Below are 72,089 nucleotides of genomic sequence, written 5' to 3'. Positions count from 1 at the left end.
GCCTATCTACATGACCCACGTGGCTTGCTAGGACTGGCCAGTGCTAGCTATTTAAGTGTGATGCAGGGTGTTCCCGGAAGAGAGAGAGTCAGAAGAGAGAGAGAGAAGAGAGAGAGAGTCAGAAGGGAGAAAGAGAGAAGAGAGAGAGTCAGGAGAGAGAGAGTCAGAAGAGAGAGAGCCAGAAGAGAGAGAGAGAGTCAGAAGGTTGTATCAAGGTTCCTGAGTAAAACTGCTTGAAGAAGATCTCCTGTGGTCGTGTCTTCCTTGCTGGTCGAAGTTGGGTGTGGCACTGCAGAATATCATGACTCTTTGCTCCAGTGGGCCATGCAAGGTTATGATCATTAGGCACTAGAAGACACTTGATGGAGCCTTATGTTGTTCTCTCTGTGAACAGCAGAAGATCTCAATACCCACAAAGTAACTGAGAAGCTCTAAACTCTCTAGGTTAGGAATCAGTTGGACCAGCTTGCCACTTTACGTGGTGAAGCAGTGACATGGCTTGCCTTACCCTGGCTTTTCTATTAAGAACCCTATGCCACATGTGAGGTAGAGAGCACATGCACTTAGAGTTCTTGCTGTCTTTGATGTCCATTCTCTAGCACACAGACTTACTTCATCTAAAGATATATTCGAGCAACTGGTCTCTTCTATCATACTAAGATCTCTCTCTCTCTCTCTCTCTCTCTCTCTCTCTCTCTCTCTCTCTCTCCCTTCTCTCTTCTCTCTCTCTCGTGTTAATTGAACTTCGTAGAGCCTCACACATACTCAGTAAGTATCCTACCATTGAGATCTATTCTTTTGTTTGTTTGCTTATTTGTTTTTCAAGACACTACTTCTCTGTGTAGCCCTGGCTGTCCTGGAACCTGCTCTGTAGACCAGGCTGACCTTGAATTCACAGATCTGCCTGTCTTTGCCTCCTGAGTGCTTGAATTAAAGGTGTGCACCACCATGCCCATCTTTTTTGTAAATGGATTGTTTGTTTGTTTGTTTGTTTGTTTTTAACACAGGGTTTCTCTGTGTAGCCCTGGCTGTCCTGGAACTCACTCTGTAGACCAGGCTAGATTCAAACTCACAGAGATCCACCTGCCTCAGTCTCCCAAATGTGACTAAAGGTGTGTACTACCACCACCCACTGAGATATATTCCTAACTCAGTCCCAGACTACAGATCTCTCAATGGTAGGCAGAGAACGTTATTTGCAATGCTAGGAACCTCTAAAAATATTTGTGAAATTGATGAATAAATGAAGGGATGGATTTTCCCTAGGTACAACTGGTATTCTAGTCTAACTCTTCTTTATATTCATAGCCAGATTAACTTCCCCAGCCAGAGGAGCATCTGCTGCTTTTTTTGAAGAAAAGATTAACAAATAATGAGTGTGGGAGGGCTAGATCAAGTTGATTCAGTTCAGCAGGTGTTTGGAAGCCTGCCACAAACCCAGTTCTGTGCCATGTGTCCTCCCAGAAAGGGCACAGTCCTAAGCAATGCAAGTGCTTCTAAAATGCATATTTGAAACACACATACAAAAATGTATCAACAGTCAAAAGACAGAAGCCATGATCCCATGACTTTACTTCAAAAGTGAGACATAAGCTGTATGCACAGATTGTGGAAGCCAAGAACATTTGAAGGAACTAGTATAAAAATGTTCTTTTTGAGACATGGCTGAGGCAGGTCTTGTTGGCTTGGAATTCTATATATAGACAGGATGGCCTTGAACTCACAGAGATATAGCTGCCTATGCCTCCTGAGTCCTGAGATAAAGATGTGCACCACCATGTTCAGCTCGAATAAAAAAAATCTTTGGAGACCATGCCAAACTTAATCAGAATTTCCCTGAGGCTACACATCCTGTTCATATATCCCATGCAAGAAATCATTCACTTCACAGGAAATATTAATATCTGATGTTAATCTGATGTTAATGTATTGCCCTGGATCTGACTTGCTATGTTTGGTTTAGGTTTTGAAATTTAGGATTTCTGAAATCCTAAAGCACCTGTAGTAACAAAGGACACAAATATAACACTGGATGTCTGCTCTATGGGTGCTCTATGGATTAGAATTTGGGACTTGGTTATTAAGCAAAGATTTTTCTTTTGATTATTATACACACGTGAATGGAGGTGGAATACACACTGTGGAGGTCAGGAAACAGACAACTCATGAAAGTCCATTCTTTTCTTCATTTTGTAGATCTCAGGGATTGAACTAGGAATGTCAGGTTTGACACTGAGTCCCCTCACAGGTCTATGCTTGCTCTCTCCCTCCCTCCTTCCCTCCCTCCCTCCCTCTCTTCCTCCCTCCTTCCCTCTCTTTCTCCCTCCTTTCCTTTCTATGTTTTTATTTTGTTTATTTATGCATGTGAGTACTCTGTACTCATGTACTTCTGCACATCTAAAAAGTACTTTGGCTCCCATTACAGATGGTTGTGAGCCACCAGGTGGTTGCTTGTGATTGAAGTCAGGACCTCTGAAAGAATAACCAGTGCTCTTAACTGCTGAGCCATCTCTCTGGCCCTCTTTCTGTGTTTTTAAAGGCCAAAAAGAGAAGAGGATTGAGCCAGGTGAGACAGCCAAACGCATCTAATCACAAATCTTTACCCTCCTCCTCTCCTCTCACTCCCACTTCTACTCATCTTCCTTAGCCTCTGCCTGTTTTTCTGTCTCTGGCTTCCATGACTCATTTGCATCCTCCATCTAATATAATTTTGTTGCAGCAGAATTTCTAGAACATGCCTCACATTTATTCTCCATCCTTGAGACTCAATGTCTTCCTCTCCCTGTGTCTGGTTTCGCTTTTCCCTCTCTGTTTTAGGATCCTTTCACTTTTACCTGTGCCTTCCCTCTTTCTGTCTACTATATAAAAAATAGCCACTGTCCCATAACTTCTGGTCATCAGCTCCAGACCTATCTTTTTTTTTCATTTCTCCTTAGGCAATCTCCTTCTTTCTGGGGCTATTTTTATCTTTTTCATCTATGTACATCTATTTCTTTTTTCCTTCCCTTATCTTCCTGTGGACTTCTAAAACAGGTATATTTTTGTGTATGGGGTAGCACATACTTGTAACATATATACTCTGGATGCTGAGGCAGGAGGATCATGAGTTTTATAACAGCTATGGCTATATATTGATACTCTATGAACATATAAACAAACAAAAACCAAACAAGAAAGGGGGCATATTTAAGTTAAAAGGCAAGCCATTCTCTCTCTCTCTCTCTCTCTCTCTCTCTCTCTCTCTCTCTCTCTCTCTCTCTCTCTCTTCCTCTCTTCCTCTCCTGGCTTGACATGATAAAAAAAAAAAGGCAAGCCATTTTTAAACAGCAAATTTACTATAATGTAATGTAATTACATATTTAAAGTATACAACTTCTTAACACGTATTCACCAGTTAAGTAACCTCCACAATTTAACCACTGTTTCCTTCACTCCTCTAAAATTTCTATAGGCTCTTTAACAGTCTCTCCTTCCCTTCTGGTATGGGTTGAATGTGCCGTGCTTCCCACAGGCTCATGTGTTAGAATATTTTTACCCCAGCTGGTGGTGCTGTTTTGGAAGCTTGTAGAGCCTTTAAAGTGGTGCCTAGCTGCCAGAAGTGAGTCACTGAGTGGGGTGAGCTTTGAGATTTCGAGTCTGACCCTTTCTCCCTCTCTCCGTGTTCTGTTCTGGTGAGATGTAAACACTGCAGTGTGACAGATAACCCTCTGCCACAGAGCGACTGCTAACATTCTTTTTGTGACATGATGGACTATGTAGCCTCTCAGACCACAGCTCAAAACAAGCTTCACTTCTCATTAGGCATTTGGTCACGGCAATAAGAAAAGAAACAGATATACCATTCTTTTCCCCTTCCCTCATGATCTCAAGAAACCTCTGATTTATGTTGATAGATGTTAGAAGAGGTAGGATAAATCAAAGAAAAATATTCAGAATGTCCAGTGGTGTGCTGTGCTGTGTCTAAAAATCATGATGGCAATATGTACATGACAATATTAGCCTTGTTTCATAAGCCATTTGGAGAAGGAAGGAATTAATTTTGAACGATGGGCCCTCTAGTGGCACACACAGGATGGCAAGACTTCCAGCCTGAGAAAATACAGTGCAATTGTTAAAAGAAAGTTGGGTTGAACCTTCATCCTCTGCACCCTAATAAATCCAAAGTACTAGTTGTTGAAGTGTATAAGCAACACTGTATTGACCACCTTAGAACACAGCCAAGCAATGTGTGTGAATCCGTCTGGCATTGCTCTGTGTTGAAGCAAACTTATGGAAATGTACACTTCATATATGACTTCTCAGACCTCAGCTGCATGGGCAAATTTGGAAATTGTGAAGATTCTTTTGACAGGGATCCCAAGAGACTTTTCACTATGACAGTGTAAGGGACTACCCACGTAAGTGACTACCTGGAATCATTTTTTTTTTCTGGGAAGCCACACTAAGATAATAGGAAAACTGTACGATTTTGTAAAGAAATTGCTGTCTAAGGAGGGATGGATCTCAAATCATCCCCATCTCAGTTTCCAAGTCACAGCTTCAAAGCACCCAAGTCAGTGCATTTTAAGTGATAGTCATTGCGGTGGTTTGAATGAGTATGGCTCCCACAGGCTCATGTATATGAATGTTTGGTTCCCAGTTGGTAGAACTGTTTGGGGAGGATTTGGCCTTATTGGAAGAAGGTGTGTCACTGGGGGATCAGCTTTGAGGTTTCAAAAGCCCACACTAGAGCCAGTCTTGCTCTCTCTTTCTCTGTAGATCAGGCTGTAAACACTGTTCAGGCTACTCTTCCCACTATTGCTCCAGCACCATGTCTTTCTGCCACACTCTCTACCACAGTGGTCAGGCAATTGTAAGCAAGCCTCCAATTAAGCACACACATTTATAGTTGTCTTCACAGCAATAGTAACTGATATAGTCACTTCCTCATGCAGCTAATATTTTGAAATACAGAATAACACCCAGTGACACTACAATGTTGTATTTCACAAAATAAAATGTATTACCTAATTAAGATGTATATGTTGTAGAAACCAGTATGGTTGTGCATAGTTGTAGTATAAACATTAAGAAGACAGTAGAAAGAAGATCATAAGTCTCTTTATACAGTTTGTAGATTTGTGATTTGGGTTATTAGGGTTTATATCTGAGATCTTTGTGTGGATATTTGTGGCTGCACAGATGTGTATAAGTACACGCTTACATGAGTGGAGACCAGAGATCAACTTTCAGAGCCATATAACTTCTTGGATTTTGTTTGTTTGGGATTTTGAGACAGAATCTCTCTATGTAGCCCTGGTTATCCAGGAACTCAATATGTAGACCAAGCTGAATTTGAACTCACAGAGATCCATCTTCTGTCTTCCTAGTGCTGGGATTAAAGCTAAGTACCTAGCAGCCTTCACATGAAGATGCAGAAGTAGTCTCAGCCCCTCCTACACCATGCCTTCCTGGATGCTGCCATGTTCTCACCTTGATGATAATGGACTGAACCTCTGAACCTGTAACCAGCCCCAATTATGTTGCCCATATAAGACTTATCTTGGTCATGGTGTCCGTTCACTGTTCACAGCAGTAAAACCCTAAAACAGAAGGTGGTACCGGGAGTAGAGTATTGCTGTGATAGACCTGAACTGCTTTAGTATGAAAGAATGTGGATTTGGGTACTTTGGATTTGAAAAGCAGTGGCATGCTTTAAATGGGGTTTAATGGGCTATGCTAGGAGGAATATGGAAGACTTTGTTACTGAGAGTGATTTGAATTGTGTGGACCTGGCCCAAGAGGTTTCACTGGAGAATTTCAACATGTGACCTTGAGACTGTTTTTGTGGTATTTTGGTGAAAAATGTGGCTGCTTTTTGCCCTTGTCTGAAGAGTCTGCCTGAGGCTAAGGTAAAGAGACTCAGATTAATTGCATTGACAAAGGAAGTCTCAGAAACACCCATCATAGACTTTGTTCTTTGGTTATGTCTCTTGAAGATCATTTTAAAGAAGTATAGTGAGCTGAGAAAGGAAAAATATTTTTTTCCAGTATTTAAGGGGCACCAGGGAGTGAAATGGAGCTAAGTCCTATATTTAAGGAGATAACAGATTAAAGGAGAGGGACTTTGGGGTAAGATCCTACCCAGCTAAATTTAAATCCAGGCATAGTTATTCATACCTTTAATCCCAGGAGACAAAGCCAAACAAGTCTCTGAGTTCAAGGCCAGCCTAGGACAGAGTAAGTTCTAGGTGTAGAAAGCTTAAATCCAGGTTTGGTGGTATACACCTTTAATCCCAGAAGACAGGCATGCAGATCTCTGAGTTTAAGGTCAATCTACAGAGCAAGTTCCAGGACAACCAAGCTTAGGTAGTGAAGGAGTTGGAAAACAGAAAGCTGGTGATAACGTAATAGAACAAGGGGGCCATATTTCAGCCCCTGCAAGCAGCACAACTCAGCAGCTTTGGCCATGTGGCTCTGGCTTTAGAGTCAAGAATAAAAGGGACTATAGGGACAATTGATGCTGGTTAGTGGGAGCTAAGAAGAGACCAGCATCACTGAGGTAAAATCTTCCGGAAAGTGTTTTCTGAGAACACAAAGAAGCTGTGTTCCAGAGACAGCCAAGGTTGTACCTTGTGCTGCAGCTGGACTTGGTAATCTGTAAGAGTCACCCAGGTGATACTAGTTGTCATAGCACGAAGGGGTCATGAAGAGCAGCTGAGGCTTGGCACTGTGAGAGGCCATGGAAAACCATTGGTTGAAGGTGCAGTCCCAGTTGAAGTTGATGGCCCAGGTCTGAAGGGGTCAGGCGTGGCACCATGAAGAGAGCTTCTGAGAGACTATTTGTAAAGCCTAGTTGCAGTGGAAGACCCCAGTGTATTGGCGATGCCAGTACCACAGAATGATCACCAAGAACAGCAGCAGCAATGGGATGGGTCAACCTGAGCTTAGAGTGCTACAGAGGGCAGAGCTGGAGAAGTGACACCAGCTCTTTGAAGGAGCCCAAAAGATCATGTGTGGATCCCAGACATTGAAACCAGAAGCCATAATATTAAAGTTTTCCTGGAGACCGCATGATGTTTGAGATGCCAGAGCCATGGGCTACCTGCTGAGGAAAACTTCTAACAGGGAGTAGAGCTAGCCCAGGAGAAAGTTCATTGCAGTCAACAAAGATGAAATGGAGTGGAGATCTGAAGATTGCTTTGCTATCAGACATGGAGATGCAGAGTTTGGAGTGTGCCCAGATGTTTTCCTGCCTTGCTTTGGGGATTACAGTTAAGTGATTGGATGAATCTCAGAGGAGACTTTGAGCTTTGGACTTTTAACATTGTTGAGACTGTTATAGTCTATGGGGGCTTTTGAAGTTGGTTGAAATGTACTTTTTTTTTTTTTTTGGTTCTTTTTTTCGGAGCTGGGGACCGAACCCAGGGCCTTGCGCTTCCTAGGTAAGCGCTCTACCATTGAGCTAAATCCCCAGCCCCTGAAATGTACTTTTTAATTATGCTTTGGCTAGGTATGGCCCCCATAGACTCATGTGTTTGAACAAGCCTATGGGGGCCAGGGAGTGGAATGTGGTGGTTTGTATATGCTTGGCCCAGGGAGTGACAAGTTTAAAAGGCAGCCTTGTTGGAGTAGGTGTGACACTGTGGGCGCAGGCTTAAGACTCTCACCCTAGCTACCTGGAAGATGGTATTCTGCTAGCAGCCTTCTCATGAAGACATAGAACTCTGAGCTCCTCCTGCACCATGCCTGCCTAGATACTGCCATACTCCTACCTTGACGGTAATGTACTCAACCTCTGAACCTGTATGCCAGCTCCAATAAATGTTGTCCTTATAAGAAAAAAAATTAAAAAGGCATATACCACCACATCCGGCCAAACTTCCTGTTTTTTTTAGATACTTTTCACTGTATTCAAAGTGCTGGGATTATAAATCCATGCCTTCTGCCTGGCTTCCTTCCTTCCTTCTTTCTTTCTTGATTATTATTTTATTCTTTGTGACAGGATCACTCTATGTTGTCCTGGCTGTCCTGGAACTCACTCTGTAGATCAGGCAGACCTCAAACCTATAGAGATCTGCCTACCTCTGCCTTGCGAGTGCTGGGATTAAAGATGTGTGCCACCACGGCCCAGCATAACACTGCCTGGCTATTTGTGAGGGTCCCGAGTATCAAACTCATGTCCTCAGGCTGTCTGGCAATCACAGTAGCAACTGAACTTTTCCCCTAGATCAGCATACCTTTTTCTTTTTTAGCATACCTTTCTTTTAAAGAGCCATTCTATTTTCTTTCAAGTTTACTAACTTTAAAGTTAGTTAACTATAAAATAAACAGTAAAGTTAGTTTATTAACTTGAAGTTCGTATGTGATAATAAGTTTCATCTCCATTATCTTTTGTTCTCATTCATTTCTGTTCTCCCTTCTTCCAGTTACTACCTGCTGCTGCATTTTTTCCCATATATGTTCCACTGCCCCATTTCTCACTTCTCTTAAGGTCACTTCTTACCCTTTCTTGATTCCTTTTCAAGTTTAATGGTCTATTCACCCACGCATATATACGTATACACGTACATGTACTAATACTTAATTTTAAATCTAGGTTTTATATATGTAAGGGACAGCATGGAGTATTTGTCTTTCTCAGTCTGACTTATCGCACTTGGTTTCTAGTTCCATCAATTTTCCTGCAAATGCCACGATTTCACTTTTCTTTACTGAAGAAACAGGCAAAACACTTCATAAAATGTCAAACTCCACACGGGGACCCAAGATCTAGAATCTTTCGACAGGGAGAATTTGAGTTCTCAAAGACTTTTGATATTTCCTTAAAATAGTTTGGCAACCAACCTCAAGATTCTGGAAAATTAGACAAGTGGTTTTCATTATGTAATCTTTTATGTATTTGGCTGTGAACTGCCCAGGGGACCTACTTAAAAATATTGCACAAAGTTTAGCCCTCACTCAACCCTACTAAATCAGAATGTTTGGAGTCCTCATTGCTCCCAGGTTGCTGAATGGACCTGGCTGCATAGATAATAACTTGAGAACTGCTGAGTTGGCATGTTCTGAAGAGATTGGGCTCAGATCCAAATGTTTCACTTCATCTACGTTGGCTGTTTGCAATAACGTTCTTTCTCTCATCCCAGCCCTATGGACGTATCCAAGCTTGTTTCTTTGTCTTCCTTTTTTTCTTTAACTTTTTACTGATTTTTTCTGGGTTTCTTCACCTCAGGAACCCCAGTCCCAGGCATCTTCCATCCTTGTATCTGCCCTTTCAATCTCCTCCCAAAATAAAACATGCACATAAACAAACAACAATGAAAACAAAGTATAAAGAACATCCCATAGTGCAAGCTGTAGTGTGTCCAACAGTATATTCCTCTGCCCACACATCTTCACTTGCCAATGGTCATTACAGTGAGTCCTTCATATAGCTGGAGATCTCTGGCTGCTATAACACCATCAGTATTGGATCCTCATTGAGACTCCTCCCAGTTATCCTGTTGTTGCCCTGTGTCGTGGAGATCCTAAGGCTTTGGGACAGCAGGACTAGCAGATTATATAGATTGTGTGGTGGGCCAATACAGAGCCCTGGATCGCGGCCGAGGTGTAGCTGAGCTTTCAACCCACAGCTCTCCCTTATCCACAGCACTAGGGTGAGCTCTTCAGCACTGCTCCAGCACCAATGCCACCATCGGCAAAAGGCAGGGTCAGTTCTCTCATTCTCATGCTCTCATAGCCATGCCTCCTGAGCCAGGTCCACTATGCTGCCCGATCAAGGTGCAGGACCCACTCTCCCAAGTGTTATAGCTTATGAGGTGCTGGGCTACCTTTCCCACTTTCACACCCTCTGGCTTGCTCACATGTGCCTTCAACATCAGGGCCGGCTCAACTCTTTTGCTCAGGCAAGGTGTAGGGGCCACTATCCCAAGGGTTCCAGCCATTGGGGGTAGGTAGGGCTAGCCCTCCTGTTCTCATGACCCCAAGGCCAGCTCTCCTGGCTACTGCAGGGGGTGAGGAGGAAAGGGAAAGTCATTTACCCCACATCCACACCACCTCACACCTGATGAGTGACAGGCCCAGATCTCAGAGCTCTCACCCTCAGGGGGCTGACTCACCTGTGTTCTGTCACCAGGGACAGCTCTACTGTGCCTCCTAGACAATCCAGCCTGCTCTCTGGCCCACCAGTGGTAACAGACAGGACCATCTCACCACTTCCATGACCCTGTGGTCAGTTCTCCAGACTGCCCCAGGTGGTGAGGTGTGTGTGTGTGTGTGTGTGTGTGTGTGTGTGTGTGTGTGTGTGTGCGCGCACGCGCGCATGTGTGTGTGTGCATCACCCCTGCACCCACACCATCTCACAGCACATGACTCACCAGGGTCAGCTTTGCTGTGCTGTTCGGGCAAGATGCAGGGCCCACCCTCCTAAGTGTTGCACCGTGTGAGGGGCTGGGTCAGCTCTCCCACTTTCACACCCTAGGGGGCTGGCTCACAAGTGCCTTCAGCATCAGGGATGGTGATTGACAGGACTGGCTCTCTTGAGTTCATGATTCTGTGGGCATCGTCCCTGAATGTAGACGACACGGGGGATGGGGGATCCTGTGGCTCCCCACAGCAGATGAGTGGCAGGGTCAGGTCTCCTCCCTTTGAGCCGTCTCATCCGCATCCCTGCCACAAGGACCAGTTCCAATATGCTGCCTGAGTGAGGTGCAGGGCCCACTCTCCTGAGTGCCGCTGCAGCTGAGAGATGGGGCCAGCTCTCCAGAGCACCATGTCCAATGATGGGCATGGCTAGTTAGGCACAGCCCCTGGACATGATTCACATGGTCCCTGGTGGCTGCCTTGACCAGGGCCATTCCTATGTTCTCTAGTGGTAACATGAGCCAGGGACATCAATACAAATGCCTGCCACTGCATAGCCACAGGCTCAGACATGGACCTCAGTGACTGCTCAGGCAGGGACCTCATGGTGGCCCCAGATGGCAGGACTGGCCACTCACAACAAGCTCCTCCTCCCCACTCTGGAGTCTCCAGTTCTATCTCTCTTCATAGTGTCCAAGCTGGTCCACTTCTGTTTCTCTCCCATCTGACACCACACACTCACACTTTGTAATGGCTCCCACTGCAGACTGACTATGTGGCTGGTGACATCTCCATTCACGCTGCATGTTGTGGCAGCAAGTAGATGTCTATGGCAGCTTGTGCTCTAGGCTAAAATACAGATCTGTGTGTGGCATGGCAGTCTGCAGGTCTCTATCTTGTCTTCCTCTTATGATGCTCTGCCTGGATTTGATTTGATTTGATTTGATTTGATTTGATTTTTATGAGTCTTAGGCATAAGACAGCTTTGGTCACCAAGCCAGGCACCAATCATGCTAGGATAAACAAAAGACAGTCCATCTTCTCTACCTCTGATTGACATAAGCACACCACCACCAACAAGGTGTCTCTACACACTGCCAGGGGAGATTTCTCAGTCTTTTATGCGGCCATCTCCCTTTCCCTTCTTTCTTTCTCAGCCCAGTGCTTTAGATCCATTAGCAACTATTCCTAGTGAGTTATGTGAAGAGCTGGGTGACCTGGGACCTATGGACCATTCTACCATTCATTTTGTGACGTTGGGCAGGCTAGTTCCCCTCTTTGTACCTTGGATTTCTCATTTATAAAATGGAGTATGATAGTAGAGTGTCATATAAAAGTACTTCAACTTTTAATTACTCTTTCTAATTACCTAAATAGTAGCTGCGGACACATAGTGGCTTACACTCATAATCCCAGCATGTGGAATGCTAAGGCTGGAGGAGTACCATGAGTGAAAGGATGTGAGTTCCGGGCCAGCCTGAACTGAGAATGAGGCTATTTCCCCTAACCAAAAAATAGAAAATTAAAAATTATTCTGCAAGTATGGCCAGAGATCCAAAAGTAGCAATTACCCAGAGGGTTTATTGGAAAAGCACACTTCCGTTTTGCAAGGCTGTGGGTTCAATTCCTGGCACTAGAAAAAGTGAGCAAAGCAGAAAATACATGAAAAGCATTCCACCATCTATTGATGGATGAATGGAAAAAATAGAGGAGGCTAAGGTATAAATACAAGTGCGATACCAGCCTTGGCTACATAGAGGTTTTGGGGCTTTTGTTTTGTTTTGTTTTCTTTCGTTGTTGTTGTTGGTGGTGGTTCTTTTGGTTTTGTTTTGATTTTTTGTTTGTTGTTTGGTTTTTTTGTTTGTTTATTTTGAGATAGGGTCTCATGAAGCCCAGGATAGCCCTGAATTACCTATATAACTAAAGATGATCTAGAATGTTCGCTCTTCCCACCTCCCCATCCCAGGTGCTAGGACTGCAGGAGTTCATAGTGTATGCAGTGGCATCTCCATGCATGCGAGGCAAGCACTGTACCACTTGAGACACCTCTACATTATCACCCTCTGATGTTTTAAGGTAGCATCTATGTAGCTCGACCTCTTTTAAACTTCCATATTTTTTTCTGCCTTGGCTCCTCAGAGAACTGAGATTACCAGTGTGCACAGCCACGCCCATCTCCCACTGCCCCACTTAAAAAGAAAACAATCATGTCCCATGCTATAATGGGGATAATCCTCCAAGGGTATAATGTTTAGTGCAATTAACCTGTCACTAAGAGAGTGTCTTATTCCACTCATATGAAGTAGCTAGTCAAGAATAAAGTAGAAAGGCTGTTGTGAAGGACTGAGGAAAGGAGACGGAAAAAAACGAGCCTCAAGTTTCACTTTTGCAAGATGGAAAGCGTCAAGAGATCTGCTGCCTACATGATTATACTTATACCAATGATCTGTGTGCATAAAAGCAGTTAAGATGAACAACTTAATGCTTTGGTGCCTTTTAAGTGCTCAAGTTCAAAGTCAAAGCTTTACGTACCCTGACGACATTCCCAGCCCCTACTGTTAGACACTGTGTGTGTGTGTGTGTGTGTGTGTGTGTGTGTGTGTGTGTGTGTGTGTGTGTGTTGGTATGCTACCAAATGCATGTGTGTGCAAGAGCATGCATGAAGAGGTCAGAGGACAATTTTCAGGTGTCAGTTTTTTCTTTCCACTTAGGTTTTCTGGGGATCAAAGTAAGGTTATCAGGTTTGCCTAGCAAGTACTTTTACCTGTTCAGCCATCTTGTTCGCTTTGCACTTTTTATAAACAAAGAATTATTTATCTATTTTATGTATGTGACTATACCATCACTGTCCTCAGACACACCAGAAAAGGCCATCGAATCCCACTACAGATGGTTATGGGCCACCAGCGGGTTGCTGGGAACTGAACTCCGGAAGTGCAGTCAGTGCTCTTAACCCTGTACTTTGTTTTTTTGTTTTTTGTTTTTTTAAACAACAAAAACTGTTGAAGCTCATGATAGAGTTCCTCAAGCAGAATTCTAAGGGTGAGGTCAGTGAATGGACACCTTCACAAGTTCTCCACATGTTGTTTTTAACCTCCTTTCAATTTTGAGAGTCACCAACAAAACTGTATCCTAAATCCTGTCTTCATTTGCAATAAAGTCCATGTCATGATCTTAGATTTCCCTTACCTCAAGACTATTTCTGTGCATTTTTTACTGCCTGTGTTTAGAGAACAGAAACTGAATTCAGGATTCGCTGAAGCAGGAAGGGATCCAAAAGGTAAATGCACTACAAATGAAGGTTATTTGGACCATTGCTAAGCCAAACAGATGCCTCTGGGTTCCGATCAGGTTTGGATTATCCAGGACTCTGATACTCTCCATTAGAGTGAGTAACTGGAAGCTGGCTGTGTGTATGCTTACAGAAATTACATCAAATTGTTCACATTAGATACATCTCAACGGTTGAGGCTGTCAGTAAGAAGCAGTGGTAAGAATATTAATGAGCACTTTCTCTGGAATGAAAATTTGTAACTTATAAACAACCACAAACAGCTGCTGTTTTCATTGTCACAAATTAGGGAGCTACTGAGAAGGAGCTTGTGTTATTTAAATTCAGTGTCAGACAAGGCAGCAGAAACTACCTTACATGAACAGAGCAATTACCACGTACCAATTACAGGGCTCAATATTTTTCACAGAGGATCGCACTCAGTGCTGGACCTGAGCCTGTGGGCAGCTGTGGTTCTAACCCCATCTTTGACTGTGGTAAATGAGATTCAAAGGACCTAAAGAACTTGCCTGAGAAACTATTGCTGGTTCTGAAAACCCAGTCTTTGACTTTTTAAAAATACCGACAAATACCATTGCCTATATTTATGGTGTACAATTTGGGAAAACAATGTTAAGCAAGTTAGTATGTTCCTTACATCAACTGTATTTTAGCACTTTGTGGTGGAAATAATTTTGAGGTTTACTCTCAGACATGTCAAAATCTAGAGTACTAATTTATGAACTATATACATTATTATGAGGTCATAAGTTAGTTTCTTGTTTCCATGAGTAACCAACCCATCATGAGGTGGCAAATTTGTCTCTCCCTGTCATCTTGTTACCTAGTTTTCTGAACTTATAGCCTACCCTCTGCCTCAACTCCTAAGCCTGCCCGTCTCTTTGCTGATCTCATTTCCTGATGCCCAATCTGCTTCCCCTTTTGGATGCTTATGTGCTTTATGGAATGGATGATTTCTTACTTCACAGACTCCTCGCATACAGATGACCTGTCAGGACCGTGGATGGTGTGGCCCTCTCCTCTCTACACACCATGCTTTTCCCTTTGGCCTGGGCTTCTTATTGATTTTACGTCTGTTGTTATCACATTATTGCCTGTTGTGATTCCTTACAATGGCAATCACAGTTCTTGGGACTATAGAGCAAATGTGAGGATGATACATCTTTCTGAAAGAAGGTACTGTGGTCTAGAAACAGGAGGCTTCAACACCAGCTGGATGTCAATGCCTAAGAGTCCAGAAGAGAATATCGTGAGCACTTAAGTAGCATCGGAAGGAATTTAGAATCAAGAACCCCCAAATCCAGAAAGGTCTCAGGGAATGTCGTTTTGGTTTCTTTGGAAACCAGATGCTAAGCAAGGTAGGAATGAAGGAGATTCCAATGAGAATTAAAACCAAGGAAAAATAAAAAAAATAAGAGTGGGTGAGAAGGGAAGCAGGCACAGGGAGACTATTCTCCCTTCAGTTGTGCCTGTAAAAGAGGAGGGAGAGGGTGGGGAGATTAGGCAAGAAAGGCCTCAAACTCTGATATAGCCAGAAGAAACCTGAGACAGTCTAGCTAGAACCTTCAGCACAACGACAGTTCACAGGAATCTCCTGCATAGATCAAAAATAACAATGGTTTTTCACTTTGAATGTATCCAGCCCTCATCCTGAGATAGACTAGGGTGTAAGCAGTCTCAGTTGTGAGGATAAAGGCAGATGTAAAGGTGTTATAGTTCAAGGCTGTCACCAAATTGAAGCCTTTGTGACAAGTATTCTCCCCCTGCAAGCCCACTCCTCCTTTGTTTTTGTGTTTGTTTGTCTTTTGAGGAGGAATTTCCCTGTATTTCCCTGGCTGTCCCAAAACTTGATCAGTGGTTGGGGCTAGTGTAGGCATACTTTTTTTCCTCAATATATTTGAATAAATGTTCAACCTCCTCTCTAGCTCACCAGAGATAGTGGAAAAGAAAAGTTATTAGGACACAGGGGAAGTAGACCTGTTTAGAAATAGTTCTTTGAAGGAAATTCCATTTGTTTTGTCAGGCTCTCAGCAGTTAAGTTCACACACAAATCAGCCACGGCAGCTCGATCCACCTTGCAAACACCATTCACAAATCAGCAAGGACAGGTCAATCCAGAAGAAGCTGTGAGGCTCTGCTCTATGCTGTTTAGAAGTAGTAGTTCCTTGGAGGGATTTCAATCTCCAATTGTCAGGATAGCAGCAATCCAGTTCAGTAGTGTCACGATAGCAAACACGAATCAGCAGTGGTGGCACAACCCAGCAGTAAAAGCCAGGTCTCTGCTGAATCTGAGTCAACAGGAGCAAGCAGGACTAGCAGGGCTGCCGGGAAATGTTCTCTGCTGAGCATCTCTCAAGGAATTGAAGATCAGCAAAGACACAAGGCCAGTGAAGCTTTCCAAAGCTAGCTATGCAAGCCTCCTCGCCACCTCCACCCCTATCATGTCACTGTCCGTTGAGTCCTATTTATTCTCCCTATATCTGTTTTAGCAAAAACTCCACTTGAGTCTGCGTCAGCTGACATATCCAGAAACTTCCATTTCACTCTGCCAATCGGCCCAAGTCTGTGGAAGTGGCAAGAAGCTGCCAGAGCAGCACCAGAAGTTTTTGGTGTGTTTCTTTCTATGAAGTCATAACAAATGATGACCAGTAAGGAATGGCAAGGTGTGCCAATAGCATCCAGTGTCATTCACCGTCTTTTGGGTTATGTTTATATTCCTTCTTAACATCATACATCCTTTCACCTGAGTCTGCTTCAGCAAAACATTCTTTCACATGTTTGCTTTAGCAAAACATCTCACCTGTGTGCCCCAGCAAAACATCATTTTATATAGCTGACTTTCCAAAGAAACCAGAAATTTCCATTTCAGGGTAGCCTCAAACTCACAGAGATCTGCCTGCCTCTGCTTCCCAAGTGTTGGGATTAAAGGCACAGGCTGCTGCTGCCACCACCTGGTTTGACAAGTATTCTTTTAAAGGGACCGAGTAGCCCACTGCTGTTGTTGCCACTTACAAGTCCCTATAAATATCTTTAAAACAACTCTAACACTTCAGTGGGTTATAATGAAACAGAGAGCTCACTCCGAATCACCCTTTATAAGTGTGCTGAAGTTTGAGTTCTGGGCTGGAAGAGAAAGATGGGCATGAATGAAAGAGCGAAACAGAATGAAGTGGACATTTTTTTTTTCTGCTTGTCCGTTTTCACCAGGATGACGTGGCAGAATGGAGAGGTACTCTGTGGTGAATAGTCTGAGCATTATTAAAGGTCTAATATGTGTTGAGACACATACTAAATCTCTATGATATTCCCTAAAAAACCCACTGCATTCTCTAGAGGCACTGGCTGATACTCACTTCATAAATGCAAAGGTTAGGGCAGTGAGACATTTTTTCCTGGCTTGAACATGGGCACATGTGTTTCAGAAAATGGCAGTTGTGAGCAAATGTGAACCTGCCAGCTATCCCTACAGACTGTGTTTGCAGCCAATTGTGTCTTCCAGTAGAGCAGTTCTCCTCTGTATTCTATTAGTGTGGACTTACAAGCTGTGAAATAGCTAAAACCAACTTGACAAAGGCAGAGTGGGAGGATATGAACTACTTGATGTTTGACTATATAATTTCTTTATATTTACTATATAATTTCTTTAGTATATAATTATAGTAATTAGGAGAGTATATTGGTGGAAGGGTTAGAACATGGATCACTGGATCAGAATTAAGGCAAAAGAACAGAGGAGAAAACCCAGAAATAGACTCACACAAATACCCCCAACTGATTTTCATGAAAATGCTAAACCAAAATAGGCATTCTTATACTCTACATCTGAACAGCCTCAGGCTGGACCACAGACTTCTCTCGACACTGTCAAACTGTATAGAATTTATAAGACAGAAACACACACACACACACACACACAGAGAGAGAGAGAGAGAGAGAGAGAGAGAGAGAGAGAGAAGAACCAGATTCTAGGGTTCAGTAAAACTTGTTAGATTTAGCTCCATATAGACCATAAAAGGAAGTGTAGACAGTTTGGACCTCATCAAACATTGGAAAACTTTCATTCCATGAAAGTTCTAGTGGATAAAATGAAAATATATGCTCTGAGTGTAAAATAATATGTACAAAGCACATAACCAACAAACAACTCAAAAATGGAACATTAAATAATCCAGTTTGGGGAACCAGTGAGATGGCTCAATGAGCAATGGCCCTTGCCATCAAGACTACAACTAGTTCAATCTCAGGGACTCAAACGACTGAAGGAGAGAACCAACTCCCACAAGTTAGTCTCTGGCGTCCACATGCACATTACAGCATGCAAACACTAAAATTCTCTCTCTCTCTCTCTCTCTCTCTCTCTCTCTCTCTCTCTCTCTCTCTCCCTCTCTCTCTCTCTCTCTCTCTCTCTCTCTCTCTCTGTCACACACACACACACACACACACACACACACACACACACCACACAAAAATAATAATTTTTAAAAATTAAAGTCCAGGGGTTGGGGATTTAGCTCAGTGGTAGAGCGCTTGCCTTGCAAGCGCAAGGCCCTGGGTTCAGTCCCCAGCTCCGAAAAAAAAGAAAAAAAAAAAAAAGAAAAGAAAAGGGAAAAAAATTAAAGTCCAGTTCGAAAATGGGTATCTTTTCATGTGTTTATTCCATGACTACATATTTTCTTTGGCAGAATTTCTACAATCCCAGAACTCAGGAGGTAGGAGAAGCATGAGTTCAAAGCTATCCTTAGCTAAAAAGTGAGCATAGTGAGTTTGGACCCAGCCTGGGATACATGGAATACTATATGCTATATTTGTGATACTTACTAGGTGTTTAGGAGTAGTGAGGGACAGGAAATTGTGCTAACAGAAGCTACATTATCCCAGCTCTAGTTATCCATACAAGGAGTTTGAGATTCAGTGTAAACCTATTGGGAAGCCATTGGAGAAGAGTCACATGCACTGGCTTATATTTTAGTAAATCATTATAGAAGATGAAGCCAAGAGTGGGAGCAGGGAGAGCAGTAAAGAGATCACTATAGTATGCTAGTGATTCTCTCACTGCTGATGTCACCATAATAAGAAATTCTAGGGGGCTGGAGAGGTGGCTCAGCGGTTAAGAGCACTGACTGCTCTTCCAGAGGTCCTGAGTTCAAATCCCAGCATCCACATGGTGGCTCACAACCATTTTTTTTAAAGATTTATTTATTTATTTCATGTATGTGAGTACACCGTCACTAACTTCAGACTAACTAACGTCATGCCCTTTACAGATGGTTGTGAGCCACCATGTGGTTGCTGGGAATTGAACTCAGGACCTCTGGAAGAGCAGTCACTGCTCTTATTCGCTGAGCCATCTCTCCAGCCCCTCACAACCAGAGATCTGATGCCTTCTTCTTGTGTGTCTGAAGACAGCTACAGTGTACTCGTATCAATGAAAAAATTTAGAAATTCTAGAATTTAGATATGAAGTGAGTGAAATATAAAAAATGTGGGCAGACAAAGGACATATTTTGGAAGTAGAGCTAGCAGAAACTCATAGGTGGACATATGACTGTGGAATTCTTAGTCCAGAGAATTCTCTAAAATGGAACCAATTCTCCTCAAAACAGAGAGGGGGGAGAGGGGGAAGAGAGAGAGAGAGAGAGAGAGAGAGAGAGAGAGAGAGAGAGAGAGAGAGAGAGAGAGATTCTTATAGGCTCTTAGGAGTACACATTAGACATAGAGATGATGGGCTGGGTGTTAAGTTTGACTGTAGAACACTTGCCTAGCACATATGAGGTCCTGAGTTCAATCTCTAGCACCGAAAAGCAAAAACAAACCAATCACAGAAGTAGAGATGGTGTCCTTACAGGCTGGTATGGTCTATCATGTAGGTCTGGTAGTAAATAGTCTGTTATCCTTTAGAAAATAGAAATCTCCTGTTGAAGAGGGGAAGGCAATTGAACACTGGCAACCTGAATACAAGAGGGCGTAGGAGGGAAGGGTGGAGGAGAGCAGGAGTGTCAACAAAGACAAATTATATTTAAAAACACTATAATGAAATCTAATGTTTTAAAAATAAAAACTAAGAAAAGAGAAATCTCAGGCCATGTAAAATTTAAAAATAAAATTAGAAACCTGTGGAAAATAAATTAGAAGAGAGTAAGTTAACTCCCGGGTGCTGAGACTGTGGTGAGCAGAGCGTGGGCTGAAGGTCAAAGCCAAGCATCTCTGCTGCAGCTTAGCTGTGCTGTGGCCCTGCCTGTCATTGCTGCTCTGCAAACACCAGGGGGCAGCCAACTACAGAAATTCTGCCTTCCCTTGGATTTTTCTGGGAGTGACTGATGCTGTGGCCGGGAGAAATATGGTGAAATATGTTAGTTTCTAGGAGACTCCTGGGCTTAGAGGACCTGAGTTGCAGCTGCTCATGGATCCCACGGAGAGTTTGAAGGCAGTCGCTAGGCCATTCCACTGGCAAAAGTGACTTACATTTGAACAAACCTCCGGGTTTGATTATTCTGTATCTCATTTTGAAAAAGATTTATTATTATTTTTTAAAGTGTATGGGGGGGCATGTGAGCATAGATGCCCACAGAGGCCAGGAAAAGACTGCACGTGAGTGAGTGTAGGTGTCCTTAGAGCTGGAGTTCCTGGTGCTTGTGGGCTGCTTGACCTGGATGCTTGGAACTGAATTCAGTTTCTTTGCAAAAGCAGTAAGCACTCTTAGCTGCTGAGCCATCTCTCCATCCTCAGTGGAATATTTTCAAAGCAGTTTAGGGAAAACAACCACCACAACCACTACCCTCCAGCACAGTCCAGGTCTCTTCGGGTAATTGCGTCATGGTCTTGATTACTGTCGTGCCAGCATGAGAACAGAGTGTAATTCTACATGAACTGTTCCTTTAGAGCCTCTGGAACTCAGTGTTTCCAGATTCAATTATATTGGAGCAATTTCAATTGAGGGAGTTCTCTTATTAATCTCACTGGAGGCGGCACAAATGGAGGTGAGGATACAGGTTGAGTTGGTGATGGTGGGAATATTAGTGCAGCCTTCAGGCTGGGCTCCAGTACACTGGGCATTGCTTCAGGATGGTTAACAGGTGGCTTCTGGAGTTCCTAGCTTTATGGAGCAGGTCAGCCCCATCCAAGAAGGGTAAACAGTGTATGGAAATACTTGGAACTAACAGAGCAGAATGCTAATTTCCAGATGGAGGATGTAGCTGTAATAGGGCATGGTAGACGAAAGAGAGGGGCCAGGCAGTGGTGGTGCATGCCTTTAACCCCAGCACTCAGGATCAGAGGCAAGAGAATCTGAGACCAGCCTGATCTACAGAGCAATGTCCAGGACAGCCAGGGCTTACACAGAGAAACCCTTTCTCAAACCAAACAAATAAACAAGCAATAACAACAAAAAACCCAAAACCAAAAACCCCGAAGAAGGAGGAGGAGGAAGAAAAGGAAGGGAAAAGAGGAGGTGGAGGACACTGAGGGTGGCATCATGAGCTCATGTGTGGAGACAAAAAGCAAAGACCATAAAAAGGGTCATTAAGCAAAGCTGAGGGAGGCAAATCAAGGACATGGGCATCCAGCTGGATTACTTTTGCTTGTGTTCTCTGGAGAATCTGAGCCAAGTTTGTAGAGTCAGGATGAAGGAAAGATCAGTGAGGCCCTCTGTACTCTAGGCTGAAAGGCAAGGCCGTTTCCATTTAGACTGCGGTGCTGCTCTGCAAACCTTTATAGAACACATCCATGTACAGGGAAAGGTAGCCTGGTTGGTACCCTGCACCTTTTTCTTAGGAGCACGTGTTCTACTCCTCCAACATTGGCTTTATGCCCAGTAGAAATCAAATATGGCTGCACAGTTCTTGCGAGGTCTGGTTTTTCAAAAGTGGGCAGCATTTGCTGGTCATACTTCTCTATTCTGCAACAAGACAATTGGAGGGAACTTAACAGGAGAGGGCTGTGGGCTGGAAAACAGGAGTATGACCTGTCTAGAATTATTGCATACATATAATGACATTTATTAATGTTAATAACTAATGCCAATCAATTTGCCGTTTGATTGATGTGTTAGATTTTGTGTTGCTCCTAGTTCATTTTTTTCTCATGGTGTCAAAGACTATCTGGGGACTTTGCTCTTGCTGGACACTCTTCCTCGTTGAGTATCATGAGAAGTCATAGAGAGAGGAAAGTGGCTAGTGCGAACTTCCTGCTCCCCCACTTTTTAGGACTTTGGCTAAAGAGTGACCGTTTTTGCAATACTGCTCATTTTGGTAAGCTTTTCTCTTCTGTGATGTTGAAAGCACTGGCTAATCTTCTTTAAATGGTTTATCTCAGTGTGAGTTCATCTTCCTTCCCCTTTCCACAGGGGGCTCCTCAAGTTCCCCTAAGTGTAGCTGACTCACTTCCTCTTAGAAGTCCTCAGCCAGCAGCAGCCATATTTACTTCAATAAGAGGGTCAACTAGGAATAAGGAATCTACCCAGTGTTCACTGACTCTACTCATCAGAGAGAAACTCAAAGCAACCTGTGCTCCTCAATCCAAGGTCAGAATCAGTGTCATTGAGGCCCTATGTTCATAACTGATGTGATCCCTTAGGTGAGTCTGTCTGAAACTAGCTTCCCCCTTTAACCTAAGAAAAGCCAGACAAGTATTCCTGGATGCTCACTGATAACACGATTAGTGAGAAACAGATGTGGTATCCAGTCTTTTGACTAAAAACATGGTACTTGGAGGATGATGGCTTATGAGCAAAGGATCAGCAGACATCTGTTTCATGGTTATTGATGTCACAATGCTGGAAATTCTAGACTCTGATATTTCAGGCTGTGTGTGGTGAGGAGGTGGGGGATGAGGTGTAAAATATACATGATATAGAAAACTAATCATTTGAGCCATCTGAAGTACATAGTCCATTGGAAATAACTGTATCCACAACCTCATTTTTTATTAGATATTTTAATTTACATTTCAAATGTTATTCCCTTTCCTGGTTTCCCGTTTATAAATAACTTACACCATCCCCCTCCCCCTGCTTCTATGAAGGTGTTTCCCCACCCACCCTTCCCACCTCCCCACCCTGACATTCCCCTACACTGGGGGTCCAGCCTTGACAGGACCAAGGGTTTCTCCTCCCATTGGTGCCAAACAAGGTCATCCTCTGATACATATGCAGCTAGAGCCATGGGTCAGTCCATGTGTAGTCTTTGGATGGTGGTTTAGTTCCTGGAATTCTGCCATACCTCATTTAATTGTCACTATTTTTTGTCCTTCAGATTTTGTTATCTTCCCAAATAGAAACCAGGTACAGCTAAATGGTTTTGAATTCAGGTTCTGATACATAGAATCTCCTTAAGTTTGTATACATCCCTTAGTCTTTTGGGACCTCAATTTCATTTAGAAGGTAAAGATGATAATATGACTAGTCCAGTGTGACTGTATGTGTGTGTGATAATATTTGTTAAAATTGCTTACTAATTTCAATCACTTGGCCAATCTATTAAGTTTGTTTTTGTGTTGCTGTGACCAAACTACCTGGAAGAAACTACTTAAGGGAGGAAAAGTTTCTTTTAGCTCCTGGTTTTGAGGATTTCTGTGCTTAGACCTTGACTACTTTGATTCTAGACCCATAGTGAGACAGAGCATCCTAGTGGTGTAATAAACAGGGAGCACAATGACTAAGGAACTAGGTATCAAATATAATCTTTAAATTGATGTCCCCAGTGGCCTATATCCTCTAACTAGCCCCTACCTCCTAAAGTTTCCACATAAAACTTCCTAAAATAGCACCACCTGGGAACCAAATACTCAACACATGAGCCATGAGCCAGGGAAAGCACATTCAACCCATAACACATGGAGTGTATTCCACATGTACTGAGCTCCTACTCTGTGTAGACAGTTGTGCCAAGACTCAAGGGATAGTAAGCTTGACCTCGGAGCTTGCACTTGTAAGGCTGTGAAAAGTCAGTAAGAAGAGACTGTCCAGGGCCTGCCATACACCATTCCCTCAACAAACACTGGCTAGCTCATCCTTAACGTTGCTGTCTAACGGAATCAGAAATATATGTCTCCTAAGTCTCTCTGGTAACACTAGGTTATACTTTCTCCACCAGCATAACGAATGTTACAAATAATGATAAAAATTCTTTTTTTTTTCTTTTTTCTTTTTTCTTTTTTTTTTTTTTTTCGGAGCTGGGGACTGAACCCAGGGCCTTGTGCTTGCTAGGCTCTACCACTGAGCTAAATCCCCAACCCCAATGATAAAAATTCTGCTCCCAGCCTCTAAGTAGAAGAAAGAGGCAAACAACCTCATTGATGTATCCATGACAAAGCATATCTGCCCACCCCCTAGAGAACATCAGCCTATTTACATGTCTACAAGATATAGTTTCTTTCATTTGTTTCTTATGGCAAACCACATGGTGGTCCTAGGGCTGAACAGTGCCAGAAATAACTAAGTCAAGTTCCTATTTCTCTGAGAGGGGCAGTAAAATCTATTTCAGCTACTTCTAAGGCTACTCTTTCCCCCTTGGTGCTTTTCCCCACTGCCAGCATCCTTCGTGGTGATGGTGGTTATGCCAAGAAGAAGAAAAAAGAAGGATGTCATTCTACTTGGCCTGTTCTGCTTCTGTTGGAGTCCCCCAACTTTACTTCTTCCCTCTTAAAGTGCTAGCTTCTAGATTCTGATTGCCAAGACAGAGCAGAGCAGAGCAGAGCAGAGCAGAGCAGAGCAGAGCAGAGCAGGGGAAGGGAGGGGAGGGGAGGGGAGAGGAGAGGAGAGGAGAGGGGAGCACGGCACAATGGGAGAGAGTGGAAGATGTCTGTGGTCCCAATTTCTTGCTTATTTCTCAGTCCCCAGTGAGGCTTCTACAAATCCACAGACAAATCTAGAGCCCAGCAACCTCTCAGCAGTAATTCATAAACTTAATTTACGGGGCTCCCTATCTCTATGTGTCACCCTGCCTTGTTTGAATTAGAAGAGTTGTGGTTCAGTTCCCAGCACTTCTAAGGTCTGCTTCTGATATCTAGGAGTGCCAGGGAGTTTCTACAAGTTTTTAGTCCTCAGGTCCAGCAGGAAGAATGGATACCATTGTTAGCCACCAACAAACAAATTCTGATATCTCTGCTTTCTTCAGTAGTTCCTTGTCCTCGAACCACTCTGCCCCATTTCCTGTTACTGTTTGTCTCACAATCCTTGGTTTTCTTGGTTTTGTTAAAGCTCTCCACAGCAAGGTTTGCTTCCTTTTTGTGGTCCTCAGTCTTTCGGTGTGTCCCCCTGCAGATGGCATTTCGAACAGCCTTCCATAGTATAGTTCACAATAGTATCCGAACTCCTCACACAAGATAAGTCCATTTCTGACTCGTATGGCTAGTCCTTGCTGTGCCTTCTCATAGGAGACACTTCTCAAGCTCTCCCTCCAAATTGATAAGTATTTTCTATTAAAAAAACATCGTAGCCGTAGAACCAGTGATTCTGTTTATGAGAAAAATGCAGACAAGCTTGCCAGACGGATGGCCACATGCATACCTTGTTTATAATTCGGGTGTGACTTTGATAGGAGATAAAGGAACCAAACACGGCAGCGAACCACTTGCAAGTAGAATCGTCAACCAGTAGAGGGCAGCATGCACAGCAGTGAAACAACCCAGTCTGGAGTGCTTTCCTTGAGCAGGAGACAGGATTCTGTGGTAACAGAACTGAGACTCTGTATCAATTTTGTGGAAACTCAAAAATGGGCTAGGATCTGGCTGAGGAAGAAAAGGCACAAGACTTCTTCGTATCCGTTAAGTTTCATTTTGGGTGCATCCAAGCAATGGATATACTTTATGTACTTATGATATGTTAAAATGGCATTACGGGCCTATAAAATGGCTCAGTAGGTAAAGGAACCTGCGGCCAAGCCTGACCCCCTGAGTTCAATCCCCAGAAGGTGGAATAAGAGAACAGAAACAGATTCCCATATGTAGTCCGATCACCTCCATGTTGCTCATGCACACGCACGTGCACACACACACACACACACACACACACACACTCATACTAAATAAAAATGTAATAATTTTAAATGACATGAAATACCAAATAGCATATTGTAACTTGAAACTTATTTTATGCAAAGATTTTATTTTGATAAAGTTTTCAGAGGCCTTTATAACTAGAGGAGAATTGAGAAGACTGAAACTTAGCACTTTTAATTAAATGTAACAGACATCTAAAAAGTATATATAATATAACAAACACCCTCGACTCTTTTTTCTTGGTTTTTTGAGACAGGGTTTCTCTGTGTAGCCCTGGCTGTCCTGGAACTTGCTCTGTAGATGAAGCTGGTTTCAAACTCAAAGATCCACCTGCCTCTGCCTCCCGTGTGCTAGGATTAAAGGCATGGGCCACCACCACCTGACCACACTCAACTCTTTTTGTATAAAGATTTATTTATTATATGTAAGTACACTGTAGCTGTCTTCAGACACACCAGAAGAGGGCATCAGATCCCATTGCAGATGATTGTGAGCCACCATGTGGTTGCTGGGATTTGAACTCAGGGCCTCTGGAAGAGCAGTCGGTGCTCTTAACCACTGAGCCATCTCTCCAGTCAACTTCTAAAAATTTAAATTCTACAGAACCAGTGCTGAAAACCTGTTTACACTTAAATGCCATTTTACTTCACGTGTTACATGTCAATAGCTTTATGAAAAACACTGAACAATGAAAGTAAGCTACCGTATGTTCTTCCATATCACCTTCCTGAGATTCTCTTCTGACAGCCATATACATTTTTGTGCTTTCATTCCATTTCTGTGTATCCATAAACAACATATACTGTTCTCCCATGTCTGATAAATGATATGTTCTGTTCTATGCTGTTTTGAATATTAATCTAGAATCAGCATACACTAGAAAATAAATGAGTGTGAGCAATCTATCTACCCTTATATGTGTTTATACCTGAACTTAATTTTTCTTGTGAGTTTCGAGTCTGTATTTGACATTTTGGAAGCAGTCATTAGATTTGGGGGAGTTGCAACCCTGCAGGAATCTCAGCCTCCCACACACTTCCCCTTGCCAAACTTTTACTCCCCGGGCCAGGCTGTACCAAGAAAGTGTTTGTGTGCAGCCTTAAGAAGGCCTCCCAGCAATTCCCAATAACAGTCTTTGAAAGGTATCCATGAAATTCATTTATGAAAGATGATATTAGAATTCATATGAAGTAGAGCGCTTGCCTAGCAAGCACAAGGCCCTGGGTTTGGTCCCCAGCTCCGAAAAAAAGAAAAGAAAAAAAAAAGAATTCATATGAAAATGTTTATAGGTAACTTGTATTTTGACTGAAATGTTAATGAGCTATATCTGATTCGGGTTTCTTTTTTCTATTGTTTGTTTGCTTGTTTTAAGCTTCGACTCTCAAAGAGGAGCATATGAAGACAAATTGATACTAGGAGTTAACATTGTGAACACAAACTTCAGTCAGTATCCTTCCCCTATTACTGAACAGGCAAAACCTCTTAGACAGGCACCTCCTCTTTCCTTTATCTCAACAAGTAGACCATGTTACTCAAATGACTATTTTTTTGAGAGTCAAAACCAAGTTATCACTTTTTTTTGTCTATTATTTTCTGGAAAAGGTATGGTGACCTAGAAAAAGGTCCAGGTCAGAAATACGCGACTACCTCATCTCAATATTGAAAATCCAGTCATCCAGAAGGAGAAGGCTCAGTTTACAGAGTGAGGCGTCTCATGTCTCATTTTCCTCAGTGGGCTTTCTTTCTTTCGTTATTCTCATCCGCTGCAGTTGCAGGGAGTTGCGAGCAGATTCCAATGGGACTGGCTGCATTTTACAACTACTGTAGCGAAAATGAGGGCATAGTTGGGAAACGGTAAAATGAAAGCCAAGGAACCCACACGCTCTTTGCTACAGCTGCTTTTCCTACACTGTAGTCAGACTACTTTTTGTTTATTCCAAAGAATAACTACCGGAACCAGAAAACACCAACGTAGTCATTAGTACACTTCTGAATAATGTTTGAGATGACAGAAAAAAATCATTTTTTCCCTAGGAGATCCATTCATATCATCTCTGAATACTTACTGAAGTTTTACTATTTGGCAATCAGTTTCGTAGAGGTTAAGAGTGTAGCAGTAATCAAGTCTGTCCTTGGGAACCCGATATTCTAGTGGAGAGAGGCAGATATGAAAAGTAATGAAATAAACAAGGTTATTTTGATCAGTGGTTAGTGACCTGGAGAAAACAAAATAGAACAAATCAGTAGAGATGGATGGTGGAGGTGGATGATTGTCCTTGGAATAATTAGGTAAGGTGTCTCAGATGCAGTGACCTTCTCTATAGTCCTAAGTGAAAGGGAGCCTCTGTGATCTGCAATGTACCCCCTGAATATATTGCCCATGGCAATCTAAAGAAAGGAGAAGATCCCGTGGAACTGGAGTTCCCCGTGGTTGCGAACCATCATGTAGATGCTGGAAATCTGAGCCTGCGTCCTTTTCAAGAGTATCTAATTGGCTGAACTATCTCTCCACTCCCATTATACAGATCGTTTTACATGAAATACCCAGAATAGATGAATTTACAGAGAAAGAAAGTACAGTACAGCAGTGGTTGTGTTGTGGGGGGGTATGGAGTTTTGGTTTCATTGTGAATTATGAAAACATATAGCATTCAATACTGGGGAGGGGAGAATCATTTCCCTGTACTGTGGACCATGACATTGGATACTTAAGAGGGAAACTTTCATTGCATGTGTTACATCCTAATGGGAAAAGAGAGAGAAGAGTCAGATCAAGGATGCTTGAGAAACACACATTTTTAAATGGAAAATAAAGAGTGAGAAAGCAAAGAAGTTAGGTCACAGTGATAGAAGGAAAGGGAATTTGAGGCCAAGAGAGCCACAGGTGCAGTGACTCTAGGGACTGAGGGGCTTATTTGAAGAACGCAAAGGAACCACTTATGGCTACAGTGCAGGGAAGGGTGAAAGAGCATAGTGAGAGACTGTGTGGAAGAAACACATGGACAGCAGATAGCTGGATTATTTTTAGATGGCTTCAATCAATTGGAAATCACGCCCTACACATAAAGAGAAAGTATCAGAGTTTTAAAGCAAAGGAACATGATCTAGAAGGAATTTTCCCAAGATCACGCTACTCTGGCTGCCGAATGAAAACTAGTGTGTAGAATTGTGTAAGAGTAGAGGCTGAGGGATCGCTGCCATTACTGAAGGAAGAGGTATTATAAAGTAACTTATTCCAGGTGATAGAAAATTATGTGGACTCAGCATGTTTTGGAGGTATCATTATTATACCAATACAGTGTGGATAGAAAAGAAAGACGACAGGGTAGAATCTCGAACATTTTGTCTGACATCGTGACAAAATAACTGCCATTTCAGTCATCTTTTAAAAATATTTTTGTGTACAAGTATTTGGTCTGAATGTATGAAAGTAAATCACATTTGTGCCTGGTGCCCTCAGAGGCCAGAAGAATACAATAGATCTGAAAACGGATTTCTGGACGGTTGTGGGCCACCGCGTGGGTGCTGGGAACTAAACCTGGGTCCTCTGAAAGAGCATCAAGTATTTTTAACTGCCGGAACAACCATTGCCCCAACACCAAGATTTTCTTCTAATTTTCATGTTTAATTACATACATGTCTCTGTGTAAGGCTGTGCATGAGCATGCGGGTGACTGCGCTGGGAATTGACCTCAGATCCTCTGAAAAGGCAGTTCCAGTTATCATACTTTTTATGCTATTCGAAAACAAAGGACACTGTCTACTTTTAAATCAAAAAACTCGTATAAGATCTCTCTGTTTCTTTAATCACTTTCCCAGCTTTTATTACTTGCTCTCTTATGTAATCAACCCCGTACAAAGAATAGCATGACAATGAACAGTCTTTATCTTTTTCTTTTCTTTTCTTTTCTTTTGGAGCTGGGGACCGAACCCAGGGCCTTGCGCTTGCTAGGCAAGCGCTCTACCACTGAGCTAAATCCCCAACCCCTGAACAGTCTTTATCTTAAATTTATGCTTTTTCTTGTGGTTTTGTGTGTATGGGTATGGGGTTCAAGACAGGGTTTCCCCGTGTAGCCATGGCCTTCCTAGAAACGGCTCTAGATAGAGCAAGCTGGCCTTTAACTCAGAGATCCACCTTCCTCTGATTCCTGAGTGCTGGGATGACAGGAGTGTGACACTATTGCCCAGCTTTTATGTTTTATCACCACTTTTATTCCTTCAAATTATTCTTGCTTAACTGCTACATGAGGTAGACTTTCTAGAGCACGGACCCTAAGAAGGTCACTACCTGCCCAGTTGGACCTGCCAGGATTCAGAACATGAGAGGGTACATTTTTTTCCTAGGTGATTCCCACAGACCTTTGACTCATCTGTGGTTTTCAATGACCTGTGTTGTTCTATGCCCCATCTACATAGCTCATTGGGGTAGCTCTAAGTCTTTGGAAGGAAAAGAGTTTATAATGCAGAGAGACAAGCTGGCCAAATCATTCCAGACAACTGAGCTAAAAAGCTCTATGTTGTTAATTTAATACAGTCACAGGAATGTATTTTCTCCTATATGCATTCCAGCCTTATAAAGGCTTTGGTTTCTAAAATTGTTCTTTAAATTAATGATGATTTCTAAGTACAATAGACTTCCGGCTAAGAAAGGATGTAATTAGTAAGAACTTAATCTTCCATTTTAATAGTTGTGCCAGATTATGCAGTTTCTCATTAAGCTACTTGGAAGGTGTTCGCCTTTCTTTCACATTGCTGTTTATGTAACAGATCTTGAAGGTGGTCCTTATACACTCAGTATGTTTACAATGTGTCCCATAACTTTTCCTTCAAGTATGGTTTCTCTAGAACCCCCATTCTAACAAATAGCCCTTTCACCCAGCCCATCAAACATGGACTTTCTTCCACAACCCCCTCACGAAATCTGTCACTAAATCTTGTCACCTACCTTCTAAATACCGTTCACATGTGCCTAGCTCTCTAGCTCTTTATTTATGTTTTGCCCCATTGCTGCCCCTTAGAATCAGCTCCTCTCTTTCATGTAGAATATTGCAGTAGTGAGCTGGAACTTATTCTGTAGAGCAGGCTAACCTCAAACTCAGAGATCCACCTGCCTTTGCCTCCCAAGTGCTGGGGTCAAAGACATGCACCACCATGCCCAGCCAGGCTTCTGTTTTTTTGTCTTTAGCTTACTGTTTCAACAAACATCACTTCTAATTATTTTCTTTTATTATAGGTAGAAGGGGTTATTTCCAGTAACCGGTCGGTGGTTGTCGCGCGCCCAACGTCTCTCCAACAAGAACGACGCGCGGACACCAGGATCCTTCTGCAGCAAAGCGTTTATTGCATCTTGAAGAGGAGAGAGTCGGGGCCCAGAAAGGCGCTGCTTATAAAACCCTAGCACGGCGCGTCCACGCCTGATTGGTCGCTTACCCATGATCTCACTGGCACGCCCCGGGGTGGGCAAAGACTTGGCGCGAACACACTCTTGCACATGCGCACACAGCTAGTTTCCTGAAAGGAAGTCGGGCTGGCGCAGCGGAAGCCAGCGCCATCTTGTAATGGCGAATGCTATCGCGGCTTTCCATGTGGGGCACAGCGGAAGCCGGCGCCATCTTGTAATGGCGAATGCTATCACGGCTTTCCACAGGTGGTAGTTTAAATGAGATATTTCCCCCAGAGGCTCATATCTGTGAAAACTTAGTCCTCAGTTGGCAGTATTGTTTAGGGGAGGTTAGTAAACCTTTAGGTGATGGAGTCTTGCTGGACGAAGAGTGTCAGTAAGAGTAGACGTTGAAAGTTTATAGCCTCAACCTGCTTCCAGTTTGTTCTCTTCGTTTCAAGTCTGTTGTTGAAGATGTGATCTTTTAGCTTCTTGCTACTGCTACCAAGCCATGTCCTCCCCACCATTATGTTCTCTCTCTCTTTCTCTCTCTCTCTCTCTCTCTCTCTCTCTCTCTCTCTCTCTCTCGTGTGTGTGTGTGTGTGTGTGTGTGTGTGTGTGTGTGTGTGTGTGTAAATAAGAATAAACTCATCCACAAGTCATTTTTTGGTAGTGGTGTTCGTTCACAGGAATAAACATAAGACTACAACCCTGAATATGGCAGTTGTCTGCATGCAGGTACTAACATCACGGATATTGTTTCTTTGCTCCCAAATGTTTTCTTTTTGCTCCCAGTGTCACTGCAAATCCCTATCCTATTTCAAAGTCAAACTCAAATGTCTTTTCTCTAAGCCTGACATCCATTCCCTACACCTGATAGAAAATACATCTTTAATGAAAAAACCACAAATCCTTAGGTGCTTGAGTGGATGAACAGTACGTCATACCAGCCATGCGTGGATAATTTAGGCTTGTAATGACAATTGCAGAGCTGGGAAGAATTTAAGAATGGATCAATAAATTTGGATTAGGGATGTGAATGGAAGGGAAGTTGCAGAGAACAAAGGCCTGAGCTAAAGCAGGTTTGTGATTTCCATAAAAAAATGATTATTACTTTTCTTGTGCCACTAGTGGTAGGAATGAAAGCCAGGTAATCACATGGGTTAGGTACATGTTCTACTACTGGATGTTCCTATTTAGGATGTCTATGCTAATTTAATTTAATATAATTTTTTAAATATGTATGTGCATTTTGCTTGCAAGCAGCATGTGTGGATAATACCCAGGCGATCCAGAAGAGGGCATCAGATTCCCTGGAACTGGAGTTATAGACATCTGTGTTAGTGCAAATTGAATCTAAGTACTTTGAAGAACACCAGTGTGTTTAACTTCTGAGCTATCTCTCCAGCCCCTATGACATCTATTTTAAAACAATGCTTTATTAGCATATATTCATAATTCAAAGTGATGGGTTTAATGTATTTTATTGACATTTGCCCTCCATTACTCTCTTCCCTCCCCTTCATTCTGTTAGTCTATCTTCCTCTTCCCAAAGTCTTCTCTCTTTTTTTTTTGTCATTCAAATCTACCTAGGATCCATAAATGTGCTGATTCGAATAAGAAATGTCCCCTATAGGCTCCCATACATTAGAGCGTGGTCCCCTGTTGATGGAGATGTTTTGGGAATTTGTGAAATGTTAAGGAGGAAGAGCCTTGCTGGAAGAAGTATGGCTCTTGGGGTGGGCTCTGAGAATGTATAGCCTCACCCCATTTCTAGTAAGCTCTCTCTACCTCATGTTAGTGACTAAAGATATCTCAGGTTCCTGCTCTGGGTAATTGCCTCCTTCAGTCATTATGGACTCTAGGCAACCATAAACTCAAATGTTTTCCTTCTGCAAGTTGCTTTGGTTATAGTATTTTATAATATAAGGGGAAAATAAATATAATATGTGAAAAATGTATTATTCTTCTTTTTGAGCACGGTTTATTTGGTTCATGACATCCAGTTCTGTCCTTTTTCCTGTAGCTTTCCTTGTACTTTAATATGTACACTTAGTTAACTTCTTCACAAAAAGTGAACCAAGATGACTACTGAGTTGTAGTTGCTGGTAGAGGAGAGATTCTTAGAAAGAGGAAGGAAGATACACTTGCATTGAGATATTAATGGGTTGTACATGTGTAGAAGAATGAAAGTTGTCATCTCCAAAGTGACCAAAGACATCAACTCAAACCTGAAACTCTGAAACTGCCAGTATTTGTGACATGGTCTCCCGATGATAGCCATTCTCACTAGGATATGCTTGCAAGGGTGCGGGAAAGAGGGATACTTAGTTGCTGTTGGTGGGAGTACAAACTGGAGCAGTCCCTATGGAAATCAGTGTGGAGATTCCTATGGAAGCTAAAGATAGAACTATCAAATGACTCATATAGTCAATATCTGGGCATAGAGCCAAAAGACTCCGTATCTTTCTACAGAGGTATTTGCACATCCATGTTCATTGCTACAGTATCCTTGAATGGCTAAGAGATAGAATCAGCCTTGGTGTCTGTCTACTGACAATGGAGCATAACAATTTGGTAGATAAATAAAATGGTGTTGTATTTAGCTGTAAAGAAAAATAAAAATGTAAAACATGCAGGTAAATAGGTCTGCCAAAATTATGTTGAACGAGTGTACCCATGGCACAGAATAAAAATGTCACATTCTCCTTTATATGTCAATTCTAGTTTTGTGTGTTCAACTTGGGGTGCCTATAGAAGCCAAGACTTTATAAACTACTGAGAGATGGTCCTTTAAGAGAGAAAGGATAGTAGAAGGTAGGAACTAGGAAAGAGAGGGGGAAATACTGAAGTGTGGTTTAAATGAGAATGGCCCCCACAGGCTCATATATTTGAATATTTTGTCCCCAGCTGGTGAAACCATTTGAGAAGGATTAAAGAATTATTGGAGGACTGATGTTGTGGGTCTCTCTCTCTCTCTCTCTCTCTCTCTCCCTCCCTCCCTCCCTCCCTCCCTCCCTCATCCCCTGCAGATCAGGATTACTGATCTGATCTTAGTTACTACCCAAGCACCATCACCATGCCTGCCTTCCTGTTGTCATGCTACCCACCATGATGATCATAGACTCTAACTCTCTGAAACTGTAAGCCTCCAGATAAACTCGTGCTTCTGTAAGTTGCCATGGCCATGGTGTCTCTTTATAGCAATTGAAAAGTAACTAGAAAGGTCAGGAAGCAGGCAGGTGTTGGGGATAGGAAAGGAAAGATGCAGAGGGAGTGTTAACGAAAATAAAAGGCTTATAAGAACAGAATATGGAACCCTACTCTCCTGTAACCAAATTAAAATATATACTTTATAATGATAAAAATGTGTTTTAGGGATGAAGAAGAGATGGCTCACTCGGTGAGAGGACAAAATTCAGTTCCAAGCACCCATGTCAGGTTCCTCACAACCACCAGTATCTTCAGCTCCAGAGGAATCAAATGTCTTCGACATCTATGTCTGTCTCTCCCTCTCTCTGTCTCTCTGTCTCTGTCTCTGTCTCTCTCAGTTTCTCTTATGTATAATTAAAAGTAAAATAAATCTTTAAAAGGATTTACTTTTCATGGCTGAAAAGTGTTACTCCCAGAATCCATGTATTATTCAACAAATGTCTAGTGCCAAGAGTAGGATATCTTCTTTTAAATTATTGGTCATTGAAGTCTGATAGGCTCCTCCATCACCACACTCTGTTCATTCCTCTTGGTTGCCAACCAGAACTAGTTGATAAGAGCAGCAGTTGTAGATAGCCTCACTGGGTCTGTACATGAACCATCAACAGTGAAGACATGCATAGAAGAGGACCTCTAGAGGTCTGGCCCACACAGAGTTCTACTTGCTAGAGGGAGAGTTGTTTTAGTTTATATGCCCACTAGGCTCCAATGAATACTGCCAATCCAGTGGTCACACCAATGACCCTGGTTAAACTAAGTGGGTCACAAAAGCAAACCAAAAGTTACAATTCTGGGAAAGGAACTGGGAGTGATAAAGAGGGCTGAGAGTGAGAGGAGATAACGAAAAGAGCGCTGGGGAAAGACTACTCAGTATACATTGTATCCATGTATGAAATTGTCCAAGACAAAATTAGTTAATAAAAATTAAACAACAAGGCAAACAAGATAGGGACTAGGATGTAGCTCAGTTGGTAGAATGCTTGCCTACCATACACAAAACCCTGCTCCATTCCCAGCATTGTCTAAATACCAGATATGGTGCCACAAGGTTGAAATCCCAGTACTTAGTTGATAGGGAAAGAAAGATCAGAAGTTCAAGGTCGTGCTCAGCTACAGAACAAGTCATAGGCCAGCCTGAAATATATAAACACTGTATCAAACAATGACAAATACAATACAAAAACCAAGGCCTTAGGACATAACTTAGGCCCTGGGTTTGATGGTCAGCACAGGAAATAATATAGCAACAATGTCCAAACCAAGCCAACAAACAAACAAACAAAAAAAACAAACATGAAAGCTTTCTTCCCTGACCTCTTTAAAGCCTATGTGGTTCATTTGACTTGTTTGATGCAGATTTTCTTTTTGTCACAGGTTGAAGAAATGTATCCTTGCTTCTTCATAAGTTCTGCGAAGAAGAGCCAGGCTTATGCTGTTGTATTGCCGTGTGCTGCCTAATTCCTTCATGTGTGCATACATGGAAGATGATAAGCATATACTAATGACTGAATGGAGAAATAAATGAGTGACTATACACTTAGAGGGGCTGAAATCTCACATATGTTCCATTTCACTTAACAGCAGAGGACACTAAGGCAAAGGACGATTACTTACTATGTGAGGGGAAGGAAGATAGAATTTGGATTCTAGACCACAATGGGATCCAGTGTTTGGGGGCAAATAGCTTGAAAAGTTTAAGCTTTTATTTATCACTGATTTTGAGCTATATAGACTGAACAAAGTCAAATAGACCTGCATTGACTGCACTGAGAAAGGGCCAATCGAAGGAACTCCTTGGCTTTGGAAAGCTAGAGTCAGAAAATTATTTGAAGATCACTTTGGCATTTTGCTGTCTACTTTGCATAGATAACCAGTTAGGACTTTCCTGCTTTCTAATTCATTGGCAGTCAATTGCTTTCTGCTCCCATTAAAAACCTCAGAAGCAAGCTTGGCATAGAGACAAGGGACTGTAGCCCTGCACTTGAGAGGCAAAGGCAGAAGAAGGACTGTTGGAAGACTGACATAAATCTGCTCTACGTAGCAAGTTCCAGACCATTGTCAGCCAGTAGTGACAACCTGTCACAAAACAGAGACAGAGAAATTTCCAGGGCCAGGGTTGAGGCTGTCATTCAATGGGGGACCATTTGATGAGCATAAAGGGGGCCCCGGATTTGATCACCAGCAGCACAGAGAAGAAGGAAGAACCAAAGCACTTCCTGCCTCTTACCCAGGACTGTCTTCCACCCACAGCTTGCCTTAGAACTCGCCCTCATCAGTGGAAACATTTCTTAAGTACCTAGCATAGTTTTGTTTCAAGCCAGTGTAGCAGCTACATTTTTTTTAACGTTAAATGTATTACATGACAATTAGGCAAAAGGCTGAAATCTGGACATTGCTTTATGTTCATCTGAAGAAAAGATAAAGAAGCCTGAAACTCAATAGGACTTCCATTTACGTATCTGTCTGGTCACAGGTTGGCTATGTGACTTGTGGGTATGCTTGCCTATTTGTTGTTGGAGTCAGTATAACAAACCCAGATTCCTCTGTTGAACACGTCTGGCATGCCACTAGCTGCCCATTCATAATATCAGAGATTTCCTAGTGTAAAACCTGGTCTTTAACTAGGCTGATCTTTATACAGAATGGCTCCATAGTATACCCAAGCCCTGATTTTTCCTCCACTATTCATTTCCCTAACTCTTTAGTCCACCTGCTCACCATCTAGAAGTCCCTGAAAGGCAGCTGTCATTAAGAGCTTTAGATGCTAATCCTTGCTGCACTTCTGTCATGCATTTGGCCCGCTCCTGATAATGTTCTTCTTTGCGCTAGGGTGTGCCACTGATTCCAGAAACACTAAAGTCCTGGGCATGTATTTACAAAATCCCCAAATATCCAAACGATGAAGCAGTTCACCTAGAAGAGCAAAACCTGTACAGACAGAGTTCTGGGATGTCCCTGGCTTTACTATCCAAACAAGAGTTTGCCACAAGTCATCTGAGTCAGTTGGCAAGCTGTCCTAGTGTTGAACTGTTGCTGAATCTTCCACAGACAGGGAATAGGGCATCTATTACTTCATAACAGCCATCCCATCTTTTATGTTCACCTGGAAATGGGAATTTGTGACTGTTTTGACAGAAGAAAGAAAAGGCTAGGAAGGACAGTTTGAAGCTACAAGAGAAGAATATGAAGCACGACAAACAAAATATGGAAAAGATTAAAAGGAACACTGGGCAAATTGGTCAAGAGATCATGTTCCTCCTAACACAGAAAAAGACACGCAGAGAAATAAGATCACTGTTTGCCAGGCATGGTGGCTCCTGGCAGCACTTGGGAGGCAGAGCCAGTCAGATATCTCTGTGAGTTTGAGGCCAGCCTGGTCTGCATACTGAGTACCAGGACAGCCTAAGCTATGTAGAAAGACCCTGTTTCAAAGAACAAAACAAAATAACAAAAAGATAATTGCTTATTTACTTTCATGGAAGAAGAGACAAAACATAATAAATACATGAAGGACTAGGGAGAAAGTTAATGAAAGTATGATATATAGTCTATCTGTGTACATCTTCAATGATCAAGTTAGCTTCATGGGACTGGAGAAATGGCTTAGCAGTTAAGAGCATTGGCTGATCTTCCAGAGGACCTAAATTTTAGTCTCAGCACTCACATGGGATCTAACGATTCTCTGTAATTTCAGTTTCAAGAGATCCAGTGCCTGCCTTCTTCTTGCCTGTGCAAACAGCAGGCATACCACATGGTACATAGAAACACATACAGGCAGAGCACCTATATACATGACCTATTTTTAATTTAGAGTTTCTTTCATGAACAATATAGAAAGCCAATTACTTATGAGGAAATCCGGCTTTTGGAAACTTAAGATTTTGATGATAGATGTTTTTCACAAATGCATGTGTTTGAACACTTGGTCCCCTGTTGGTGTCACTATTCAGGCAGATTGTGGAGAATCTTGGGCAATTTGGGAGAGAGAGATACTTGGTGGAAGTATGTCATTAGAGCAGGTGGACCTTACTGTATATAGCGTGACCTAATTTCCTGTTCTGTCTCTGCAGTCTCTACTTCCTGATCAGTGGAAATGTAACAAGTTGTTCCATGACCACCCCTCCTCCATGCTTCCTTCACTGTAACTGTGAGCTAAGAGAAATCCTTTTTCCTGTAAGCTGCTTCTCATCAAATGTTTGCTGTCAGTGACAAGAAAAGAAACAGATATAAAAGTATGTATATATTTCACATGCCATCTGGAATAACCTTTTGCTAGATATCAATACCACTTTATATTCCCGTCAGGTCAGGGCGAGGAAGCAGCTTTTTTCCATTTGCTGGGTGACAGCATCCATTTTGGTAGTGTGATCCTGTTTGAATAAAAATGATTAATCCTCAAATTATTACTGAAAGTCATCACAGAAAGCAAAATACAAGACTCTTATGGACTCATGAGATGGAAATCAAACAATTTAACAATAGAATCTATCCATGAGCTAAATGCTTGTGAAATCAACTCATTCAATTTCCTACTCTGGTTTATTTGAAATGCTTCACATTTGAATGATGAACCCTTACAAATAAGAATCACAGACTTAACTGTGAGCAAAGGAGTCATCTTCCCAAGGCCTATCTCGGAACTGCTTTGGGCAGACTTCTTAGTCCTGAATTCATTTGCCTAAAGGTAGCTCTTACCACCTGCTCTCCCTAAGGCCAGGACCGGTTGATACACAAGTCCTTAGCAAAGTCAGAGTCCGGAAGCCTTGAGGAAGAGGCAGCTTGGGAGGCCTGGCCAGTGCTCTGACTCAGTTCTATTTTACCTTCACATCCTGTAGCTCTTCTAGAGGATCACTCAATGCCAGCCCTCATAAAGGTGTCTGTCCCTTCACTTTTATCTGCCATCCTCTTCCTTTGGATTCCTCTTACTTGTCTTGGCTTACACCACAAGTGTTGAAAGTTTTATTTGGTGAGCTCCCAGCTGCCCCCATGGAATTTTCTGATTTAGCACAATAATGGAAAGATAGGGATCTTATACTTCAGGGAGGATGGGGGAATCATAACAATTCACGGCATTGAGAGACCACACTGCCAGCAATTGACTCATGTATTCCTCACAACCCACAAGGTAGGAACCATTATCGTCCTCGCTCCACACATTAGCAGTCAAAGGCCAAGGTTGCACAATCCGTACACTGTAGAGCCAGAATTTGGCACCAAATGTATATGTTGCCTTATTTCATGATTTTAAGTAACCTGCTATGTACTGGCTGCTGAAAGAGTATCCTGTGACAGTCCATTTATTGATCTATATGTAGTCATTCCAGTCGAATTCTGCCTGGATTCAATGCAAAGATAAATGCCCAAGCTTTTTGGTCTCACTGTTGTGTAATATGTATGTAAGTTCATCGGAGAAAAAAGAGAAAAAGGAAACCCTGTAAAGGCCCAGTTGGGTAATTCTTCTTTGCTCAAGGTGAAACTAAGCATTCCGTGCAGTGGAGAATCTAAAGAGTTACACTGCTACGTGGGAGCTGAAGCCTGAGTCAGATCCAGGCTTCTCTTCATTAGAGAAAAATAAATGTTTACAAATTAGAAAAGCTATGCTGGCAATAGCTACAACAGTAGATACGGAATTCCCCTGCTGAGGATTCAGCATATATGTGGGAGAGGAATTTTGAGAGATAACATTATCCCAAGACTCTGAGAGACAAAAATATTATGCTAGCAACTGTCATGGAAGCTATAGCTTCATTATTACTGAGGGGAAAACAATCAAAAGAAGAGTGAGTAAAGTGTGTTAGGAAAGTCTGCCTTGCTTAGGCTGAAGCTCAGTGCTAGATCACTTGCCTAAATGTGCCAGATCCTGAATTCCAATCTCAGCAGTACATAATAATAATAACAGTAATAATAATAATGATGATGAGGAGGAGGAGGAGGAGGAGGAGGAGAAGAAGGAAGAAGAAGAAGAAGAAGAAGAAGAAGAAGAAGAAGAAGAAGAAGAAGAAGAAGAAGAAGAAGAAGAAGAAGAAGAAGAAGAAGAAAATGAGTTGGAAAGTTTTCCTAGACCACATGACTTGACTTAAATATTTAAAAACAAATATAAAATTAAAGAAATGGGGCTGAAGATGGAGGGAAGAATGTGTGCAAAGACTCTGAGATTCCTCTATTTGACTGCATTATAGTATCTACTGCAGATCAGATACTGTTCTAAGTTCTGAAAATATAAGGGAGAACTCAGCCATGTTCTGGGCAACCTTTGAGGACTCTCTGTCTAGTAGAGGAACTGAGACACACATAAACTCTCATGGAAACATAGGTATTGTGGGGCAGAATGTAGCTTGATTTGTTAGACTTCCACCAAGGTGACCAAACACCTGAGGGAAATGACTGGAAAGAAGGAGTTGTTTTAACTCACAGTTTCAGAAGCTTCATTCTGTTATCACTTGGCTTCATGCCCTTGGGCAGAGTATCATACACAACGTGGTAGAAGTGTGCTCGTCACCTCACAACAAGCAGAGAAAAGGGGATAAGGTTCCAAGTGTAATCTTCAAAGGTGACCTAATGACCTAGGCCACACCTTCTAAAGGCATGTCCCTAGATAGGCATCACCTTGTAAAGTTTTCAGAAACTCCCAAGATACTGTTAGCAGGTCGGAACAAAGAGTTCAAAACAAGTAAGACTATGAGGGGTTCTGCGTATTCAAACTGTAACATTCTGTCCTTGGCTCGCAAAGACTCATAGCCATCTCATGACAAAGAATACATTTGGTTCATCTCCAAGAGGCCACAACATTTTAATTGTTCCAAATTGTTCAAAAATCTAAGTTCAGAGACTCTGTGGAGACTCAAAGACAGCCTCTTGGCTGAAATACTCTCTAAATGAAAGTAAGTTATGGATTTTTAACAGAAAGCTACACAGTAATTATTGCCATTCTAAATGGGGTGAATATATGAATGCCAAATAAAAACTGGACCAGCGGGGCTGGGGATTTAGCTCAGTGGTAGAGCGCTTACCTAGGAAGCGCAAGGCCCTGGGTTCGGTCCCCAGCTCCGAGAAAAAAAAAAAAAAAAACTGGACCAGCAAGACCAATGTTCAGCAAAGCAAGCATTAAATCCTGTAGCCTCACATCTGGGTATATGGTGGTGGCATAATGTGACAATGGGCTTTGGTACTCCTATTCCTATGGCTTTCCCATTTGCAGCACACGTGGCCTTTCTTGTGAGCTAACTCCATTCCGTGCCCAGGACTTCCCTTAGTAGATATTCCTTATTCCCATAATATAAAGCATTATGGGAGTTCCCACTATATCTCTGACTTCCCTCTGACAGCTTCATTCACTGCTATATCAAGAGCTTCCTGCTGGGAAACTGACCCCACAAAACACTGCATGGTCTTGCAGATTTTACTTTCAAATCAGATGTCAGCCTCCAGGATTTCTAGATTAGTTGCTTGTAGTAGTAGTAGTAGTAGTAGTAGTTGTTGTTGTTGTTGTTGTTGTTGTTGTTGTTGTGATCCAAATATCTAAGAGAATAACTTAAAGGAAAAAATACATTTATTTTAGCTTACAGCTTTGAGACTTTACTTCATAGTCCCTGGCTCCATGGATTCTGGGCATATGCTAGGGCAGAATGTGCCTGATCTTGGAACCAAGAAGTCAACACACAGGTCTATGGAAAATATTGTGTCTATTAACCATAATCATACCTGATTCATGGGACACTGATGGTGACAAACTTCTGCTATATGTACAGAAGAAGGCCTCATACATAAAGAGGTCAGCTGAACCAGGCAGGGGTGGTGCATGCCTTGAATCTCAGCACTTGGGAGGCAGAGGCAGGTAGATCTGAGTTCAAGGCCAGCCTGGTCTACAAAGCAAGTTCCAAGACTCTCAAAGGTACACAGAGAAACCCTGTTGAGGGAGAGGGGAAAGCATTCTAAATCTTGACAGACTAATGGAAGGTGTTGTCAGGGAAAAGGTAGACGGTGGGAAGGATGCTCTAAGTATTTGAGTATCTGGCTGTCATTTGAGTGACAGAGCTTTATGCGTGTTCTTTGGGTGGATTTGGTGGTGTGGTACCGGTGGCAGCAAGATGTAATTGGTGGTCTCTGCTGGAACCTTGGACAACGTGGCTGGAGCCAGCTATTCAAAGCCTCTTTGGGCAAAAGAGTGTTTTGTTTGGTGATAACAAGGAGCCCCTGAAGGTTTCTGTCTGTCAAGGCAGGAAAGAAACAGACTAGGATAGGAAAGAGCCTGAAGGCAGGCGATCATTTTATTGGTCCAGGCAAGAAAGAAAAATTCTCCCGGACAAGAGACTATAGTAGTGAGCTCTGAGAGGAGGGGATGGCTTCAGAATGTCACATATCAATTGCTTCCATACATGTTGATATGTGGAAGCCACGGGGCTAGGTGTCACTGGGTCAAGGTGGTGATGGGGAATGTGACAATGATCTGACATTCCAGCTTGGGCCTGTGGTGACACTATCAGTGGAGGCAAGGAGCACATGTAGGTAGGAATGATGGTAAAAGAGGATAGGCCAGCTTGGACTTGCCGAGCTTGTGGGTACCAGTGGAGCTTCTAGGTGACTGTTTACATCAAGAAGCTGAGAACTGTGGCCTAGAGCTCAGGCAAGGCTTGAAGGCTGAGAAGCCACAATGTTCCAAGTAGTACTAGTTGACTTCATGACTTGGTTTTCTCTCCTCCCGGTTTGGTGGTAGGGAAACTGGCCTTGAGCAAGAGGAGTCTTTCAGTCTTCTCAGAAAGCTTATCTGATCTCCTTCAAGGTCGGAATATTCCTTTAAGGGCTACAGGTTTGGCCATCATTGGAAGGGAAGATGACAGCAGGTATGTAGGCGCTCATGCACAGAGTTCAAGTACACAAGAGGTCATGAAGTAAGAACAGCACAGTCTCCAGATCTTAAGTCATAGATCTTTTTAAAAACAAAGCAAAACAAAATGAAATAAGGGCTGGAGAGATGGCTCAGAGGTTAAGAACACTGGCTGCGGGCTGGAGAGATGGCTCAGCGGTTAAGAGCACCCGACTGCTCTTCCAGAGGTCATGAGTTCAATTCCCAGCAACCACATGGTGGCTCACAACCATCTGTAAAGAGATCTGATGCCCTCTTCTGGTGTATCTGAAGACAGCTACAGTGTACTTATATATAATAAATAAATAAATCTTAAAAAAAAAAAAAGAACACTGGCTGCTCTTTCAGAGGTCCTAAGTTCAATTCCCAGCACCCACATGGTGGTTTCTGGCTATCTATAAAGGGATCTGATGCCCTCTTCTCACAAGCGGGTGTACATGCAGCAGAACACTCATACATAAAATAAATAAGATAAAATTTTTAAAAAATTTAAAAACTTTAACAAACAAGCAAAACCAAACAAAACAGGGTGGTACTGCGTTGTAGTAAAATTTACCCAATCAATGACTGGGTGCTTGTGGCTAAAAGGAGAAAGGCCACAACTACATGATGGTGCCTGGAACCCTCCATGCTAGTAAGCTGGAATTGGGAGCATATTCACAGAGGACACGTTTATATCTATCTATCTATCTATCTATCTATCTATCTATCTATCTATCTATCTATCTATCTATCATCTACTTTTCAGATTTATCCTGTGAAAAGCACAGCTAGTCTCCTAGGAACCCTAAAACTTTAATTAGAGCCAGTAGATCCTAGAATCAAATACCATAATTCCATAAATCTAATGCATTAAGTTAATCCTGAGAGTCAGAAGTCATACTATGAGAACAGGTAGCTTTTACCTAGAAAAGTAGAAAACAACCCTTAGCAATGATCAAAGATGCTGCTTTAACTAAGATTTTTTAGTATCCTCCTCGCCTGACCTATAGACATAGGAGAAGGGCCTTGCTTGACTATCTCTTACTGTTTTCCTTTTAAGCAAGTTCTAGACTGAATACAAACACAGGCCGGAAACTATATGGCATTTAGCAAAGGATCCAGCTGCCTTTTCTCCTCTTTAAAAACAACACTTGCCTGGATTCCCGTATTGGTTACTTTTCTCAGTGTTGTGACAAAATATCTGACAAAGACAATGAGTAGCTTCATGTAAGGAAGACTTGACTCTTTTGTTCACAATTTGAAGTGCTACAGTCTATCATGGCAGGGAAATCACAGTTGCAGGATCAGGAAGTTGCTGGTTAGTCACATTGGTCCAGTCAGCAACAGAGAGAAATGCATGCCAGGGCTCCGTTGAGTTCCTCCTCTTTATTTGTTCGTTCGTTCGTTTGTTTGTTTGTTTGCTTGCTTTGATTCAATGCAATACTCCAAGTCATGGAATGGCCCCACTTATATTCAGGATGTATCATTCTCTCTTAGCTAAACTTTAGTGGAAATGTTTTCACAGACATGCTCAGAAGTGTGTTTTATAACCATTACAAATCCAATCCATTTGGCAACTGAAACTAATCATCATATGTCCTCACCTCCAGAAGCCACCCTAGAATGGCCCCAAAATTCTAGAAATATTTCCAGTGGGGTCAGAAGGTCATCTTGTATAACAGCAGAGAAATCTTATATACCAGGAAAGGGTGACAGCTCCAAGCCCATTCATTGGAAAAGTTCTTTCCCAAGTATATATAAGCACGCCTGGGGAAGGGCTCTGAGGATCAGGTCATATCCCTGAGAGAGATGGGTTACCTACCCACCTGACACTGTTGAATGAACTTACTCTCTGTGTTGTTCTTTATGCCCTTGATACAAAGGCCTAGTTGAAACTTATTTCCAAACTAATTATAATTTCTTTTTTTCTACGGAAAAAATATTAAAGAAGATAAGACAATTTTCTCCTCCTGATTATACCAGAGTCAGATGATACTATGTCTTAAAGGGCTTTGGTCTCAACACTGAGGATATCTGGCAAGCATGTTGGTGCATACCTTTAATTTCAGCACTGAGGAAGCAGGCAGCTGGATCTCTGTGAGTTCCATGCTTGCTTTGCACAATGAGTTCCAGGCTAGACAGTTAGCCATAGCACTGGCCACTCAATCCTATTGAGTTCTAGTTTCCTCATGCCTAAAATGGAGACAAGGAGTCTACTTCCTTTAGATTGATAATGGAAGGTTTGTGTCCATACATCTTGCCACTTATGATGATGTCACCAAGTAGGACATGTTGAAGGCAGGAAAATTATAAGTCCATGCACATTAAAGCTTTAATAAGCTTACTTGACTGTTGCAAGACTCCAGAAATGGTGCTTTTCATTGTTGCTTTCACAGATATTATCAGCCTAGTCACTTGAATAAAATAGAAGGTCAGGGACCAAGTCATATACAGCCCAAACTTCTTGGCACCAATACATAACCCATCAAGAAACCCCTGAGAACACTGATTTCCAGATACTGTTTATCACTAGGTCCTTGTTTTCTCCCAGGCTCCATGTGGCCTAAGTGGTGGGCATCTCCTGAACTGTAGGCTGTGTATGATACTCATTTGCTCCTACCCTGCTATCATCGATGTCCATCAGTTATAGCCCGAGGGCCTTTCTCCCTAGTGCAGTCTCTAGTTCTCTTCCCTAATGCATGTGGTCAGAGCTGTGGGTGACTGCCTGTCCATCAATAATATCTAGGATGCTGAGTACAAGTACTGCTTTCCAAGAGAGTGCTTTAGGACCAAAAATGATCTTGTGATATTTACTGATAATGCCTGGCTTATTCTCTGAGAATTTCTTCAGAACTAACTGAGCAGTTTTGAAAATACAGATTGTTAGCTTGTCCTCTGCAACTCTGATTCAACAAGCTTGGAATAAACTCCCAAAAGAAGAAGTCTGCTGCACAGAAGACTCCCAGACTTCAATGAACATTGGAGGAGCTTAGCAGAATGGGACCTCTGTTAAAACATGGCTTTCGGGGGTTGGGGATTTAGCTTAGCAGTAGAGCGCTTGCCTAGCAAGCGCAAGGCCCTGGGTTCGGTCCCCAGCTCCGGAAAAAAAAAAAAAAACATGACTTTCCAGGCTCAGCCCACTATTTTTTCTGATATGGTAGCTCTGGAGTAGGCCGGAGAACCTGAACTTTTAATTAGAATTTCAACCAGGTAAACTGAGACCTAACAGAAATGATTGTTCATTTTGTAATCATTTCTGACTGCAAAACTCAAAGTTCTCTTGAAGAAAGGTATTGCCTAGTCATTATGAATTTGCATATCTCTTTCATAGTAACATATAATCTGCATCCCATTTAGAAATTATTGAAATCTTTTCTCATTCTTTTGCTGGTACCTAATTAAAATCTGTTGCTAGGTGAAAGGCATTTCAGCTCATTATTTTATTGAATCTATCTATTGTTTCAGAAGAAATTACCCCCAAAGTAACTTAAGACAATATGTATTATTACATAGTGTCTGTGAGTCAGGAGTTTGAGCATGATTTAGTTGGTTGGCTTTGACACAGGCTATGGTATAGGGCCTCATCTTGACACCTTAACCTGGGGAGTATGCTGTATAGTTTTATATCAACTTGTTAGAAGCTAGAGTCATTTGAGAAGAGGGAATCTCAATTAAGTAAATACCCCCGATCAGATTGGCCTGTGGGGCATTTCCTTGACTGATGATTGATGGAGGAAGACCCAAATTACTATAGACTGTGTCTTCTGGGCTGGTGGTCCTGGGTTCTGTAAGAAAGCAGGTTGAGCAGGCCATGAGGAACAGTTCAGTAAGTAGCACCCCTGCATCACCTCCTGCCTCCAGGTTCCTACCTTGCTTGAGTTTCTGCCCTGACTATCTTCAATGATGGACTACTTGGGGAAATGTAAGTCTTCAGCTAAAAGCCTACCACAGCCACAGATGGAACAATATATAACTAAATAAAAATAAGTTAAACCTATGTAATGATTGAAACACTAGTCTATGGAGCTATGCTATAACTCAGTGTCTATTTAGCTTGTAGGAGGCCCTGGATGCAATCTCTAGCATCCGAACTTCTGAAACCAAACAACACACACACACACATACACACACACACACACACACACACACACACACACACACACACACACGGGGCTAGGCTATACTAGATATAGACGTGATAAGACTTTGAACATTGTGATGCAAGATTCATTGCTACATGGGGTTACTAAAGGTTATCAAATGTCCTCTTTTCGAAACAAATACTTCTAAGAAACTTACAGTGTTGACTTTGTAAATGGAAACTGAAAAGTAGTCATTACTGACTTTACAGCATAAACAGAGTTCATGAACTACCTCTTGAGAAATGCTGTTTAATCCAGATTTCTATTTCTACTATAGATGGCATCAGATGAATTCATTCAACAGTTTCCATGTGTCTAATAATGGACACAGCTCTAAACAAAAGGGAAGAGGTGTTACCTATGTCATCTTATTTAGTGTCTCTAAGAAGGAATCCAGCCAATTGTTGAGTTCTGAAAAGCTAATACTGAAATGGTAGCAGGTTAACAGTAAGTCCAAAATAAGGTGAAACAAGTTACACAGCTCTTCAATAAGCCCAGGCACCTCCCCCAAGCATTTACATCACTATAGATTGCACACATTTGGGGCTGGGGATTTAGCTCAGTGGTAGAGTGCTTGCCTAGCAAGCGCAAGGCCCTGGGTTCGGTCCCCAGCTCCGGAAAAAAAAGATTGCACACATTTCCCCACCATGTTAAACATGTGTGGCTTCAAGCATTTACACTAGATGAATTTTAAAAAGAAATAATTATTCAATCTTTTTTTTTAGTTGTTTTTCTTCAACTATATTCTTCTGTCTTCTTCTGCAAAGATTCAGCATTTCCTCCACATTTAGGGCTAAATAAGCTTTGTGGGTTGAACTTGGAACTAAGTCAGCATTTCTATCATTGATGCTTGGAAAAGGGGGGGGGGTTGAATTGAAGAAAGAAATTATAAACACATTTTATTTTAGAATCAGATCTATTTGTAAACTTGAACCTTTCTGCATCTCATATAAGGATATACTGATAGAAATAGAAGAGAAAAGCAGTATTTGTGTTTGAGAATACAGTTTCACTAAGCGTGGCTGACAGGTTTTCAGTGTTTAGGATGGAGTCTAGTGTCTTTCCTATGCTAGGCAACCGCTGTACCACTGAGCTGCACCCATAGTTCCTGCCTTTCTCTTTGATGGCTCTTAAACCCTTATAGGATGTGACTCTTGTGACAAACAGCAATTAGCATAGTACTGAAGACACAGGTAGGTGAGCTAACCTCAGCACTTTCCTTCACATGGGACACCTGTTTGTTGGAAATGGCTTGATCCTGGCTCTTCCATCACTGCAATAACTGCACCCTCCCCCAAATCAGTAGGAGCGTAGTCACACCTGTCAATGTTCGCTTGAGTTCACGGAGAGCACTTTTCTAGCGTTAGTAGGAGATGTCTGTATTCGTCATTTTTCTATTGCTGTGCTGAAACACCAGTGCCAAGACAACTTAGAGGAAAACGTTGATTTGGGCCTATGATCCTAGAGAGTTAGAGCCCATGATGGTGGAGTGAAGGCAAGGTGCCAGGAGCAGCAGCTGAGAGCTCAAAGCTTGAACCACAAGTGTGAAACAGAGAGAACAAATTAGAAATGGTCAAAGTCTTTGAAACCTTCAATCCTGACCCCAGTGCCATACTTAATCCAGCAAGGGCACACGTCCTGCCTCCTAAAGCATTACCATCAACTGGGCACCAAGTATTCAAATGCTAGAACCATTTCATGATTCCAACCACCACAACATCATAGCTTCAGAAGACACAAGAAAGGCAGTTTGTGGCTAAGACATCTTTGAATAGTAAGGTAAGATTTTCCAACAATTAAACAAAACAAAATTTTGTTTGTTTGTTTGTTTGTTTTGCCTTTTTGCCTTTAACTTTTTTCAGCTGAATTTTGGGAGACCTACTATTTGTTTCTTTGTTAGTCTTTCTTTTTTTCTTTCTTTCTTTCTTTCTTTCTTTCTTTTTCTTTCTGTTTTAGTTATGATTCATGGTAGGCAGAGTGAGTGGTTAAGTCACATTTCAGAAGGTGAATACTCTAAGTGGCAAAGCCAATCCCCCCAAATTGTCATAACAGAAGTTACTAAACTCACAAGCTGAAGGCTTTCTCAAATGGTCCCTATAGCTAACGTGTTTCAGTTTGTCCTGAGCTCAGCACTTGATGGGCACAGGACATTATTTACTGGGTACAATACCTTATTATGTTCACTTGGCAGATCTACAGAAGATCTTGTTGATCAAGGTATTAGGCAACATGGCAGGTGTAGCAGGGATGGCGTAGGCGGCATTGTCCAACAAAGAGAGAGCACAATCAGGTACGCATGGGAGCATATCATAAAGCCAAGCCAAAAGAGACAACACCCTTCCTAAAAGCTCCAAAACCATGGCAACTTTGGTCACTTATAAGCCACATTTTCTGGAATACTGTATTTAACAATGATATTAATTAAAAGGCTGTGAGGAGGCAGAATCTCAGGAAAGCCAGGATCTGACACCCAGCTCTATGAGATAAGGTTGAATTGCTTTGAAAGACTTGGAGAAATGGACTGACAATAAATCCAATAACAGTTACGAAGAAGGAAAATAGAAGGAAGAAGGAAGCTCAGAAATACATGAAGCAATATAAACACAAAGCAACAGGGAGAGCTTAATTATTTTCTCTGATTAAATATTTAATAGAAGTTTTACACCAGAAATTACTTAAGCCACCAGGATCGGAAATGTCCTTTCCATTCTCCCAGACCAGATGTTGCACTGTGATACAAATGAGGTTTGTGATTGTCTTTTAATTAAAAGGTTTTTGTCTTCATCTTTATAAAAATCTTTCTTGAATAGGCATTTGGAATCACTCTAAATGGTTTAGCTTTTAAAACAGTCAAACAGAATTTCCTGGATAGTTAATACAACTTTGAATAGCTTCTCCCAGAAATTCATATTATAAAGTATTATAAAGTATTTTCTCTATCAAAGTCAACTGTTAATCACCGGTTTGCAGCTCAAGTATTTTCAGCTTTGCAAGGTTTCTAACAGATCTGGCTTTATGTTCTATGAGATAATAAAGTCTGGGGGTTGGGAATTTGGCTCAGTGGTAGAGCGCTTGCTTAGCAAGCAAGGTCCTGGGTTCGGTCCCCAGCTCCGGAAAAAAATGAAAGAAAAAAAAATTTAAAAAGTCTGGTTGTCAGTTTTTTGTATAAGCCTATAATCTTTTAATTAATTATTTTATTTATTTACATTCTAGATGTTGCCCCCGGCCCCACCTCCCATAATTCTTCATCTCATTCCCCATCTCCTTTGCCTCTGAGAGGGTGTTCCCCTTCCACCCCTCAGCATCTCCCTTCCCTGGGGCTTCAAGTCTCTACAGGATTAAGCTCATCCTTTCTGACTGAGGCCAGACAAGGCAGTCTTCTGCTACATATGTGCTGGGGTCTTGGACCAGCCCCCGTAGGCTCTTTGGATGGTGACTTAATCTCTGGGAGCTCCGAGGAGTCCAAGTTAGTTGACACTGTTGATCTTCCTATGTGGTTACCAAACTCTTTACTTCCTTCAATCTTTCCCTTAATTCTTCCATAGGGGCCCCTGACCTTAGTCCAATGGTTGGCTGTAAGTATTTGCTTATGTCTCAGTCAGCTGCTAGTAGAGGTTCTGAGAGGAAAGCCATACTAGTCTCCTGTCTTCGAGCACATCATAGCATCAATAATAGTGTTAAGGTTTGGTGTCAGCCCATGTGATGGATCCCAAGTTGGGCCAGTCACTGGACTGCCTTTCCTTCAGTCTCTGCTCCATTTTTGTCCCTGCATTTCTTTTAGACGGGAACATTCTGGGTCAGAAATTTTGACAATGGGTTGGTTATACTGTCCTTCTGCTTGGGGTCCTATCTATTGGTGGTGGTCTCTTCAGGTTACCTCTCCCCACTGTTGGGCATTTTGGCTAAGGTCACCCCCATTGAGTCCTGGGAATGTCTCACATCCCAGGTCTCTGGGACTTTCTAGAGAGTACCCCCCCCACCTCCACCATATTTCCATACATTCTCCTAGCTCTCTAGGTTTCTCTCCTGTTCCCCCTCACATACCTGATCCAGACCTCCTTTCCCCCTTCCCCTCCCCTTTCTCACCCAGGTCTTTACCTTTCTCTGCCTCCTGTGATTATTTTGTTTCCCCTTCTAAGTGGGATTGAAAAAGCATCTTCACTTGGTCCTTCCTTCTTTTTTTTTATGGACTGTGGGTTGTATCCTGGGTATTTTATACTTTTTGGACTAATATCCACACATCAGTGAGTACATGGACTGCACATGTCCTTTTGGGTCTGGGTTACTTCAATCAGGAGGATATTTTCTAGTTCCATTCATTTGTCTGCAAAATTCATGATGTCCTCATTTTTAATAGCTGATGAGTATTCCATTGTGTAAATGAACTACATTTTCTTTATCCATTTTTTGGTAGAGGAACATCTGGGTTGTTTTCAGCTTCTAGTTAGTATGAAGAAGGTTGATATGAATGAACATAGTGGAGCAGGTGTCCTTGTAGTATGGTAGAGAATCTTGGTATTGAGGTAGAACTATTTCCAATTTTCTGAGGAACCCCCAGACTGATTTCCAGAATGGTTGTACCAGTCTGCAGTCCCACCAACAATGGAGGAGTGTCCCTCTTTCTCCACATCCTCGCCAGCATGTGCTTCCACAACAATAGTGAGAAACTTCAACACCCGACTCTCAACAATGGACAGAGTGAAATACAAACTAAACAGAAACACACTGAAACTAACAGGTTATGGACCAAATCGATTTAACAGATATCTACAGAACATTTCACCCCAAAACAAAAGAATATACCTTCTTCTCGGTACTTCATAGAACCTCCTCCAAAATTGACACAAAACAAGACTCAAAAGATTGAAATATTCACATGCATTCTATCAGACCACCATGGACTAAGGCTGGATTTCAATAACAACAAAAACAACAGAAAGCTTACATACTCATGGAAACTGAACAGTTCTCTGCTCGGTGATAACTTGGTCGGGGAAGAAGTAAAGAAATTAAAGACTTTCTAGAATTCAATGAAAAATGAAGACACATTATACCCAAACTTATGGGACACAATGAAAGCAGTGTTAAGACGAAAATTCATAGCACTAAGTGCCTTCATAAAGAAATTGGAGAGATCTCATACAAGCAACTTAACAGCACACCTGAAAACTCTACAACAACTACAACAACAAAAAAAAACCAAACACACCCAAGAGGAATAGAAGTCAGGAAATAACCAAACTCAGGGCTAAAATCAACCAAGTAGAAACAAAGAGAATGATACAAAGAATCAACAAAGCCAAGAGCTGGTTCTTTGAGAAAATCAACAAGAGAGATAAACCCTTATCCAAACTAATAGAAAGGCACAGAGACAGTATCCAAATTAGCAAAATCAGGAATGAAAAGGGAGATGTAACAACAGAAACTCAGGAAATTAAAAAAAATATTATTTTTTTTAAAATTAGAGAATCCTACATTTACATCTAGGCAACCAATCTAACACAGCCATTATTTTCTCTCAGGGCTTTGACACCTCCCCCCCCCAATAACAACAACACACACACAAGCTATGAAGAGCAATCTAGTAAGCAGCATTCCTCCATGGCCTCTGTATCAGATCCTGTTTCCAGGTCCCTGCCCTGTGTGAGCTCTTGCCTTACCTTCTTTTGTTGAAGAACTGTGATATGGAAGTGAAATAAATCCTTCCTTCCCCAAGGTGCTTTGGTTATGGGGTTTCATCACAGCAGTAATAACTCTAAGCCCATCTAAGTGTGTATCTCAGGTAATTTGAGGGTTCCATTATTTTTTTCTGCAGGCAATTTTCAGAGCCATGCAGCTGCCTGTCTCTTAACTCGTGACAGAGTTGTTTTCCTAGCCTTTCCTTTAACCTACATCCTGGGAATTTTCTTGTGTCTAGCTGTGATGATGCAATATTCTGGAAATACCTCTTAAATTCTAAGAAACTGGAATTTTTGCCGGAACTCATGACCAGAGTTAATAATACACCTTGAGGTCACTGAAGGCTTAAAACTGCTAGTCTACTGTGTACTCAGTACTCAAGAGAACAATGTTGCAACCAACCTTACTTACCTTGGATTTCCTTTGCAAGCAACTTTTACAAACGAAGCTAATGCATAGCTACGGTCTTAAAATATGTTGTTTTCCATGCCCCCGACTCAGAGCAGTGCTTGTGTAAAGCATTTGCTGAAAGCAGCAAATGCAGAGATTGAAACACCTTCTAAGATCTACCGTAAACATTGGATGCATCCATTTGCGGATATTGGCTGATAAACCATGATGTCTGTCGTCCTGTTTGTTATGTGGGTCAGTTAGAATCAGTTGAAACCAGAGGCTTAATTAATGCCTTATTTTAAAAAAAATATAACGACAACAGCAACAACCTCTCTTAAAGATTTCTGTAAAGCATACCATTCCGTTCAGATGTGATATTCATTGTGCCGTTCAATAAACACAGAGTAAGCCCTTTGTAAGATACACAGCAAGACAAACAGACAGACAAAGAGAAGGCACAGCCCCACCCATAACCAGGGACAGAGAGATTCACAAGACAGCTTCTTCAGGCAAGCACAGATTCTCATTACTGGAACAGATAGAGAACAGAAAATGCAGGAAGTAGGGAATTCGAATCTGATCTTGACCTTGGTTAAATGATAACGAAGGGAAGTGCTTATTTCTTTACTTAATGTAACACTAATTCAGGGTTAAGCATTAATGTGCATAATCCACAAATCCAGCCTCCTCTTATGTTAGAACCTTTGTTTCCTAAGTCTTCTGACCACTCCTTTGTCTAAGGGAGCTAGAATTCCAATAATGACGTGCCTCCATGTGTCACATGGAGTTATTTCACCAAACACAAAGATATGTATAAATATGTTCTTTGCATTGTGTAACATGGTAAGAAGCCTGAAGCACTCTATATGTCCAAAATGAAAGGTGATGATGAATTATAAATTCCATGGTATATTGTCACATTAAAGTAGCAGGAAGGCATTATAAACAGTCTAATGGCTCTGGTTACTGGAGTCAGTCACCTCTCAAGAGCTGCTTGACATTCCATTTCAACTGACCTGGCATTACCTTCACCTCCACTCCAACCAGCCACCAAAAGTTGGATTAAAAAGCACATAGTGGGGGGGGGGATTTAGCTCAGTGGTAGAGCGCTTGCCCAGCAAGCGCAAGGCCCTGGGTTCGGTCCTTAGCTCTGAAAGAAAAAAAAAGCACATGGGGGGATGCCTAGTGAGAATTGTAATGATGGGGAAGACAGAAGATCTCTATCCCCACCTCCCTTCTCTTTGACAAAGGAAGGCATAATGCCCCAGCAAATATTTCACAACTCAAGGGAAGAATAGCTATAGTAAAAGCATGCACACCACATCCAATTTCAAATTTCCAATGTGGCACTGCATTCATGTATTTTCTGACACGTTCACAACTGACTTTCATGAGTCGTGGTAAAATTACTTCAGCAGACCACAGGAAGGAGGTCTCAGAGTACAGTAGTTAGACCTGCACTGAGCCACTCTGTCTAAGCACTACAGCAGTTAAACATGTTCTCCGCCACCCATGCTGTGCTGCAAAACAGCTATTTACCACTTGGAGGGATGACCAACTCCAGAATGGAGTTGTAAAGTGAATTAATTAATTAATTAATGAAAACAGTAAGGCAAAGGTGTCCCTCCACACTGTAATGCTTGAGTTTTTTAGACAAAACAATAAATAAGAAAAAGAAGCTAAAAGAATATAATAGGAAAGGAAGAAGTAAAATTAATTCTCAAATGACCCTGTACTTAAAAGATCCAAAGACTCTTAGGTCTTATATAATAATCATTAAATTTTTTGTCTATATAAACAATGATTATACTGAGAGGGAAATAAAACAGTGCCTTTAGCAATAAGAAAAATAAGAATAGAGGATGAGAGAGATGTCTCAGTGGCAAAAGCCCACATTACTCTTCCAGAGAACTGGTGTTTGTGCAGCTCAGAACCACCTGTAACTCCAACTCCTTGGGATCAAATGCTATCTTCTGGCAATCAAGTGCGCATAAACTCACATTCACATATCTATACATACATCCTTACACTTAATTAAAGAAACAAATCAAATAAAAAAAATGTAACTGCCTAGGGATAAATTTAACCTTTAACCTAAAAGTATGTTAAAGACATGTGCAATGAAAACTTTGTTATATTTACACTCATGTGTCATTATGGGTATATGGAGGTCAGAGGACAACTTGCAGGAGTTAGCCTCTTCCTTCTTCCAAGTGGCTCCCAGTGATTGAAGTGAGCTTTTGCGGCTTAGGGTGATGTGCCTTTACTTGCTGAGCTATCTCTCTAGCTCTAGAATTAAAACTTTAAAATATCAAAGAAAGAAATTGAAGAATGACTTTCTTATATGTATGAGAGTATTAATATTGTGAAACTGGTGATGTTACCAAAAATAACTGACAGATTCAATGCAATCACTACCAAAATTAAAATGTTATTCTTCACAAAATTACTGAAGTATTCTAAAAGTCAAACTGAAACAAAAGACCCTACATAACCAAAACAATCCTAAGCAGAATAAAACACTGCGAGAGACATCATGACATCTGATTTAAAATTATACTACAGATCCATAGTGACAAAAATAGCATGCTACCATCACAGCAACAGACATGCAGAGACAAAGAAAAGAGACACAGAGTAGATCCACACAGGGACAGATTTGGGTGTGTTTTGTTCTTTGTTGTTGTTGAGACAGGATCTCTTGCAGCTCAAGGTTTTGCCTTCAGTTCCTGCTGCCATTTTACAAGTCCTGGGATTATAGATGTCCACCTTCAATCACCTAATTTTTGCCAAAAGCTCACACCATAGAAAACACCACCTCTTCGATAAACGGTACTGAGAAAACTGCATGTTCTCATGGGAAGTAATAGCAAGAATTGGCAAATTGGGTTTATAACATTGGAAAGCTAAGAAGCAGGTGGATCTTTGTGAGTTCGAAGCCAGCCTGGTCTACAAAGTGAGTTCCAGGACAGTCAAAGTAACACAGAGAAACTGTGTCTTGAAAATACCAGACCAAAATGGTAAAGCTTCTGCACAGCACAAGAAATAATCAGCAGAGTGGAGAGACATCATACAGAATGAAGCCAGTTTTTGCTAGCTGTGCACCTGACATTGAATATATATTCATATATATTCATATACATATGAAGAGCTTAAATTGAATAGCAATATCCAAATTATCTAAATAGTCAGGTCTTAGAAGAAGAAATAAAATGACTGATAAAGATAGGGAAAATGTCTAACATCCTTAGATAGCAGAGATGCAAATTGAAACTATATTCAGATTATATGTCACCCTAATCAAAATGGCCATCAAAAGCAAAGGGGACACACCTCCATTGTTGGTGGAACTGCATACTTGTAAAATCACTCTGGAAATTATCTGGCGGTTTCTTGGAAAATTGAAAATAGTTCTACCTGAAGACCCAGCTATATTGCTCCTGGGCATATACCTAAAAGATGCTCTACCATACCACAAGGACATGGGCCCCACTGTGTTCCTAGAAGCCTTATTTGTAATAGTCAGAAACTGGATACAACCCAGATGTCCCTCAGCTGAAAAAATTCATCCCATGCACAGTCACCAAACCCAGACACTATCACTGATGCTATGCTGTGTTTACAGACAGGAGCCAAGCACTGCTGTCTTCTGAGAGAGAGGCTCTACCAGCAGCTGACTTGAGACAGATGCAGGTGCCCGCAGCCAAGCATTGGATAGAGGTTGGGACCCCTATGGAAGAGTTAGGGGAAGGATTGAAGGAACTGAAGGGGATGTCAACCCCATAGGAAGAGCAACAGTGTCAACTATCATGGACACCTGGAAGCTCCCAGAGATGGAGCCACCAATCAAGGAGTATATACAGGGTGGTCCGAGGCCCCCACACATTTGTAGCAGTCTGCTGCTTTGTCTTGCCTCAGTGGGAGAGGATGTGCCTAATCCTGTGGAGACTTGATGGCCTAAGGGGAAGGAGGCGCCCTCTCAGGGGCAAAGTGGGAGGGGCTGGGGGGGAAGAACTCTGGGAGAGGAGACTGGGAGGGGCAAATAAAATAATTAATTTTAAAAAGCAACAAGCTCGCATGCTGACAAGAATGTGGGAAAATGGAACCTTTTACACACTCCTGTTGGAGATGTAAATTAATCCAGCCACTATGGTAATCACTGTGGAGGTGACACTAACAATAGAATTATCACATGATGTAGCTGCAGAACTGCTGGGAATATATGCAAAGAAATTCAACTGAGCCTATTACAGAGAGAGACAAGGGAGCCTGTTCCGTTTCTTTTGTGGCTTCATTCACAATAGGTGAGTCCTAAGTGTTCGTTACAGTTTAATGGATAAAGTAAATGTTATTTGTCATAAACACACACGGGGGGGGGGGAGAAGGAGAGGGAGAGGTGAAGGTGGACTAGCAGGAGGTAGAAGGGGGAACAAAAGAATATGAAGAAAGTACAATGATATATATGTATGTAAATGTCATAATGGATCATGAAACTAGATGAAAATCATTAATTAAAAGATGTTCTCTCTGTAGTCAAAGCAGTCACCGGAAAAACAAAGTCTTTTATTACCTTTTATAGCTGTTTGTAGTATAAGCAGCCCTACTAGGGTATCATAAACATTCTGCATCTGTGTAGGACAATCCACAAGTTTGTACACCTTCTAGTGAGTGGCTAGTATGTTTCTGAGACTGTGACAAAGGAGCATTCAATTGCTTAAAAGTAACACTCTTTAAATGGATCTCTATTTCGATTGTTTTCACAAACTAGACTTCTCCCCTCCTCTCTTTCTCTCCCTCTTCCTCTCCCCCTCCCCTCCCCCTCCCCCCTCTTGCTCCTTCTCTCCCCCTCTCTGCTCTCCCTCTCCCTCCACCCCCCCCCTCTGTGTGTGTGTGTGTGTGTGTGTGTGTGTGTTGTACAAGCCCTGTTTTATTCGCTCATACCCTACCACTGTAGAAGTGACCCTGAGAAAAACAGCTTAGCTTCTGAGTGAACTTGCTCATGTTTACCAATGAGATTTTCTGACAAGCCTGGTGATTACCCTAACTATTCTGTTAATTTTAACAAATAAAAAGTGTGTTGTAGTTTCATATTTTTTAATCTAGGATCTTAGTTCTTTGATCATGATTTTGTTTTATTGTAGCCTAATTAGACTTTTAACCTGGCCCAAAAATGTTTGTCCAAAATATTTTTATAGCTGTAACTTCATTATTTGTAACTTTAAAGGCTGTAGAAATCTTTGAAAACTCTCTGAAAGATGCTTTGAAAGATAGGTGAAAGTATAACTTTGCATAAGATAATTATCGTCTGGGTGTAACATCCAGAGATATTGTCTTCACTACACTGCCTCAGAACCTAAAATTGGCCAACTATGGCGGCCCCTGCCTGTAATATCAGCCTTAGAGCAACACTGAGGGGCGGGAGGATCAGAAGTTTTAACTTCAGATAGTAAAACACTGTGTCAACACAATCAGAAGTAACCGAAGATGGAAAAGGCTTAATGGGGAAGTGTGTTAATGTAACACTTTGGTTACACTGGCCCTTGATAACTAGAGGTAGGAGAACCAAGAGTTCAAGGTCATCCTTGGCTACAATAAGTAGTGAGTAGTAAGTTTGGGGCCAGCCTGAGATGTCACAAAAAGAAAAAGAAACACAGGACTGATAAATATGCAGAAACTCGACACTTTGTCTCACTTACATTATCCAGGCTGGCCTCCAATTTTCTACTGTAGCACAGGCTGCTCTCAAACTCCTCACCTCCCGCATATCTTTCCCAGAATGCTAGGATTACAGCCTAGCGATGATTCTTTCTGGGACATTTGCAGATGGGACATATATTGTCTACTTGTGCTGCTTCACGTGGTAGTGAATTCTCTATTGTTCCTTCTATGTAAAATCAGACTTCCTTTGAGTTGATCTCAACTCACCTAATAGACCTCAAAGGAATTCTTTTCTTTCTTTTGGCATTCATTGTTCACTCTACTGAAAAAGCTCTTCTTGGTTGTAAAGGTTTCTAAGGGTCCCTTGCCCTGCCTGCCTTTCTGATTGAAGAGCAGCTAATCTCTTTAATAGTGCTTCCTTTATGCCACAGGGCAGCCCTCCTTCTCCAGTGGCCCAAATCTCTTCCTCTAACCTTTTCTGGTTTTTTTTTTAACTGCCCTGCCTCCACCTCTGTTAGGCAAATCTTCTGAAAGGGCAGTGACCTCCGCCCCTGTGTGTATAGCTAATGGAGTGATTGCTGGACCTTGTGCTCTGGGGAGTTCCCACTCAGCAGCAGAGGTCTGAGACCAAGTGGTTAGTACGCAGGATGAATGTAGAGAGGCAGGAAAGGACAAAGCCTTAGCTGTGTACGTTCAAAAGAAACCAATGTACTTGTAAGTGCATTTAAATTAGCCAATAAGTGAACACTGGTGCTCGGCTACAGCAATTTCATCGCCCTTTAACTCCTCGCTTTTTGGTTTTATGGTGCTCCTTTATGACATTCCCCTCACAGTTAGCTTCTAACATTCCTCTCAGGGTTTAGTTACAATATTCAACTAGAATCAACAAGTATTGTGCTGAGGGGGGTGAGGTTGTCACGGAGAAGAATGTAAGGCCCATGGTTTCCTGGGGGTGTTAGACTGATTAAGAGATGCCCGGAAATAGATGCTTGGATAAAGAGAAGAAACAGGTTCTTGGCACCTGTTGGGTAGGGAAGATAAAGACCCTTAACCATCTTTTGTGTCAAATTGCTCCACAGGGCTCTGCTTATATGTCTGCTGTCATAAGTGAGGTTATCTGTTCAAGACCTACTCAGAAAAAAATACAAGTGAGAAGAGCTAGCAAAGCAGCCTAACTCCACCACGGTTCTGGGGATAATTTACTGACTGGTTCAAACCGCAGATTGTGTTAAGGATAGCCTAAAGGACAACTTTGCAAAATGACTCATGGTTTAATTCACTAAAAGCTTTTCGGGGTTGGGCTTAGGGGTGAGGGTGGAGCTGAGCATGGAGAAAGGGAGAACTAGAGGTGTTTCACACGTGCTCATAAAGCACAACTTTCCAGGATATGTCTGATTCATTCACCCTTATAACACACACACACACACACACACACACACACACCACACACACCACACACACACACACCACACACACAACACACCACATACACACAACACACAACACACACATAACATACCACATACACACATCACACAACACACACATACACACAACACACACACACACCACACAACACACAACACACACACACACACACACACACACACACACAGAAAACAAAAGCAGTGTGCAGGATGCCTGGCAGCAGATCTCATAAACAGATTTTTATGACTCATTTTTTTCCCCCGAACCTGCAGTCTGAGTTTACATTTAAATGGATTTCTCAGGAGTAAAGGCATCTTTCCTTTCCCGGAACTTGAGCTGTGTAAAGCAAATAGAACTCCTCCACATTACACATGAAGGGAAGCCCGCCCCGCCCCCTGACATTTATCCAACAGCCACCTCTCTGGAATTGTGGCATTGCACAATGAGCTTATGAAAGCAAAGAGCATGTCCCAAGATTGAACTCTGTAACAAACCTTACGCAGATGTCATTTGAACTTTCCCCTACTTTTCCATAGTGGTCCTTGTCCTGATAAAAATAGTACAACGGGGTAAAGTGGGTACCTTCTCATCCTGTGAGGTATAACTAGGGAGCCTGAAAGGTCAAGGACCCCACAATAAAACCCACAGAACCAACAAACCTACACCCTTGGGGCTCTCAGAGACTGAACCACCAACCAGAGAGTATACATGGGACTGACCCAGGCCCTCTGCACATGTATAAGACTTGTGCAACCTGGTCTTCATGTGAATATCCAAAGAATTGAAGATGGGGCTGTCCCCGACTCTGGTGCCTTCCTGTGGATTCCCTTCCCCTAGTTGAGCTGCCTTGATCTTAATGGGAGAGAATGTGCTTAGTCCTGTTGCAACTTAATGTGCCGGGGCGAGTTGGTACCCATGGGAGAAATGAGGGGAGGCATTTGTAACGGGAGGGCTGGGAAGAGAGGAAGGAGGAGGTTTCTATTGAGATGTACAGTCAATAAAAAAAGAAATAAGTAAAGAAAAACACTAATCTGTTTTAGCCAGAATTCCTGAACCTTTGTTTTCAAGTGAGTAAATGTGAATTCAATCATTAAAGTTCATACTTTGTAATGAAATGTCTCCAGGGCCTTTGTTAGGTACACATGCATGTTGGGTTCATATTTTAAAATGATAATATGCACTTAGTATTAAAAATGCAATTATCTGAGAAAAATTCACTATTCTTGAATTTGATAAGTATAAGGCACAGGTTTGCCAACACCATAGATAAACAATCTCTTATGTCTGCAGTTGTAGAAGCTTGGCTTTTCTATCTTAAAAATATTTGTTTTGCTAACTGTACAAGACCAGAGACTTAGTAGCACTTCTTTTACAAGGCCAGGGTAAGTTCTATTGAATGTTCTCTGAGTCACGTGCTAAGGAGAATGTTCAGATGGATTTTTCCATGTAGACATTAGAAACTGACTTATCCATTCTGGCCTGTCCATGGGGGGGGGGGGGAACGGGTAAACAGAAACAAGTACAGAAACAGAGACCAGAAAAATAAATATGTGAGAGTTCAAGCTTATAGTTCATGTAGATCTTTTTTTTTTTTTTTTGAGTTGGGGACCGCACCCAGGGCCTTGTACTTGCTAGGCAAGCATTCTACCACTGAGCTAAATCCCCAACCCCAATGTAGATCTTAATATGTTGTGAATGGAGTCTACAGTTTCATTCCCAGCGCTACAGAGAAAAGAAGAAAAAAATAGGAAAAAATGAAAGTATATAAACAAAGATTAGAATAAATATATTCACCAATTAATGAGTCTTGTGATCAGTGTGTATTGATTTGAAGAATGAAGTTGAGGCAATGGAATTTAAATTTATTTAATAATTATGAGAGTCTATTTGTGGCTACCAGAATGAAATGCAGCCCTTTCGCCACAGTGTCCCTATGATGATGTAGAAATTTTAAAGGTGTCATGTCTAAACCCCACATGAGGTTTATTTGCAGAAATCATAACTGTAAGGTAATGATCGAGAGGTTAGTTTTCCTCTCTCAAAATTGAATTCCAGTTTTCTACGATGTTATTCAGACACCTAATTTTGAAAGCCAGGGTCTGGTCCAATAATGAGCATATATATATTTGCCAACCTCCTCTGGACCATGATTGTAGTAACCATGGTAACTGGGGTCTAGGAGAATGAAGTTGTTACCACCAGGAAAACAAGTAATCAGGGCCTTCTCATCAGTAGGGTACTGGAACTGTATCTGGGAAACATTCCAAAATAATCAGTGATCTGTGAAACTGAGGAGATGTATTTTGTTTTTAAATAGGCTCCCACTAGGCAGGCCAGGATGACCGGCTGGAATTCACCATAGCAGAGGTTCTCAAACTGGGAGTCATGACCCCTTTGGAGGGGGTCACATATCCAATTATGAAGTAGCAATGGAAATAATTTCATGATTGCGGGTCACCACAACACGAGGAACGGTATCAAAGGGTCGTAGCATTAGGAAGGCTGAGAACCCTTGCACTATGGGGTTCAACTGCTCTCGAATTCTCAATCATCCTGCCTCAGTCTCCCCACTGCTGTGACCACACACTAGTCTACCACAGAGCACTGACAGTGTCTTCTGACTTCTCAATTATTGACCATGTGATTAGTCTGCTCTAAGTAGACTCTTTATAGGCGTTGCTTAACAACCCCCACCATTTTCGTGTTGTGAAAACGAGGGAGCAGAAAAGTAAGAGCTCTTTTCTCTACTCTTCTGAAGTTGTGTTTAGAAAACAGAAGGGAGAGATGCCAGGCAGCTGTACAGGCCAAGAACAAACACTGGGCAAATGAAATGGGGATTGCTATTGAATACAAGGGACAGAAGAATGTCACTTCCTCTGAGGCTGCCTGTGGCCATGGCAGAGGTGTGGTAGGAGTGTGAGCATAGGATTATGACCCTAAGAGTTATGTGATACCATGGTAACATGGTATCTTTTCAGGTTACTCTATATGGGATACAGACGTAAAACCATGAATAATCTGCAGTTGTGTAAAGTTCCTTTGATCTGAGGAAGGGCCTGGAGCAGATGCCCCCATGTTCTTACCTCGTGTAATCCCAGGTCACCCGGATACTCATTAGCTCTTTGATCTTAAGGGCCTTAGAAGATCTCATGTAAAGAGGAATGACTTGGCCTAATTTAAGAAAGCAGAATCCAGGGGCTGGAGAGATGGCTCAGTGGTTAAGAGCACTGACTGCTCTTCCAGAGGTCCCGAGTTCAATTCCTAGCAACTACATGGTGGCTCACAACTATCTGTAATGAGATCTGATGCCCTCTTCTGGTGTGTCTGAAGACAGCTACAGTGTAACCACATATATGTAATAAATAAATAAATCTTAAAAGAAAAAAAAGAAGACAATGTAGCTCAGATGCGAAAACAAAAAAGCGAATAAACTTTATTTATGTTGGGGATTTAGCTCAGTGGCAGAGCGCTTGCCTAGGAAGCGCAAGGCCCTGGGTTCGGTCCCCAGCTCCGAAAAAAAGAACCAAAAAAAAAAAAAAAAAAAGAAAGCAGAATCCAAAGCTGATCGTGGTGGGTAACACACCGTTAATCACATTACTCGAGAGACAGAGGCAGGCGGACTCTCTGTGAGTTTAAGGACGGTCTGGTTCACATAGTAAACTCCAGACAAGCGAGAACTAGTAAGAACCTGTCGCAAAAAAATCAAACCAAAGCAACAATGACAGGAAAAAAAAAGGTCAACAAACAAATCAGCATCAAGTGTTCTCTAAGGTTTCCACAGAATGGCTGAAGGGAAAAGAGACTAATTAGAAAACTTGGAACAGCCAGCTAAAAGGCAGACTTCTCAATCACAACCTGGTGGTTGGCCAAAATGGGGCAGCAACCACTAATGGCACAAGTAGCTGACCTTTTTCTCTGTGCTGTACTCAGAAAGTCTGCCTTGGAGGACTCAGTAAAGTGGCTGTCATGTTGGCAGAGACTTTGTTCCTTCACCCAGGAATCCTGTAATCTAATATTCTCAGTGGTGCTGGAAACAAAATCATAGGGGCATGGCTTGTCTGGAGAAGGAAACTGAGCAGGGCCAGGGTGCTTAGAAGAGCACAGATGCAAGCTGTGGCTGCTGGCTCTTCAGATACCCAGAGAACAGAGACCCAAGGAAGCCCTGGGTACTTCTCAGAACCATGTTACTTATGTTATTAAGTCAAACATTGTGCCTCCTGTAAATTTGAGTTAGATATGGTCAGGATTCAAAACCCTCACATCGTATTTGCTTCCGGACTTGACCAATTAGCCACTCCTGTAGCTATGATCTGTAAATTCTACCATTTCCCCATCCACAAAATGTAGGACATATATATGTGGATCCTATGGAGCAATGTAATGTATACACACATAATGTATATACTTATTTGACAGTATTTGTCAAATCAATTAATAAATAATTTGACCTACCATATGAAGGTGATTTTGAGGTGTACATTAATATTCTTTCTTCCTCAATCAGATCTTATATGATGCCACTTAACAAGACAAATTATTCCATCTGGTCCAGCAACATGGCTCAGCAGGTAAAAGGGCTCTTGCCACCAAGCCTGAGGATCTGGGTTCAATTACCCGGTCCATTTAGTAGGAGAGAACCAATTCTCATAAATTGCTCTCTGATGTCTACTCATGAACCATGGCATGAGTATGCACACACATAAACACACTAAATACATAAGTGTGATAAAAAAAATGATTCTTTTTGCCCTGACAAGTGTTACAGGTGTGGCTACTGTGTCGCATGTGCTTTGATAGGCAGCAGAGAGGAGAGAGGCTATTTCTATGCTCAGTATTCTGCTTTATGAATGTCTGATATAGCCTAACTTTGCCTGAAAAAAAATCAAGCCCAAGACGGTGATCAGTCTGGTGCCAGGAGAAAGTAAGATACTAGAAGAACCCCCGCCTGGGACTAAAGGCCCTGTGCAAAAATGAACCTGACACGGATGACCCTTGCATGGGTCAGGAGCAAGCCTGAGATGACCACCAGACTGGCACCATGTGCCTCAACAAGGAATTTTCCTGAGACGACCACTGGTTGGGTGTCATGTAGGCACTGGGGAGCAGACCATGTTGGACTTGATTCCTGCCTGGCATCACAATGTAAAATCAGGACATAGCACCCCTGAGATCACTTCAACCCCAGACGCTCTGAGACTCTGGCATATCTAAGAGGAGCATGTAAGTGGTGGAGAAACGGAGGAGAAAGAAAAACAGAAGGATGTGGGCACAATGAAGAGAGACAGAACTGGAGACTCGAGGGTAGTGAGGAACAGCCCGATGTGAGTAGCCAGTAATGCCACCTGGTAGGGTCCTGGCTTGTGCTGCCACCAGAGGCCACATCTGAGTCTGTGGCCCTGCAGCAGCAGGGTTCAGCTACTACCAAAAGCCAGGCAGACTTCCCTGGTCTGAGTTGACACCTGGGGACATGTTGACATCTGAGGTCTGTGAAGAACTGGCTCCACCCCTCACCTGGGCAGCATGGGAGAGCTGTCCCTGGGGACATGAGAGCTTACTCCACCCCTAGCCAGCTGCAGTACATGGGCAAGTCAGCCCACACACGTTGCAGGAGTTTCAGGTATGCTGGTCCCTGAGGATAAGAATGTAGAATGCAGTGTAGTGGCATGGACTTGGGAGAGATACCCTTCTCAGCCCCCTTAACCCTCATCACCTATATCGGGCAGGAGACCCGGCCCTGAGGTCATGAGAGCAGGAGAACTGCCTCTTTTACCTGCTGCAGCACAGGGAGAGCAGGCCCTGAACTTCACCTGGGCAGCACGTTAGAGCTGACCCTGATGGCAGGGGTGCTGGTTTGCTAGCCCATAGAGTGTAAACATGGGCAACTGGTCCCAAAACTTCTCTGCTGAAACTTGTCTACTGTGCAGGGACATGGGTGAGGGAAAGATGACTCCCCCACCACACGGCAGGCAGGAGAGCTGGCCCTAAGTGGCCTGCACTTCCCAGGGCAACATAGTACAGGTAGTCCTAGACATGGGGGTTGCAGCTGACCTGGCCCACAGGTGTAAGCACAGGAGATTGGGCCCTGACTCTTGTCTGCTGTGTGGTGGTGCAGAAAGGGGAGAGACACCATCCTCTCCTCCCTCATCCCTTGACACCTATGGCGGGTTGGAGAGCTGGCTCTGGGGTCATAAGAGAGGGAGGGACTAGCCATGTCCCTCACTGGCTGCAACACTCGGAGAGCTGGCCGTGCACCTCACCTGGACAGCAGGGTATAGCTGGCCTTAGTTGCATACATTGCCAGTCAATAGGCCCTAGGGTCTGAGAGCAGGAGACCAGGGTTGACCAGCTCAGATATCTCCCAGGCCCAGATGCAGGACTTTGAATTGGCCCACCCCAACATCTACTCCATCAATGAACTGCTTGTTGGAGTGCATGCAGGGGCTGGTCCTACAGATCTAAAACTTCAGGATCTCCATGACACAGGGTAAAAACAGGATATCTGAGAGGAGTCCCAGTGAGGTTCCAGTATTTATAGAGTAGCAGAAGCCAGAGGCATTGCCCCGGACCAATGACTCATGCCATGAACATTTGCAAGCAAAGAAGTGTGGACAAAAGGGTATACTGGGGATACACGGTGACACACTGCAACTTCTACAATGACATGGTCTTTTCTCTGTTTGGGGGGTGGTTATAAGTATGGAGGGGGGATGAGTGGGATTGAGGTGCATGATGTGAAATTCACAAAGAATCAATAAGAAGGTTTTTTTTTTTTAATCCCAATTCTTTTTAGGATACAAGATCTAGACATTAGTGGAGTGTACTAGCTAGCATTAACTCTAAAATATCTGTGTTTTATCCCATGGAGACTTTTCTGACCAAAAGTATATAGGTTGATAAACTGGTAGGATATACATCATGGATAAAGGTAAAAATACCAACTAATGTTATGTTATGGTTACCTAAATGATATAAAAAGAGGAACAATCAGTTCCTATGGTGCGGGAAACCTGGGTACACATACATAAACACACAGAGAATGTTGTACATAATCCCAAAGGATCTCTAAAACCACAGACTTCAAACCTCTAGTACATAAGACAGAAGACGTAGAACAACGGAACAAGCAGTTAGTTTAATAACCCTGTAGAATTTTTTATTGCCTAACACTTTAGAACAAGATCAGGGAAGAGTAAATAAAAGCATCAACTTTCCCTGTCTTCATTTTAGAATCTCTTTGCTTCCCACATTCTTGGTTCCCATTTTTTTAAATCGCTTCTCTTTGAAGGTGATAAAATGGTCACACATCTTTTTTTTTTTTCAAAAGAACATCAAAGCTAGATTAACATAGCTCTGTGCAAAGTATAAAAATCTACAGTGGGTAGTCAATAAGCATTTTGAATTTTCTTCTTCCACGTGCTAATTGTTTGTTTCTTGAGACAGGGTTAAACTGTGTAACCTTGGCTGTCCTGGAACTTACTCTGTAAACTAAACTGGCCTCAAACTCACAGAGATCTGCCTGCCTCTGCCTCCCTAGTGCTGGGATTAAATATGTGTGCCAGCACATCCAGAAACTGTCAGTAATCTGTATTGTAACCATAGATTGGTCTCAAGTTGCATGTCTGTACACAATTATATATGCAGATCGATGACTCAAATGAATACAATCATTTACCCTCTACATATAGCTTGCTATTTGATCTGCAGTTTTGGCTTGACATTCTGTGTACTTGGTCCTCCTAAGACTCTTTTTGTAGAACAAATGCCCATAGTACTAACTGTAGCACACCTTTTATCTTATCTAGTGCAAGTTCTTTTTAGAAAGTGTAATCTATGACTTAAAGCTATGATGCACTGATCACACCTTTTTCTGTTCACCCAGCTTGTGTAGATGCCAGCTTTCTGTACTGTCTTACAGCTGTGTGAGTGTTGGGGCGGTTATGTATTTTCCATCCTAGTGGGGCTGTGCTTCAGTGAGTTTTCTTTCTTTGCAAGTAGTGGCTGTGTTCTGGGAACTGATCTATCATTGAAAATTTCATAATACAGTTCCTGAACTGTGCTAGCAAAGCCAAGAACGTCATTATATCCTGCATCTACACTGTGATTCGGAATACACATGTAATTTTATCCAGGAATCAATCCGAGAGGCTTTCTGGTGATAAACTTCATTTCAGAAGAGGCCATAATAGATACCTTAGAGAGCTTTTGTTCCTGAAGATGTGGATGGTGACAGACTCCCTGCCTACTCTATCAGTGGTTGAATGTACCAGGCAGAATGTTCTGACCAATCAAACTTCTCACTTGTGAGTCACTCCCCACTTGGCTGTCTCTTCCCAAAAGAGCTACCTCATTTCAAAATGGAAATTTTGTATACTTTCTTCCAGGAACATGAATGACCCTGTAAAATCGAGCTGTGTGAGAGAGGATAGTGGGTGGCCAGGAAACTGGAAACAATACATCCACACCACAGACACACAGAAACGTACTGGCAGCTTGAAGGTTGCATTTAAGAGCTTTCTCAGAGCTAGGATACCAGCTGGTAAGACATCTGCCAGACCAGACTATGCCAATTCTAGCCGAGGCTTGGCATGTATCTCCATTTAAGAGGTGTATAGGCAAGGACAGTGTGCAACATCTCATACTTCTCCTTTCTTCTCTTTCCCTGCTCATGTTACAATGTTTGCTATGGAAAGACACAGCTCATCAAAAGGCTTTCTCTAATATAGGGTCAAAAGGGCCACACATTTTAAAACATCAACACATTTTCTGATGGGGATTATAGTGTTTAAGAACATGGACCCCAGTGCCAAACCCCTAGGCTCAAATTCTGCCTCTGTATCTCCTTGGCATAGATGCTTTGGGGGACAATTACTTTACCCGAAACCCTTGGTTTTCTCCTCTATGATGTGACATTAAAAAATACATCAGGGGCTGGAGAAATGGCTCCATGGTACCAGGACTGGGGTTCAATTACCAGCACCCATCATGGTAGCTCACATCTGTATGTAACTCCAGTTTCAGGGGATCTGACACCCTTACATGGGCAAAACACCAATGCACATAAAATAAAAATAAATAATTAAAAAAAATTAAAAATGAGTCATCGTGTTCTGATGATACAAAACATATGATGAGTGTGTGTTTGTGTGTGTGTGTGTGTATATACATATGTTAAAACACTACCTTAATAATGATGATTTGGAAGCCAGAAAGATGGCTTAGAGATTAATATCTGAGTTCAAGTCCCAGCTCCCATATCAGGTGGCTCACAACCCCAGCTCCAGGGGATCCAGCAACTCAGGCCTCTGCAAGCACCTTCATTAATGTATATATATTCATACAGAAACACACAGATACATGCATGCATGCAAATAAAAACAATAAAAGTAAATTTTAGATAAATTAATAAATCTGAAAAATAATAATGACTTCATTACTATTATTTCAAAGACATGTATGAGTGTCTGCATGTATATAAGTGCACTGTGTCCATGCCTGGGGTACTCAAAGATCAGAAGAGAGAGCCAGATCCCCTAGAACTGGACTTACACCTGACTGTGAACTTCCCAATACAGGTTCTGGGAACTGAATTGGGGACCTCTGGGTACTGGCTAGTTTTATGCCAACTTGACACAAGATATCATTATTAATGAGAATGGAGCCACACTTGAGACATTACCACCATAAGGTTGGGCTATAGGCAAGCCTTAGAGTATTTTCTAAATTAGTGATTGATGGGGGATGGTTCAGTCCTTTGTGAGTGGTGCCAATCCTGGGCTGGTGGTCCTGAGTTCTTTAAGAAAGCAGACTCTTGAGTGCTCTTTTTCATAACTATCATGGATTTTCTAAATTTCCTTTGAACTTCAATGACCTGTATATATTGTTTTAGCAGTATCATTAACATCCTAAGCTTATACTATACCTACTTAGGTCTGTGGGAGCCTTTCCAAGGCCCTCCCTCCCTCCCCTCTCTTCCCTCCTTCTCCTCCTCCTCCTCTTCCTCCTCCTTCTTCCTCTCTCTCTCTCTCTCTCTCCTCTCTCTCTCTCTCTCTCTCTCTCTCTCTCTCTCTCTCTCTCCTCTCTCTCCTCTCTCTCCTCTCTCTCTCTCTCTCTCAGAATCCCCATGGGGCTGAAGCATCATAAAAAGGTGCAAACTCCTGAATCTACAAGGGATGAAGTAGAATTTAAAGAGTAAGGGCAATAAAACTGAGCAGCAAATGGAAGTCTGCCTAACACAACGAAGACCTACTCCAGACAAATAGGAAACAGAAGACCAGAGCCAGCCCCTCACTTTGTTCCATTTGTTATGCCTGTCCTTTTCCCATCTCTTCACTCTTAAAAAAAAACCCAGTGTTAAATTAACACAGCTGACACAGAAAAGCTTGTGGTGTTTCTTAGTGGGTGGTGACTCACTGCAGAGCTGGAATCCTTTGCCTCAGGGGGAGGAAAGAGAGCTGGCTCTGTGTAGGGTTGGGATGAGGTGGGTCAGGAGAGGGGGTCTGAGGGCTGAGGAGGTGGGGAATGGGAGGTTGGTGGGGGCAAATGCTGGATGATTGCCTTTCAGGTATTTAAACGAAGCAAAAGTAGACTATGAAAAAATGGGGCAGCTCTCCCAAGATCCCCACCCCCAGGCCATAGGCTACGGCTTTGCCTACACATGAAAGAGGAACAAAGAAGGCCAGAATCCCATCAATCAAGCGTTGAATGTAAGAGACACGGACGGCATCAACCCAAAAGGTCTTCTGGGAGGCTTAAACCTAAATTTTATAAGAATGGAAGCAAAGATTAAAATAGTGAGAGTAAATGAGAGATGTTAGAGCTCAGTGCTTTACCTGCCCTTGCCTCCAGGGACTTCGGCCTTTCAGGATGCTTGGCTTTTCTCCACCCACAGTTAATCAACATGGAGTCCCAGTGGGAAGCTTGACACCTTCCGCAGCATGACCTTAGTCTCAGTCAGTCTGCTTTCTGTTGGTTCCATACATTTTCAATGTCCAGTCTCAAGGACTAAATGCAATAAGAAGCTATACTTTCCCTCCTTTCCTATGGGGTATAGGAGGTTCCTGTCGTGCCCCGCACCCCTTTGTTGTTAAAATTCCTTTCACAGGGGAAGATATAACCAAGAAAGTCTAGGGCTTGGGGATTTAGCTCAGTGGTAGAGAGCTTGCCTAGCAAGCGCAAGGCCCTGGGTTCGGTCCCCAGCTCCAAAAGAAAAAAAAAAAGAAAGAAAGAAAGTCCACCACCTGACACATACCCCTAAAGTCCCAATGACAAATAGAGGCATATTTCCTCCAGAGTTAACTCTGCGGAACCACGCATGGGTTTATTGGATTCCCTCACAGAGCATCAGTGAGGGCTTACTTACAGAGACCTGGGTGTCTCCCACCACAGGTTGCACTTGGAAAGCCTTTACCCTGCAGATGAGGGCTTTCCTGTAGCCTCATAAATACAGCCTCCTTTTGCTTGCCCTCCCCTCGATATATACTCTAGTCCCTCCCTAGTCCCTCCCTAGAGCCACCTCCAATTAAGGCACAGTTTCATACAACAGGATATAAGGCCCTTAGCATCCCTCCATAGTGGGGTGTAGTCAACAAGCCTAGCTCTGGTGATCCTTTTAATAGGTGGGCACAGCTGAACTCCCCAAGATAGCAATCACTTGACTCAGTGGACAATCACAACACCCCTCTCCTACATTCACTTGCCAAATTCTTCTTAAGTACTACTGTCCTT

The 72,089-nt window shown here is 42.3% G+C and overlaps 1 long non-coding RNA gene and 1 other non-coding gene across 3 annotated transcripts; one reads left to right on the top strand and one right to left on the bottom strand.

Moving 5' to 3' along the window:
• Positions 1 to 38,447: 38,447 nt before the first annotated feature.
• Positions 38,448 to 52,988, bottom strand: LOC147998327 (uncharacterized). 2 transcript variants are annotated; one of them, XR_015646678.1, is made up of 2 exons: positions 52,868 to 52,988; positions 38,448 to 38,590 (listed from the first exon to the last, which is right to left on the bottom strand). It is a non-coding gene; the product is annotated as an uncharacterized LOC147998327 (long non-coding RNA). The 2 variants fall into 2 exon arrangements; XR_015646680.1 differs by lacking the exon at positions 52,868 to 52,988 and adding an exon at positions 40,633 to 40,719.
• Positions 52,989 to 65,108: 12,120 nt separating this feature from the next.
• On the top strand, positions 65,109 to 65,234 carry LOC120099501 (small nucleolar RNA SNORA17). Its single transcript, XR_015647235.1, has one exon. It is a non-coding gene; the product is annotated as a small nucleolar RNA SNORA17 (small nucleolar RNA).
• The last annotated feature ends 6,855 nt before the right edge of the window (positions 65,235 to 72,089 follow it).

Source organism: Rattus norvegicus, chromosome X (assembly GCF_021556685.1).
Source record: "Rattus norvegicus strain SHRSP/BbbUtx chromosome X, alternate assembly SHRSP_T2T, whole genome shotgun sequence".
Taxonomy (NCBI): Eukaryota; Metazoa; Chordata; class Mammalia; order Rodentia; family Muridae; genus Rattus; species Rattus norvegicus.
This window is presented reverse-complemented; position numbering and strand designations above follow the sequence as displayed.